The sequence below is a fragment of the Chelonoidis abingdonii genome, chromosome 11, assembly GCF_003597395.2.
Source record: "Chelonoidis abingdonii isolate Lonesome George chromosome 11, CheloAbing_2.0, whole genome shotgun sequence".
Classification (NCBI taxonomy): Eukaryota; Metazoa; Chordata; order Testudines; family Testudinidae; genus Chelonoidis; species Chelonoidis abingdonii.
In genome coordinates, this window is record NC_133779.1 from 34,850,283 (window position 1) to 34,921,377 (window position 71,095).

A 71,095-nucleotide genomic window follows, 5' to 3' on the forward strand; every position below is an offset into this window, starting at 1 on the left:
GCTGCTGCGAAACCGGCGCTTGACATATAGCAGGCGGGGGAGTTAGGTGCCAGGGCTCCTGGGTTCTGCCCCAGGCTGAGGGAGTGGGGCAGGGTGGGCAGGTGGGTGGGCACAGTGGAATGCAAGTCAGGCCTCAGTTTCCTTTTTGCTCATGAACATGTCACGTTCCCCATCCTGTGCCTCAGGACATGGCGTCCCCGGCCTGTTGCGATGTTATGGCCTGTGGGCCCTCTAGCAGAGCCACGCCTGGCTGCACTGGGCCTCGGTGGGCCAGTCGGCCCTGCACAATCCCCTCTTGTGACTCCTGGCCACAGCCCACAGCTGAGCCCCCGGGGGCTCATTAAGCCCATGCCATATGCTGCCGCATTCCCGCTGGGTGACAGGTTGGCCCGTGCTAAGCAGCGGGTCCAGCCCAGCTCCTTAGCATGCTGTGTGGGGGAGCATTAGCAGCCGCTCAGGCAGTAATCTGAGCAAAATGAGGATTATAATCATGCTTTGTGCTTCTATCCCGGCATCAGCAGCATCACCTCGCACTTCTGGCCAGTGCCGACAAGCGGCTTAGCGCGCTGAGAGCCGGGAAAGCTCCTTAAAGACAATAAGCAAAGATGAGCCACAGTGTGTCACCCAATAAATAAGCAAGAAGCCGGGATGAGGAGGAAACCCTCCCATGGTCCAGCCAGCAGGGTCCATCAGCTGACCACTGCCAGGTACTGGCTGCTAGCTGGGTTTATGCCACCTCCCACCACAAGGAGGCACTGCAGAGCCGGGGGCGGGGGCTCAACCACAGAACAGCTGGCATCTCCCACAGGTACTTATATTGCCCCATTCCACCTTCTCCAGCAGCACAGCACCCCCCTGAGGCAGGGCCCTATGGGAACCAGGGCCTACGTTACTTGCTCCAGGTCACAACACAGACCAGCTGTGGCAGCCCTGGCCTGGAACAGAGACCTCCTGACCTCCCGGCTCGCATCCTGATCACTGCACCATCCAGCGTGGTGCATCCCCTCCCCGTGCGGGCTGCTGGGGACTACGGGGGGGCCCTGCCCCTGCTGAGATCCTGCTGTTTTGGAGCCCCCTAGTAGACAGTGAGTGGTAGCGATGCTCCAGCCTTGCTCCCTCGGGGGCCGGGGGCGGGGCCTGGAAGCTGTTACACTCCTGGAACCGGGTGGGTGAGCCAGGTGGGGCCATGGCACTTGATTTCCCCTCCCCATCACAAGGCAGAAGCTCTCAGGAGCGGAGTTGCAAAGCTGATTTCTAAGGGAGATGTGGAAGGAGAGGCAGGAGCTCAGAGCTTCTCCAGGATAGCCTGCCCCAGCAGATGCCGGGGTAGGAGCAATGTCTGTGAAGAAGTGTCCAGCAGGAGGCGCTGGGAAAGCTCTGGAGCTCTCGGGTCCTCTAGCGCTCGCATAGGGACTACAGCAGGAATGCTGGACGCAGGAGCCAGCCGCCAGGGCGTGAGCCACGACTCCCCGTGCAGGCGGAGCCACGTGCAAGTAGTGAACGCCAGTGGTCACAAGGTATGAGAGTCAGACACAAGTAAAGGGAGCAGATGCCGGAAGTCAGAGAGAAAACAATCTATTAGTGCAAAAATGACCATTTCTCTATTACAGTACAATAGATGGAAAGGAACGTACAATTGAGTTCATTTTAGTCAGCAACCAATCCTGAACAAGAGTAGAAAAGAATCAAATGCAGCGTTTCAAGTGGCATCGCCTTACAGACAGAAAAGCCAGGGGACGGGCACGCAGCCTGCGCAGACTTGAAATTAGTGGTGGCTACCCTGGCCTGGACATCGATTAATAAAATAAAATAATCATAATAATACCCAGGTCTCCCAGCAAACCTTCGCCAGCCCACTTCCCTTCGGGCGTGAGCAGCCGCCCTGACCATCTGTCACTAGCGGAATCAGAAAGGAGTCATGCTGGCTACAGAGCGGGAGATGGGCCTGAGCCCCCATCTCCGGGCAGCCCACCATCACTGTTAACTGCCGGTGCTTAAAGCAGACGAGCGCTGAGGGTTATGGGACTCTGAAGACGGGTTCGAGGCCATCGGAGAGCCAGCGCGGCTCGCCTCGTCTTCTGCAGTTTGGAGCAGGAACAGCAGTGAAGTCTGGCACTACTGCACTCAGCCATTTATAGGAGGGAGCATCCTGTGGGGTCATTGTCCGTTTCAGCAGGAGATGGGCAGGGCGGGGAAGACACCTGACTTGACTTTAAAATGGGTGTTTCCAGCGGTGTCAGGCCCTGGCTATTCGGGCCACAAGAAGGGCGAGGTCACATCTTCTCTGGGCCTGGCGGCTGGCGGGGAGCAAGCCAAGTGTTCAAGCCACACAGCTGTGTGGTGAGCCTAACAGCTGGATTTTTTCCGCCCTCGGAACAGGGGCCCATACAAGATACGACCTCACTCACCTCGTTGCTTGGGTTTTAAAAGGATGTTTGCCAGGAAGATGCATTTTTGCCACTACATCCTGGCCAAAATTAGTCGGGGGTCTTTGATTAGTCTGCGGCTGGGGTGGAGTCATTGGTTTGTTTCTTTCTTCTAGGGCGGACTGGGGGGGGGGGGGTGTTTCAGGCCTGCTTCCGAACTGAGCCAGTTTAAAACAAGTGGCTCCACTCCAGGAAGGTGACTGAAAACACTCCCTCCCTCAGCATATTACTGCTCGCTAGGGGGAAAAAGCTCAATGGAAGTGAGTGGTGAGGCAAGTCCACTCTGGCCTTTAGCCAGGGAGTCAAACGCCTGATTTCCAACCTAAGTGTCACTCCCTGTCCCCTTCCCAGGCTCACTGCCACTGGCCTCTTCTACCCTCCAGTCCTCACTTCCATGTACATTTTTCCTGCAAAGGGACTTTGGGGTTCATCTTGGGGCCTGGGATAGAAACAAACTGGCAGGGATCCCTAGGGGTCCATCGTTTCGAATTGCAGGCAGGTTAGTCGGTCCCAAACCCAACTGGAACAAAGAAATCAACCCCAGGCAATTAGCTCCTGGGGGAGTAACTCGCACTTGGCAGACGTGTCTCCCAGCAGTTAGTACAGGGCAGGACAGATGGGCGTTTGCCCCCGGTGTGGGGGGCAGAAGGGTGAAGAATCCCAAACTTCTGCAAATCTATTGGCTCAGTTGGGCCCTGAGCTCACTAAAGCCTTGTCTATGCTGGCAAAAGCCAGTCCAGAATTGGCCAGGCCTGGCATATGCCACTTGCATTAGAAACCAGCAGACGCTGAGCAGAACCTCAGATGGGACCTAATATTTCAGGCAAAGTGCTCGGAGTTACTTTGTCACTAGCCTCACGTAGCTTGAGAGAAACGTGCCTTTCTCCAGTACCAGCACTACCGAAGGGCCAGATTCTGAGTCTACTCCAGTTTCCAGCCCGGTCAGCCAGGAGGACAGCCACTAACCTGGTACCACTGGGTAGAGTTTGGCCCCCAAAACTTTACCAGTCCCTCCTGACCTCCCTCCAGCTGGGGTTGGGAATGGGCCAGGACTGAGATCAACACTCCGTTGCAGAGGTGGCTCAGACACTTCGCTGTGCCCTCTGCTCCAACAGGAACCAGCCAGGACGGATCCACACTGGTCCAGGGGAGAATGCGGACAGGAGCGCAGTGGTGGGGAAAAAGCCACACCAGTCACCTGTTTTCCAACCCAGGGTGTTTTCCCAGTGTAGACCCACAGCTGGATCCTCAGCTGGCGAAAACCAGCAGCGCCCCACTGGCTTCCACTGAGCGATGCGGATTTACGCTAGCTGAGGATTGTGCCCCACAGTCTCGGGGACTAATCTTCAGTGGTCTCAGGCACCCGCTGGGGTGGTGGGTCTGAGAAGCAGCCCTGCCTCCACCCCCACCTGCGCTCAGCTTCCTCAGCACTGGGATTTGACTTGCCAGCCCCACGGCAGGGGTGAATGGGATCAGCTCCCTTGTATAAATGGCGCTGGGCAGAAGGGAGAGTCCAACATGGCTGGTTGCCATGAAACAAGCCACAAGTCCAGGTGCCAGGCACCCAGCAAACAGGACCTGGGTGAGCCCGGCAGCTTTCAGAAAGAGCCGGTAGTCAATGCCCAGTGAGCTGGAGGAGCGGGATGCAGGCAAATGACCAGGCAATGGCCCCATCCAAAGACCTCTCTGCACTCCTTCAGCAACCGTAAAGCCAAGAACATGGATCTAAAACCCGAATCTCCATCTGCCTCCCAACTGCGTTCCAAGCTCAGCGCTGGGGGGAATCCAAGAGCAGCAACCTAGTTAACAAAGCTCCAAACCTCCTTCAGCCCAAATCCAAATAAAAACAAAATCGACCCAAAGGGAAATCAGTTCCAATGAAAACACCCATCAGAACAATTTCCCCTGCCCGGCTGCAGACCAGCTGGCATAAATCGGCTTCCCTCCATTCAGTCCAGAGAGCCACGGGTGATTTACGCCAGCCGGCAACCACGGTTGGCTGAGGGTTGGACACCGGGAAGGCATAAGAGGGTTGTTCTCCCCCTTTGATCCACTAGCTCGTGGCAGCGACTAGCACCACGTTCCCTGCAGATCCGCTAGGCCTGTGCACCTGCTCAGCTCAATGCCACAGCCGGGGGTCATTGCCCAGCCTCAGATCCCAGGGTGACATTCACCCTGGTGCAAAGGAGTCCGTCCCAGGCCTCCGGGCCATTAGAGGCGCCAGCCTCCCTGCTCTGGAGCAAACATCAGCTGCAATGGGGCCTAAACTCCCACCCCTGAGAAAAGCAGGGGGAAATATTGGGGCATAGTAATGGGATTGAGAGCACCACAGGATTGGAATCGCCATGAATCTGGTGACATGCCAGGCGTGCACGTGTTAGCCACTGCCTCTTGTCCCGCCAGGACCCTAGCTCGCCTCACGTTTTAGCCTATAGCTGGACTTTTCCTTTTCTTTCTCTTCTGATTTTAAACAAAAGTTTTAAAAAACAACAAAAGTCCCCCCAGGTACATAACAGGCAGATTGTTACTTTCCTGGTGGTTGGGTTTTAGTGGTTCTGATATACAAGAAGAAAAAACTGTTGCATTTTTATATTTTTAATATATATCTTTTATTTTTTTTAACGCCCCCAAAAAGTGCATTTTTTTTATTATTTTTTTTTTCTCGTCTCCCACACTTTATAAAGAACTACCAAAGTTACAATCTATGGAATGTCTTTTCTGTGCTTTTCTGTGCCTCGCCCATTACCCAGATACCACACAAAGTAGTTTACACATAAAACTGATGACACTTGCGAGTGCTTTATATATAGAAATCTTTTTTGTTTGTTTATATATAAAGACGCAGGAAATGGGGCCCTATCCTTAATATTCTCTTTCTCCCTCCTGATATCAAATCAGTTGATTTCTGGGGAGGTGATGGGAGAGTTTAAAATCTACCCACCTCAGATTAAAGATTAATCTCTGTGTGTGTGTGTATACACATACATATATATATATATATATATATATATATATTTTTTTTTTTTTTTCAGAAAACATAACTTCAATACAGCATCTCATCACTTGTCCCAGGCAGTACAAACGCTAGCCACACAGGTTTCCAACTAGGAAGCTAAACCTACCACCTGCTCTTTAAAAAGTGTTCCTCTTTATTTAAATAAAACTTTCATAATAAATCAAAAATATAAATATAGATTTTTTTAAATAGTCAAATCAGGCCTCTTGAACACTCCTCCCACCGGCGTTTTGAGGATACAGGCAGAGCTTTTGGTTTCCTAACTTCACAGATGGGCTCAAGATGGAGTTATTTCGAGCATCCCAAGTGTTCTGGGATGATCTAGGGACTTACGTGGGTTTGTTGATTTCAAGGGACTGTTATGATCACCCAGGCTGACCATTCCTGCTTCCAGCCGGCACCTTGGGCTGCACAAGGGTGTAATCTGACTGGAAACAGACAGCCAAGCTCAATTTAAAGAGACCACGTGACTGAGAATCCACCCATCCCTTGAGGAGCTGTCTCAATCGCTTAATACCTGCGCTGCTCAGAAACCTCCATGCTCCCCCGCCGCACCCTACAGCTGAACTCTCCCTCCGGGTTTTCAACCTACCCCCCTCTTCCTTGGAGCTGGGCTCCCCAGGCTCCAAGTAGCAGTGGCTGGTGAGCTTTGGAAAGGAAGGGGGTAGAAGGGAGAAAATTCCCTCACAGCATTAACCAGCAGATGTTAAAGGAAAAGAAGCCCTGTGCATGCAGAGATCCGCCCCCTAGAAACGAGGGAAATCGCCAGGAACGCGGCTCCCCCAGCCTGGGCTCACCTCGGAACAGCCATGGTCACACGTGCAACAGAACAACTTCCCACTGAGTCAAATGGGTCCCGTTAGTGCAAAGAAACCTCCTGCCCTCCAAGATGCTGCATCCCTCTTTCTGGTTTCAGAATTGGGAGAAAGGAGAGTCTGGGCCCCTTACTCAGCCCCCTGCTCGGGTGCAGGAGGTGACTCAAGGGCTGGGCTGGAAGAACGGGCAGTGGCCTCGGCTGCAACCACACCAGGGCAGAGGGAACGTGTGATGCTCCCCCATGACAGCGATGGGTAGGGGCTGTTGTGCTGCGCCCACCGCATGGTTTAGCTGCGGCTCCTTCTGCTCCCCGCCCCCCTGCAAAAATTCAGAACTGGAGGCCTCCCCCCGCCCAGCCAAAACTCTACCTGGGCGTGGCTGGTTTTCCGCCTCCGCAGGCAAAGCCTTCGACTGACCCGTGGGTCCAACGGAGACCAGGGGAGGGTTTAAGCAAGAAGATGCAGCATCTTTAAAAGGAGCTCAGAGAAAGGGGGGGAGCACAAAAAGGAAACTGACACATGTTGCACAACAAACGGAGAGGAAAATACACCCCACGCTCACGTCAGACGACTACCGCAGCACTAGCAGCTGGGCCCACCTGACATCTGCCGGTTCATCACCCTCAGGAAGTTCCCCAGGAGGGCTGGGTCAGTGGCTAATTGAAGATGGGAAGGGATGAAAGGGGTCCCATCAGAAATCCCCCTCCCGCCCTCCCAGAGAGCTCTGCAGTGAGGGTGGAGTATACTTTGGTATTGACTGAAGAAGTCGCTGGAACTCACGGTTCTGATCTTGCCACCGTTAGGCCTGGACGCAAACAGGATCTTTTACAACCACAGCTGGGCAGCTCTGCCCGCGCCTCTCCCATGGTCATGGTTTTACATTCACTGGTTTCATATGGGGTGGAGGGAGGGACGAGAAGGGAAAGGAGGGAGGAGATAACTTCAAACAATGACAACAGCATTCCCTCCGTGAGCCTGACAGCCTTGGGCGCAGCCCAAATCCATGGTTTCCTAGAGCAGAGGTGGCTTCTCTGTATCCCACCACGGCTGGGCAACATGGGACAGTATGCAGGAGACATGGGACAGTATGCATGTCTCTGCAGGTTTCCTTCTAGACGGGGGGGCGGGTAGCAGGACAGATGCATTGGACAATCTGTGCTTTCCTCTCACAACGCTAGAGGGTGACGGGACCACACAGATGTCTTTAGTGTCAAAAACCCCAGGCCTGTTTCGGAGCCCACGTCCACGGCTGACTTCAAAGGGCGTTCATCCTGCTTGGAGCCCAGTCCAACCCATGTCTGTGCAATTAGGATCCTCGACTAGCCCAAAAAAGCAGTGGAGCTCTCAAACGGCCCCCGTGAAACCCCTACTCCTGATCAGCAGGGGGATAAAGCCCCATCTCAGGTGGCTGGACAACCCAGGAGCCCCCTCAGCCTAGAGGAAACCATTGTCTGAGACACGCATACCCACACACACAGTTATACCACTACTGAAATTACAGAATTTGTTTTGTACCAAGAAAACAAAGAGAGGCAGTACTAAAAAGTCCGCTGTGTCATCTGTTTGTTTCATAGGAGTTATGGGTTTGGGGTTGGGTATTTTTTTTCCTGAAACGTCATAATTCAGCAGTATCTTTGGCAACACTTTATCACAACCTGAATTTCAAAAGAAGAAGAATCATCTTAACAACAAGAAGAATCAATACTTATATACAGTATATGATTGGGGAGGTTTTGCATGCACTAGTCTGTCCACCGTCGGTTGGTACATAGCGTAAGACAGGTGAGGAAGTTAAGGCAGAATGTATTTGGAGGCCATGCCTCCCTATACGGAGAAGGGAGAAGATTGGTTGGTTGGTTTTTAGTGCAAACTTATCAAGGCTTGTGCTAAAGTGTTGCCGGCACTCTTGTATCAATCAAAGCTCACACGGCAGCTCCCCAGCTCTCTAATAAAGGTAAAAGCATTTCATATCACAAATAAGGTGCGGTATCTCTGTTCAGAAGCCATCGCTGACTTGCCTCCAAACCCACCTCTGCCAAGGGGCCCCAAGGGGACAGAGAGAGGAGGTTTGCTCTGGAGAGAGGACAGCGGCAGGGTGTGGGTCAGGGGGCGTGGAGGGCAGTTGTAGTGCCATCCTACATCGGGTGGAAGCTGCCCTCTGTTCCTCCAGGGATGGAAGGATACCCCCGTCTTGTAGCAGAGATGGATCCCAACCCAAACCACAGACCAGAACGCCAGATCCCCATGGTTAACCAACTGACCGGGGAGTTTTCTGCTCCAGTTCCCCAGAGGATCTTTCCCAAAGTGTGGGATTGTTCTGGTTTGGGTGGGGGCCCTGGGGTTGGAACCAAGATCTCGTCATTTAATTCAGGCTCCAGCTCTGCTGTTCAGATTTCACAGAGGAGGGGATGCGACTTGCCCTTAAGAACAGCCCCGCCCCCGTTTGCTCATTCTCAGAGACAGAGAGCACCTCCAAAGCAGCTCACCCTGGGATCTCCAAGATAAGCGGGGGTGGGGGGGGCAGGGCAGGCTGGGATTGTCAAACCCCTGGGCTGCTCTCATTTCTTACAAGGAATCTAGGTGTTTGACTCACTCTCTCCAACAAGAATCCTGAGACTTTTTTTGTTTTTTGCTGTCCATTTTGGAAGGGGGGGGGGAATTTCTCCCCACCCCCCGAAATGGCAGGAGGAGGTTTGGAGAGAAACCCAAGCTTTAAAAGGTGGTGGGGGCAGAGAAGGGGTAACACAAACGAGAAAAGAGATACCACAACTTTTGATTACAATAAAGAACCTCAAGTAACTGTCTATTTACAAGTCCACACTAGTTTTTGCATATGCAATAGGTAGCCAGTGCTAAACAGAGGTTCATCCCTGGAAGAGGTGGCTTGCCACATTCAGCTAGTGCCCGGGTCATGGGACACTCCACTCCGCTCTCTTTGGGATGGGAAGGCAGGGGCCAGGATTAAGATGTTTTACAGCACGGAGGAAGGACCCAGCATCTGCGCTGTTGCCAACACTACGGAGAAACTGGGATTGGATTTGGGGCAGCAGGATATTTTCAGACTCATCGTTAGTTGGCTGCTGCGTGAGGACTGATATGGTCCCTTGCTTGGATGTACATTTCAGCTGACTGACACCCTCCAAACCCTGTGGTTTAACGGATGGGAGACCTGCTTCCAGCACTAAATGCAGCTGACTACTGAGCCATCTTAGTAAAATGGATCTCAACTGTCATGGCGTCAGGAGTCAAAGGTGAAGAGGCCTCCTAGGTCATCAGTTCCACCCCCTTGACGGCAGGGCACATTCTCTCCAGTTTATCTCCTCAGCACTGATCTTACAGCTCATCCGAGCCCAGCCTCACGCTCTGCAACTGGGAACAGCCTGAAAGCAAAGGCATCAGTACAGGGGTTTCTGCATCTCCTGGAGTAAGCCCGCGTTCAGACAGTAAGGTTGCGCTTAAACCCCGGGGGAAACGCTGATTCAGGAGCGCCGGGTTCTGTCCCCTTTTTATTCTTGGAAAAAAAAAAAAAATTCCTTGCTGTGAAATTTTTTTTGGTTTTTACATTACAGCAGAAGGAGGGCGCTCCTGCAGGGCAAAGATCTGGCTACCAGCCGAGCGCTTGGCAAAGAAAAGCAATGGGGGATATTATTTTGGTACTTTATTTTCTCTGTATTTAATTTGTAAGGTGGGTTTCCCCCCCGCTCCACTCCAAGCATCTGATTCTGGAATAGTCACAGGGCTCACAGTGAGTGGGGAGGACGACGGTTTACGGGCACCATCAAGCCACAAAAGTCTCTATTCTAAATTAGACCTCAACCAATTGACTTCAAACCTGAATCCCTGCTTCATGCTAGAAGCACGTCTAGTGCTGTGGTAGGAGGCAGAGCTGGGAAACGCTAGATTAACTTCGAAGATGGAGTATGCTTTTGGCTTGGAGCGCTCTACCCAGGAGACGTATCTCATCATCCACCCAAGCCTGGGTGAGTGACCCTCGGAGAAGAAATGAAACAAGGAATATCACAGGGGCTGCCCCTGTCCCATGATCCTTTCCCCCTGATCAGTTACATCACCAAGCAGTTCAGACGCTTTCTTTCCTCCTTGCTACACAAGCTAAGATGCTCCTGGGGGCAGGAGGGGCACGGGGGGAGGTGGGAGAGACATCTGGGCTAGCACTGGCTATAAGACATTTAAGAAACAAACAGACAAATAAAAAAAAAAGGAAAATAGAAGGAAAAAAAATACAAAAACAAAAACACCCATGATTCCTGCCTAATATTCAAGCTTCCGTTTTGTGAAGTGCAATCACTTCTGAGGGGTTTGTTTTCAGGTCATGTCACAGAACCTAATTAGCATCCTTCCTCTCATTGGATATCTTTTTGTTTTGTTATTCCATGAAATAGATGTGGGATCCTGCCTAGGTTTGGGTTTTGTGGGTTTTTTTTTTTTTAATATATATATACACACATTTTTTTTCTTACAAAAATAAATTTAGGAATTTTTTTTTCTTTAATAATAATTTTTTCCATAGAAGTTGGTTTCAACTTGTAAACATGTTTCGCTTTTGCTTTTTAAATTAAGATAAAGTGATTTCGAAGTACCCGTTCCATTGCAAAGTGCTAAGACTTCGTGGTTGTTTTTTTTTATGGTTTTTTTTTTTAATAATGGTTTTTTAAATTTTTATTGCTTTTTCTGCATTAAATAAACATCCATCTTTCTCTCCCCAACACCCCCCCCCACCCCCCTGTTCACACACTCCCCTCTCACTCCCTCTCCAGTTTACATTCGGCCAAACCTGCTCTCACTTTAAAATTAAAATAAAATCTAAAAAGTGCTTTCAAAATAAAAGGACTAGAATCTCTTTTCATTTTGAACTGTGCATTTAAAAAACAGGAGAATGGCTGAAAGGTGCCCTTTCTAGACTCTGCTAAGCTGGAGGAGCTGGGTAATACACACCAATATATACTTTATATCTGCATACTTGACTCTCTGTCTAGCTAGGGAATACGGATTGATTGAGACTGACCCATGCAAGATGTTTCAGATCGTAGGGCTGGGACTGGTTACCAACCACCACCAACCTTCAGTGTCCACAGAAGGGCACTGGGCCCCTTTACCTGTCCCGGCGTAGTTAAAGGGGTACAAACCCTCTCATGCGGATGCCGTTTACTGGTAGAAAGATGCTTATACCAGTATTGCTTATTTCCCTTCTCACAGCTTTGTGCTGTAACCAGTGTATCCACAGCAGGCATTGTACTGGCATAACTACGTCAGTGAAGTCACACCCCTACCTGACAGTTATACTGGCACAAAACCTTGTGTGCGGACCAGACCAGAGACCCAGGCCACCCGGGCCCCAGGACAGTGGGAGTAATTTACAAGCCACTTTCAAGGCCTTGTGCTAGCAGAGGGTTGTGAAGACCTTGGTGGAACCATTAGGCCCTGAACCCCTTCGTGTCAAGGAGTCAGTGGCCTGTTTTGGACCAGCTTAGCCTGCCATTCTGATCATCTCACACACAGGTCAAGCCTGCCTCTTTTGGGGATTGAAACCAGGCACCGGGTGAAGCTTTGGGCACTCTCCTAGCAACCGCAGCAAGGAAAGGACGCCGGGGCTTGAGGTGTGGTCAGCCTCGGTGCCCGTCTCCTCCACCCCACCACAGTAGCTCTGTGCACATCCCCCGGGCCAGTCTATCAGTGCCCGCTACTCAAATAAATAAATTCAGCTTTGCTTCTGCAGAACAGTAAATACATTGGTGCCAGTCTGACGGAGAACTAGCCATCCCAGAATTTAAATGGCCCAGCCTGAGGTCCCCAGAGGAGATAAATTCCAAACCCCAACTCCAAAGCCTTAAAGGAGTAGCAGCCCCAGAGTGCTTTTTTTTCCATCCCAACGGCTTCCATCTCCAGAAGGACTCTGTGCACCTTTCAGGGAGACCTTAAATAACCCTTTTTAAAAAAAAAAAAAAAAAAGCAACCCCAAAAACTCAGTTTTAACTGCTTTTAGGGTGCTCTCATTTGATTCTTAAAATCTTGGTGGTTACCCTGCTCCGAGTGACTCTTTTACTTAATAGAACCATCTAATGAAGTGCTTTGAGATCTTGGGGTGAAAGCTGCTATTAACAAGTGCTAAAAGCGCAATCACACGGGCGCTGTCCATTCCATGTCAGGGTGGCAAAAGACAACACCGCATCTTGTCAGTTACTGATCTTTAACTCCCAGCAGGCCCAAAGATACAGAAGAATCCTGTTACATCCCAGATGGGGCTCAAGCTTCAGCTCTGGGGGAGGGGAGTATTAGAGAGTCTGAATCAACAGGGAGGATTGACTAATTGCTACGTCTTGAAAGGCAAGGTTCAGATTCAGGAGGCAACAATCTGATCTAGCAAAAATGTACCCTCTGCTCCTCTCCTATTGGGGCACAATTTGCCAAGCACAGGACCAGGCAATAAGTCATCAAAGTACAGAACTAGCCCATTCCATCAGAGGTTGCCTGGAATTTGATTAGATTGCTCAGGTTCCTGCTCGATTCAGGGTTTTCAGTGGGCTAGGGAGAGAGAGGTTTGGTAGCCATAAGGCTACCTTACTAAAACAGGGCCTTTAATGCTATAACACATTACAGACTATATACATGCAGCACTCATGGAAATGCAGCCACCTCTGGGGTGGAGGACAAGAGTTAGGCATAAACATGTGCTGCCCAATGGGTGGGTGAGGGGGAATGTTGGCCAAGGGCTCTGCAAACATCCTCAGGAAAAGTGCCCCAAAGATCTTTGCACAGAGCAGGGAGTGGCTACTATTTTTGTCCAAGAGACCCTCAAGTAGTAACCCCTGAACAGAGCAGTTTATCTGCCAAGGAAGGAGTTCGCACCTTTATCGCAACGCGCACGCCCTGGACCTCAAAGCACTTCCCAAAACTCACATAAAACAGCATTTGCCTCATTTTACAGCTGAGGAAGCTGCACCCCAGAGAGCGAAAACGACTTGCCAAAGTCACTCAGCAATTCTGTGGCAGAGCCAGGATTGAACGCAGGAGCCCTGCCTCCCAATCCGGAACGAAGCGCCAATCTAAACCTCCCGGGGAGGGTCGCAGTTTCACCTGCCATCTAGGCATTTCAAACCTGAGGCTCGGAGCAGCCTTGCAAAATTCTGTTCGCCCACCCATGTGGCAGGAGCAATCATTCTTAAAAAATTGAATATGTAAAATACCATCCATTCCCCCCGCCACACCCAATTATCATTATAAAAATAGTGCACCAGGTGATTTCAGCCAGCTTCGCTCAGCATCAGGCCAGAAAGGATCTGAACTCCCTACGGCAGAATCAAATCCCTGATCAACACAAGACCATCTCAGGCATCAGGAGCTTTCACTTTCCAGTGGAGAGAAAGCTGCACTCAGTTCTTTCCCATCCAGTCAGACGGAGGCACAAAATGTAGTGACTGTCCAGGAAGAACCTATTCACCTCTTGGAATTTTTCTGTTTTTTTTTTTAAATAGATGCATCTCTGCCATTTTTTAAAGTGTGTCTGGACACAAAATAAAAGCTTTGGATTTGCATGGAAGCTTCTTTCCATGTTATAGATCAACCTTTCAACCCTCCCGATCTCACACTTCCTAAGCATCTGCCTTCCAACGAAAGGTCCTTAGCTATTAGAGGTGTCCCCACGGGACTGGTTATGGTGGGAAGATTGGAAACATATATATATATATATAATCTTTTAAAAAGGGAGAGAAATATTTTAAAGAGAAATTGGAGGAAAGTACTAACTAGATTTTGTGACACTTTTTTTTTTTTTTGGTTTAGGAGAGTCCTTGTGTGTTACCCTCTGACGACCCCTCTGCTACATTCAATCTTCCTGATGCTTCGTTGTTAGAACTATCTTCAAAGTGCTCCTCCTGGCCATTTTTCTGCACGGTGTCCTCCTGTGATTCTTGTCTCTCGCCACCAGCTTCGAAGCTTCCATCTTCGGGGTTCCCTGCGGGGGCGGGCACGCCGCTCACATCTCTGACCCGGGGTTTGCGCCCCCTTCTGGATGGGATGCCGTTGCACCCATCTTTTTTAAGGTGCCTGTGCAAGTGGTCGGATCGGACGAAAGTCTTGAAGCAGCTGTCGCACTGGTAAGGCCGCAAGCCAGTGTGCACACGCATGTGGTTCTTCAAGTCGTAGTTGTGAGCAAAAGCAGCCCCGCATTGCTGGCACAGGTAAGGCTTTTCACCTGTGTGCTTCCTCATGTGAACTTTCAGCTTGTCCTGCCTGCACGGGAGAGAGAGATGGAGTCAGGGAGGGGGCGGAGATTCTGCGCCTGAACGCACGGTTGCCATACGGTGGGCGGAGCCTTCACCTTTATGCCACCATGTGGTGACCAGGGCAGGAGCCTTCACCTCCACCACCCAGCAACCCTCCCACACCGACGCATGGTGACTGGGGGTGGCTCGGGGGAGCCTTCACTCCCACGCCGCCACCTGGCATCTCTCCCTCACCCATGATCCCTCAGGGCTGGCTGTGCTAAGGACTGGGAGATTTCCTACAGGGAACGAGCTGACTCAGTTCCGCGAGACTGGGCTATGGAACCTTCCCCTAGCCGAGAGGGCCACCGCCTGGTAGCCTGCGTGATGCAAGCTGGTGGCTGAGCGTCCACGTCCCCAAACTCCCCACTACAGTTAGCCGCATGTGAACCATGTGCCGATAGTTTCTGCCGTGGAGACTGAGTGGAGACGGTCCTGTGACTGGCACGGGGATGAAGGAATCCAGAGTTACGTATCCCTGTTTGGGACACCGGAGCAGAGTGTGGGTCCATCCAGCCGATAGCCTGTCACCTACTACGGTCAACATCAGCTGTTTTCGAGAATGGTTCCACAACTCCCCTCCCCCACTCAACAGCTATGGGATACCCTGCCCCTGGGAAATTTTCTCCCAACCCCATTAGTTAGGGTCTGGCTCATGCTCTGACACAGGAGGATTTAGATCCCTTCCAAAACGTTTCATAGGTCCTTGTCACTCTGGCTATCCCCATTCCCCTGGTAAGCGTGAGAGTGTCTGTATGTGATGGAGACCACTGCCCACCAGCGCTCATCTTCACACACAAACCACACACACAACTTCCTGGAGCAGCCTGCTTATCCTGGTGGGGCTTCGGGGCATGCACAGGCTTTTCGTGTGGGGTCATACACAGGGGCGGCTCTAGCCATTTCGCCACCCCAAGCATGGCAGCACACCCCGGGAGGCGCTCTGCCGGTCACGTGGCTCGGTGGACCTCCCACAGGCGTGCCTGCAGATGCTCCACTGAAGCTGCAGGACCAGTGGACCCTCCGCAGGCATGCCTGCGGGAGGTCCACCGGAGCCGCCTGCTGCCCTCCCAGCGACTGGCAGAGCGCCCCCCGTGGCATGCCGCCCCAAGCACGCGCTTGGCGCGCTGGGGCCTGGAGCCGCCCCCGGTCGTACAGCAACATAGCACAACAGGGCCCTATCCCATGTCGATACTAAATAAGGAGAATATGTACTGGTGAAAATTCTGCTGCGGTCTGTAATGAGCCAGCGCAACCACAGAGCTTTGCCGAACGTTTTTCGGAAGAACTAAGGTGCTCGGGATGAGTCAACAGCTGGGCTCTGAACGGGCCCCGAAAAGGGAAGAAATCGGCACAGGTTTCGAAAAGGCTGCTCTGTAGGTTCACAATGGGTTAAGTGGTTCTTGCATTGGCTCCAGTTAAAGGAACATTGTTTAAGCCAAAAGGTTTTCTTAAAAACCAAATAGTAATTGAATTTTTTTTTTATGATTTTCCGTTCTTTTATGATTCTCCCCAACATTCCTCACTGGGCTAGTGCAGGAAACCCCAAAAGCGAAATTGACTAGAAACTAAGGTCAGATTGACTAGCCCTGTGCAATCCTCCAAGCTGAGCAAAAGGGTAATGAATGGTGATGAGCAAACTAGATTATTTCCAAGTGCCAGTTTTATTAATCTAGGGTGTTCTCAGAGAGGCGGGGGTAGGGCACTGCGCTGGCATTCGGGGGATTAGGGTTGTATCCACAGTTCTGCTGCTGACCCCTGTTCTGTCCGCCCTGTCTGTTTAAACTGTAAGCTCTTTAAGGACTGTCTCTCACCCTATGTATATAGAGGGCCCAGCATAACCGGATCCCTGATCTGTTAGCAGCTGTCACAGTATGGCCAATTTGTTGTTATTAATTATTACTGTTAGCACAGATAAGGACCTTTATTTTTAACAGATGAGCTTTAGCCTGCCCCAGTCTCTTTAACGAAGGGAGTGGCGGGGCGGAGCGCGCGGGAAGCTGTAGAAGGCACGCCGAGGAAAGCACACGGTGACTCAGCACCCAGAGGGGTTCATGGGAAATCCAGGCTGCAGCCCTGGAGGTGGCATCACTGAGGAGGTCAAAGGGAAGGCAGCAGAACCCAGCTGCTCTCCTCAGCTTCATTTGAAAGGATCAGAACTACAGTAAAAAGCAAGAGACACAAATGTTCCTGAGCCGGCTGGACCAACCCCCAGCCTTCAGGACCTCACACTGAGCAATGAAACATCTGACAAAGACCCACAGGCACAAGTCAGATGAGCAGAGCAGGAGGGGAGCAGGACACCAGTCAGGATTTCTTAGCATTTCTGAGGTCAACAAACTGAAGTCATAAACAGGGAGTGGAACAGCAGGTCTTCCTGGGACAGCTGTGATATTGGGTCTGCAATTGAAAGGCATCTTTGCTAATGAAGGGGCAGAGAGGGCACGGTGGGAGACAGCCCAGGCTACAGATGTCCTGTTTTCTGGGGTTTCTGTGGCCACATACGGGCTTTCTGGATTTCAGTCTGGAAACTCGGCCGCAGCACATTATGCACCAGCCTTGTTTATAAATGCAGGCTGGGCTCAGCGCACAGAGAAAGAGAGAATGATACAGCCACATGGGCGTACGGCAGGACAGAGAGATCAAAAAGCGATGAGGCTGCACTGCCTCATCATCAAATCTTTCTCCAAACTCGCCCCAGCAAAGCAGGCACTGGGTTCCCACCCATCTCAACCCCCGGCCCCGCACACTCTGTAGCTAGCAGGCAGGCAGGATCTAGTAACAGGACAGTGGCCATCTGCATCTCAACCTGGACATGCTCAGGAGACAGACACATCCTCCGGCTTCTCAACAGCACCTCTGAGAAGGAGGTGGATTGGCTCACGGGTGTGTGAGCACACACTTGGGTATACATGTACTGCATGCCCACACACCCCTATGCGTACCACAGACGCGTTGCTTTCCATGACTCTGCGCTCTCCCTGCTGGCAGATTCACCGGCGGGGGCCAGAGGTGTCTCTCGCCCACCGGTCAGGGCCAATGCCTGGCCACTCCAGGGCTAGAGCTGGCCCAGCAGGTTACAGGAATGGCACAGCTGGATCCCCATGCTGCATGCCACAGCTAGCAAATGCGGGGCCCTCTCCCCGCTGCATGGCCGGGCAAGTCGCAGCACCACATCTGCTCACACTCCAGCAGGTGCAGTTCCCTTCATTTTCAGAGGGACTCAGGCCCGATCCTGCCAGGGGCTCAGCACCTACCCCTCAGGCTCCCGTTCAATGGAAATCAAGGAGAGCTGGGTGTGATGCGTCCTCTCCCCTCGCCCGCTTACCGCTCTCACCCATGAGGCTGCTGCTCCACCTTACCCAGTCACTTCTGATTTACACCAGCAGGGGGCAGATCAGAATCAGGCCCACGAGCTCAGCGTTTTCTTGGCTCGATCCTCCTCCCCCACCCCAAGCCTCCACACCGGACTCGAACCCTGTTGGTGCTCCTGAATCCGGGACTATTTGCGTAAGCAGAAAGCAAGCTGAGCGGGCGAGGCTGTTTGGCTTCTTTGTCAGCCAGCCCACACAGTCGCTTGGCACAGCGCGGAAAGATCTGGGCGGAACCCCGGCCTCACGCCGCAATCAGACGTGAAGACTGCAAAGAGGAGGCCTCTTTGTAACACGTGGACTAAAGTGAACCAGAAAAACTCGAACAATATCCCCTTTCTTCGGCACACCCATGACAGAGGGAAGCCCAGGCAGACCTGGATTAGGAATGGGGCTGAAACGACCCATGCCCCTAGGAGACCACAAAAAGTTGATTTTTTTTAAATGGAGGGAGGGAAGGAGGGAGAGAGACAGTCCCAATCCCTTCCTCGGATCCAGCATCACCAGGTGGCTGCAGCGGCAGCTCTGCTCAGGGCACTTTGCAGTTACCAGGCTCTGGATGTTTCAGTCTTTAGAAGGGGCCATTTCTCAAGGGTCATCTACAGTAAACAGCCCCCGCTGGCCAAAGAAATCTACTCCCCCAAGGACGGAAATGATATGGGATGGGAAACTGCTAGGGAATCCAAGCTCCCCCAGATGCCCAGCCACCACTGGCCCCCTTTGCAAATCCCAGGCATGGCCAAGATTGATCAAGACTATAGAGATTCGGGACACATGGAAGGGCCCCCAATTTCCAGAAAGGTGGCAAGCTCGGTGGCTAGCTCAGCACTTTCTAAGTGAAGGTTTCTCAAACTGGGCACTCAAAAAAAATCACTCGTAACTTGCCCATCAAAAAGGAAATGACTCACTGCAGGCAACGGGGGATTGTGCAAGGCTGAGCAGTCCCACGCCCACCCGTGCCCGTAAGCAGCGGGCTGGCTTGTGCAATACCCCTCCGCCGCCCTTGCCGGCCCCCTCTACCCCTCACCTGGTGAATCGGACTTTGCAGATGTTGCATTCGTAGGGTTTCTCGCCCGTGTGGGTGCGGATGTGGCGGGGCAGCTTGCCAGCCCCTTGGATCACCTTGTCACAGATGGGGCACTTCTGGAATGCTTTCGCCCTGATCTTCTTCTCCACCTTCTGGGACCAGGACGGATACACGTCGCTCTCGTGAGAGCTGCTGAAGTATTTCAAGTAATAATCCATCACCCCGTCGTCATCCTTCTGGTCGTCCTCACCCAGCTGCTGCCTTCCCACGGAACTGATCATCTGCTGCAGCAGTGCGCTGGCGGCCAGACCATCCACCTCTCTAGCCTCCGCCTCCTCAGCCTCCGCTCCCCCAGGAACAAAGCTGGGAGAATTGCTGGCTTCCTGCTGGTCCAGGTGACCTCCCGGAGCTGCCTCCTCTTCTCCTTGTGCTGTCAGGCTGTGTCCACTGTAATGTCCATTCTGGGAAGGTGGGAATAAGGCTCCCGGGGCCTCCTCTTCCTCTCTTTCTAGCCACATAGCATGGTTGCTGTCAGGGTCACCGTCGTTCACCTTTGGTCTTTCGTTTGGGGGGGCTTGTGAGTAGAAGTCCATGCCGTTGCAATCCGGCTCCTCCTCGTCCTCTTGCCCTTGGAAGTTCAGTCTCTGAAGGTCTCTCAAGTCTTGATTGGTCCATGGAAAGTTGCCTTGGTGGCCGTTGATGGGGTTGCTCTGGAAGAACTCCAGGTACTCTTTTGCTCTGAGATGGTTCCTTTGATCAATTTGATCTACTAAATCCATCTGGTCATTTTTGGCCAGAATCTTCCTGTCTAGGAGATCCGTGCAAACATCCGTTACCGCCTGGATCTCCAGCAGTTTGGAGGCGTTGAGGATCTCATTGACGTTCGAAGTGCTGACGGTCAGGGTCGCGGTGTAAGCGAAATCGAGCAGCGCCGACAAGGCGTCTACACTCACAAAGTCTATCTCGTATACGTTTTGCTGGTCCACCACTAACCCTGAGGTGAAGAGCTTCTTGAAGTATTGGCTGCAGGCTGCCAGGACAGAGCGGTGGGTGGGGAACTCCTGACCATCCACCAAGATGACCACGTCACACAGCAGCCCGTTGTTCCTCTGCTCGTTCAGGCTGCTCAGGATGTCGCTGCTGTGATCAGGGAACGGGATCCCGATGGGGCCATCCACGCCACCAGCCATTTTGAACACCAAAGGCTGGGAAGAGACGAGAAAAAAAAAAAAAAAAAAAAGCAGGATTAGTTCTAGAGCCTTTCATTGCTAAAAGGTGTTTGGACTGTCAAAAGCATCTCCCACCGCGGGTCTTATTTATTGTCTGTTGCCCCATGTAAAGGCCAATCTATGTGCCAGACACGCATGCCGCCTTCATACTAGAGACCCGATGTACCCACCCCAACCCCCAGGTCCTCTTTGCACTGAACATTTCTACAGTCCCACACTCGGTTGGTCTCCTGCTCTTCCCACCCTGCCGTCTCCTTTGGAGAGATCCCCTGCTACGTAGCTCTAGGGCTGAGAAGCAATTGCAAAAGAGAGAGAAACTCATGGCACAATCCACAAAGGACTTGCTGTGGAAGGGGCGGGACAGCTTCAGCAGGTCTCAGGGCACACACACCAACACGTACCACCCTGCGAGAGGGGCACAGGGAGCTGGGGCACTGAAGAGCCCTGGCCTGTAGCGATGGGGATATAATGAAACCTTCCCAACCTGCTGCCAGAGCCCCCGCCGCAGGATGACGAGCCCAGGTCAGAGACCAGAGGACAGCAGGGATTTAATTGCTTGTGGAATTAGGAGGGTTCCCTGTGGGAGAAGAGAGACAGGACTTGCGCTCGATGGATATGAAGGGGATTCATTATTGAGGCTGCTGGACACAGACAGACCCTGTTGTTCTCTGGTCCCTCCCGGCTCCCCACCCTGTGCTGGCGGCCATCACCCCATGGCATCCCCCCGGCACTGTGGAAGCAGCTGAAGTTTATGCAGCAGAACCGAGGGCGCCGGCCTGCCACAACCTGGCTGAAATGAGTGCGGTGACCTAGCCCAGCTCCTGTAGTAGCCACAAGAGCAGCTGGCAAGGAGAGCAGAGGCCACGGACCCAATGGGTAGGGGAAGCTGAATCCCTCTTGCCCCTATGAATCGTCCCTGCGTGGAGTGTCTCTCTCTGCCCCAGCGGGGGACTCATGAGGGCACCGTGATGGCTGGATTTATTCTGCCCAGCTCTGGGAGGCAGGCAGGCAGGCAGCAGCCCGGCTGACAGGTGGGGGCGTGAGGCCCAGCATGGATTAACGGACTTCCCAAGGTCACGCGGGAAGCCTTCGGCAGAACCAGCAAATGAACCCAAGCCTCCCACATCCCCAGCCCGGTGTGGGAGCCACTGGGCCAGCCGTCCTATCCCAGGGGGCCACCGTGCAGCTGAGCAGCGACCCCCGTTCCTATAGCTGCGTTGCCAAGGGAGTGCCACTCATAGTGCCCATGCGCCCCACCTCTCTGTTCCTTCTCCGCCCACATGCACTGAAGGGAAGCAGGGTGCCTCAGTGGAGCACTTTCCACACACACACCCCCCACCACAAACACATACAACCCTCCCACACACACACACACACACATGCTGCTTGTGCTCCTGACATGCCAGCTGGACACCCCAGCAGCCTTTCCACCGGCTTAGCAGCCTGAGTGGAGGGGCCGGGAGTTGGCTGGGATCCCCACCCATCTTAGCTCACACAGGACCCTATAAAACCTCAGGCTGTACCTGTGCCACCCCATCCTCCTTCCCCAACGAGCCCCGCTCTGCCAGTTCACCAGCTGCACTCCCATGCATGGAAGGAAAGAGCCTTCCGACAAAGCTGCTCCTGAAACGTTCAGGAAGCGCCGGCAGCACGCTCGGCTCTGCACAAAACCTGGTGCGCCAGCCTCACATGTTACTCTCCAAGCGAAATGCCTCTTTCTAACATTATTAACGAGCCCTAGCAGGCTAGCTAGACAAAGCAGCTCTGCTTAACTTCCTATTGCGACTATTCAGACCCTTTCTACTTTCTCAAGTGATCTACCAGCCAGGGGTATGGCAGCGTTTGGGTCTGGTGATTAAGGCACTAGGCTAGGAATCAGGAGATCCACGTTCGATTCCAATCTCTGCCACAGAGTCCCTGGGCTATCTTGAGCAAGTCACTTCATCTCCCTGGGCCTCAGTTTGCCATCTGTAAAATAGGGATAGGAATAATTCCTCTCTCCCGCCCTTGCCTGTTAAGACCAGAAGCTCTTTGAGGCAGGAGTCAGCTCTCGCTAAGTATGTACAGCGCCTGCCACAATAGCGCTCCTCTCAGTTGGAGTCTCTAAGTGCTATAATAATACAAAATCATAAGTAAGGCTGAGATTTAGTCACGGGTCTATTTGGTAAAAGTCATGAACAGGACACGGGAGATAAATGAAAATTCACGGCCCGTGAACGGTCCATGACTTTTATAAAAAAATACCCCTGATTAAATCTCTACTTCTGGGGCCCTGCTGCCCTGGGGGTCCTGCTCCAGTCCTGGGGGTTGACTGCCCTCCGGCTGCTGCTCCCAGGGACCGCTCTCCGGATGGCCTCCAGCCACCCCTGGGGCTGCTGCTCCAGCCATGCTGGGACTGCTGCTGCTTGGGCGATCCCCAGGGCAACCCTAGGACTGCTGCTCAGGTGGCTCCCCGGAACCAGCCACACCAGCCACTGTTCCGGAGGTCCTTGGAGCCAGCTGCCCAGGGCCGCATGAGCAGCAGCTAGTGTGGCTGGCTCCGGGACCGCTGCTCAGACACTCCCCAGGACCGCTGCTTGGGACCAGCCAGAGCCACCGGCCCCAGATCGTTCCAGCAGCAGCCAATGCGGCTGGTTGTGGGGCACTCGAGCAGGGGGAACTAAGGCACAGAGAAGGGATGTGACCTGTGCAAAGTGAAATAATGAATCAGTGGCAGAGTCAGGCACAGAACTAACTACACAGGGAAGCAACTGATAGCGCTATGTTATAGTGGTGGTAGGCAGGAACCCGGTCACAATATCTAAGGTTGCAAAACAGTCTTCGTTACAGACAAGCACACGCCTACTTTTCATAACTTTCCCAGCAGCGCTTTCAAGTTGAAAAACTTTCCATGAGTGATCTCAGCCCAAGAGGAGGGGATTTTGCTACACTTTCTCCTATTTAAAAAAATCCTGCTACCTTTTTTCTCATGCCAATAGCTCAAAGAACAGCTCAAACCTCACCCTGAGGTTCTGAGTAACACCCACTTGGGTCAGTCAGGGACAAAATAAAACTGGTCCTGGATGGAAGTTTTTGGCGCTTGAGAGCGCTTGCCGCAGCAGATGTTCACTAAGGGCTCAATGCTAATGAAACATATCGATTTGAACAGCAGCAAGGCAGGAACCGGCTTTAAAATCCCAGGGTTGCATGATGCAAGTGCACCCATCCAAGAGAGTAATTAGGAGTCCCTCCATTCACTCTGACGGGAGCTGCTGGAGCAGGCCCTTAAGCACATCCATTAGCGGATAGCCACTAACATGGATCAGCTGGGCTGTGGTGTCTTACGGCATGTAAAAATGCAGACGCTTTACAGGGTTTGAAATATTCCTGGCCTGGAAGGAACCGACACCAGTTGCAAGGGATGAAATATGGTTGCATGCGTTAAAACTAAGCATAAAAGTGTATCTAGATTCTGGGCTCATGGGTTTTTGAGATGAAGTGCAGTGATAAGGGAGGAGAAAAGATGGTTTTGTGGTTAAAACCCTGGATGGGGACACAGGAGATGTAGGTTCAATGCCTGGCTCTACCACAGACTCCTTGGGTGACCCTGGGCAAATCACTTCATTGCTCTGTGCCTCATTTCCACCTCCATCTGTAAAACGGGGATAAATAATTCCTTCTCTTCCTAACAGGCTGCTGTGCAAGGGTATGTTTATTAGCAAAGGTAAGGTGTTCAAATATGACAGAGTACCTAAGTAGATGGAACTGGCCTAATTTACAATCATGCAACCCTGCTGACTGATGGTGGGGCCACAAGTGGGTGACTGTGGGCAGAATTCTGTGTTTGAAAAGAGGAAGGCCAAACGTGCAAGACAGACTGCTATCCTGCTGAGCGAGTGTGGTTTGGCCTGGTCTTCAAAATGAAATTTAGAGATTTCCCCAGATTGGATGCTGGAGGGAGGTTTTTTCCTCCCCTTTTAGAGAGAATTTGAGCTGGGCAAAGCATTCAGCAGCTTTGGGCGATAATCTTTTGGCCAGCCAGCCTGCAGCACCCACACAGCTGGGGTTTGTCATGCCCAGCCATAGCCGGGTGCAAGGCAACCATCCAAGCAAGGGTTAATCCCACACAACTTGGGAGCCGGGACAATCGACAACATAGTGTGGGAATGGTGGCTGGGTCATGAGACTTCACAACTTATTCGAGTTGGACAAAATGCCTTTTGTGTTGAGCTCTGGTTCAAAGTTGCAGCAGCTGAGAACGTGAAGGAGTTTAAAAAACATGTACACTCCCCCCCAGGCGAGCATCCTCAGTTATCCTTGAGCAAACAGCTTCTCTATCATAGCAGCATTGGTTATAAAGCTTCGGCCAACAGCACAAAGGCTTTTTACCTTGCATACCGCTTGCTAAGTTCTTCTGAACAGCAGGCAGAAATCACACACACTGTTCCCTTATTCAGGGACTCTAAATGGCAAAGTTATTAAAGCATGCAGAATATTAGTAATGGGATAGGGAGACGTGTACCTTTACAGATTGCAAAGTAGCCCATGTCAGTAGCCATGGAGCAACGGAGTTTTCAGCGACTTGTATGAAACGAGTTTGAGGGGTTTCAGTGCGGTGCGTAACGGACAGGTGTGCTGGGGGCTTTCAAGCTATGCACAACTGCCACGTTAAAGACTGAATGAGCCACAGGGCAGCAACTGACCTCAATCTCCCACGTAGTTTTTTCTCCAACTGAATACAACATTCTACGCTCACTAGATTGCATCACTATGTGCTGTTATAAAGATGCTACATTTCACCCCAGAGGAGGCTGCATTTCAGAGGTTCCAAAATTATATCCATGTGCATAATTTGTAGCACCTGGATCAAGGTACAGCGTCAATTTTAAATATAGTCAATTGAAAAAAGTGTCCCACAGTATCCCTTCCCTCAAAAGAGCCATACCAGGGAAACTAACTGAAGCCTGGTCTATGCTAAATTTTTTTTACTGACACAGCAGTTGGGAGGAGGGTGGTTTGGATTTTTTTTCCCCTTTAAATCATCATAGTTATGCCGGTAAAAGCCTTAATGTAGAGACAGTTATACTGATATAACTGTGTTTATGTCAGTACAGTTTATGTTGTTAAACCCAAACCAGCATTAGCTATACTGGAATAAGCATTTTTATACCAACTTAACTGCCTCCACACTGAAGGTTTTTGCCAGGATAGCTTTATCAGCCGAACTGTTCTTAGTGTAGACAGGCCGGGATGCTGCTGGGGAACCAGTGAAAGTGACAATACACAAAGTGATACAGAATGTACGAAGCGGAAGAGAAAAGGACAGTTGCCTGTTCCATCACTGGCGTTCTTCGAGATGTGTTGCTCAGGTGTATTCCACAGTAGGTGTGTGTGCTTGCCATGTGCACCGGTGCCAGAAGTTTTTCCCTTAGCAGTACCCGGGGGAGGGCACCACTGCGACCCCTGGAGAGGCACCTCTATATCGCACTATAAGGGGAGCCACGGGCTCCCCTCACCCTCAGTTCCTTCTTGCCAGAAAACTCCAACAGAGGGGAAGGAGGGCGGGATGTGGAATACACCTGAGCAACACATCTCGAAGAACTCCAGTTACGGAACAAGTAACTGTCCTTTCTTCTTTGAGTGATTGCTCATGTGTATTCCACAGTAGGTGATGCCAAGCTATATCTGATGGAGGTGGGTAGGAGATTAAGGGTTTCCAGGATGGAGTACTACTCTATCAAAGCTGGTGTCATCCCATGCTTGGGAGACGATAGCATACTGCGAGGAAAAGGTGTGGACAGAGGACCACGTGGCAGCCCTACATATGTCCTGGATAGGGACGTGGGCTACATAGGCGGCCGACGAGGCTTGCACTTTTGTGGAATGCGCCTTTACAATAGGCAGCGGGGGAATCTCTGCCAAGTTGTAACAGGTGCGTATGCATGAGGTGATCCAGCGGGAAAGGTGCTGGGTGGAAACTGGTTGCCAACTCATGCGCTCTGCCGACACAACAAACAGTTGCGAGGATTTCCTGAATGGCCTGGTTTGGTCCAGGTAAAAAGGCCATCGCTCTACATACGTCTGGCGTGTGTAGATGGTGTTCCTCGTTGGAGGAACGCGGCCTAGGTCAGAGTACTGGTAGAAAAATGTCCTGATCCATATGGAAGGGGGAGACCACCTTCAGGAGAAACACAGGGTGTGGGCAAAGCTAGACTTTATCCCTGTGGAAGACCATATACGGGGGTTCCGAGGTCAAGGCCCTAAGCTCCGAGACACGACAGGCTGAGGTGATGGCATTCTTGGTGGCTACTTGCCATAACACGTAGCCAAGGGTTCAAAGGGAGGACCCGTTAGGCAGGATAGCACTAGATTCAGATCCCTTTGCAGGACCACAGCCCTGGCGTACGGGAATGCACAATCTAGGCCCTTTAAAAAGCGGGGGGTCATCTGATGGGAAAAAAACTAAGTGACCTTCCACCGGAGGGTGGAAGACTGAAATGGCCGCTAAATGTACCCTGACAGAGGCAGGAGCTAGTCCTTAGGTCCTAAGGGACAGAAGGTAATTGAGAATGAACTGGAGGGATGTAGATGAAGGGGAGGCACCCCGCATCCCCACCCACCTAGAGAACCTAGACCATTTGGCAAGGTACATCTGTCATGTGGATGGCTTTCTGCTCTCCAGCAGAATTCATCTGACATCCTCTGAGCACCTTCCCTCTTCCTCATTTAACCATGGAGCAACCAAGATGTCAGGTGAGGCGCAGCTAGGTTGGGTGGAGAAGGCATCCCCTCTTCTGGGAAAGGACATCTGGGCAGAGAGGCAGCCACTGTGGTGGGGGGAGGAGGGGGCCCTAGAAGTTGTAAGAGGATCCCGTACCAATGTTGGTGGGCCCAATCCGGGGCTACGAGGATAACCCTCGACCTGTCTGCCTTTACTTTTTGCAGGACTTTGCGTATCAGTGGGAACGGTGGAAAGGCATAGAACAGTTGGCCTGACCACCGGAGGAGAAATGCGTCTGAGATCACCCCCCGCTTTCTGCCCTTGCCCTGGAGCAGAATTGGGGGCAGCGTCGGTTCTGGGTGGTAGCAAAGAGGTTGACCCAGGGAGCTCCCCACTCTTGGAAGAGCTGTCAGGTGACCTCCCAGTGGAGTGACCACTTGTATTGGCAGGAAAACACCCTGCTGAGGTGATCGGCTCACACACTGCGCGCTCCGGGTAGGTGAGCTATGCAAAAATCCCATAGGTCCAGGGCTTCCCAGCACAGGTCCAAGGAATGCCCTGGAATTCTACCGGTACCCTCTCCACCACACCCAGGTCCAGCAGGTGCACCACCTCCTGGCTTAGAAGGGGGACATGATACAGTTTCCCGAAGTCCTCCCAGGACGGGGGGTAGTAGAGGGGGAGTGAGGTGAACTGCAACATGTAGCCCCTGGAAATAGTGCCAAGGACCCACTGGTCCAACGTTATATGGGACCACTCCACTCAGAATGCAGATAAACGGTTGCAGAACACAAACTTTATTAACTGGGTGGCTTCCGCAGCAACAGGCCCAGTGGCCCCCCACAAAGAGTCAAAACCGCCTCTTCCTGCTTCTTGCCCTTTGAGAGACCTGCGTCTCTGCTCCCTCAGTCTCTCAGGCGGGGGTTCATATCTGCCCCTAGCGGGAGGTGCTGAAGTCTGCGGCCTAGGTTTGTCCTTTGCTGGCAGGATATATAGGCCCAGAGTTTGCAGGGTGGTGCGAGAGTCTTTCATCCCATGCAGGCGGACGTCGGTTTCATCTGCAAACAGCACTTTCCCGTCAAAGGAAAGGTCTTGCATCAAGGACTAGGACTCTGCAGACAGACCGGACAGGAGAAGCCAGGACGCCCTGCGCGTACGTATGGCCGAGGCCATCGAACAGGCTGCCGTGTCGGCCATATCCAAGAAGGCCTGGAGGGCTGCTTTCACTGCTGCTGCCTCTTCCTCAACCAGAGCCTTGAACTCCTTTTTGTCCACTCCGGGAGAAGAGGCTCGAATTTCAGTAGAGACCCCCATAAGTTCAAATCATAGTGGCTCAACAGGGCTTGATGGTTGGCCACTTTGAGCTGGAAGCTCACGGAATAAACATTCCTGCCAAAAGAAACCAGTCTCCTGGCGTCTTTGTCCTTGGGGATTGGCGTGGGCTGACCATGGCATTCCCGGTGGTTGACTGACTCCACCACCAAGGAGTTGGGTGCCTGGTGGGAGTACAAGTACTCGTGTCCCTTAGCCGGGACAAAGTACCTCCTCTCCACTTTTTTGGAGATAGGTGCAGGGAAGCTGGGGTTTGCCACAGAGTAGTCGATATGTTGGCTACCCCTTGGTGGAGAGGTAGGGCCACACAGCCCCATGCAAAGGAGGACAGCACATTGAAAAGTGTGTCTGATGGCTCCTCCATCTCCTTGGCCTGGAGTTGGAGATTTGAGGCCACCCACTTGAGGAGCTCCTGATAAGCCTTAAAGTCCTCCTGTAAAATGGGCGGAGGGGCCACTATGGTCTCCTCCGGCACCAGCAAGGGGGCTGGTCCGGCTTTCAGGATGTTGGGAGGTGCCAGTGGTTCAATTTCCAAAACCGAATCCGGGCCCGATACTGCCTGGTCAGTACCCATCGACTGACTGTTGCGCGGGGGCGGGGGGAACCGAATGGGCGTGGGATGCTCCAGCCACCGAGTGGGGTCTTGCCTGGGTGGGCAACTGCGGCCACTGACACCATTACCCTAGCCATGGTGCCCCTTGCCACTGACCAGCTTGGGTACCCAGCAGTGCAAATTGCTCTTGAGGGGCGGTGCGGCTCAGGGACGGGCGACTGGGTGCTGAAGCCGAGGTCACCATTGACAGCACAGTGTCGGAAGAACGGCGGGAGTGTCTATGGTCGTGTCGGTAACAACCTGGAGATCTGGACCTCAACAAGGAGCGGTACTCGTCGGTGGTGCTGCTCTCATAGCTACAACGCCTAAAGTGTCAAGGGGAGCTCCGGGCGTGGTGTCTGGTGGAGCAGGCACTCGAACCTGAGCATTTGTAGTGACAGCATCGGAATCTGCTCCTATAGCCACAATTCGAGGACGAGCATCGGCGCCACTTATCTCAATGCCTGTCCCCCCAGTGGGCTGTATAAGACCCTCAAGACTCTGGTGCAGGTGAGTCAGCCAATCTGAGTGGAGTGGAGGGCTGACACAAACTAAGTGAAGACCTCGTCAAATGGGGCAGCGCACGGTCCTCGGAGCGGGGACTGTGTCTTGCCGTGGAGAGCTGGTGTGCTCCCAATGGTGGCTTCCTTCAGGACCAGGTGCTCGTCTCAAGCAGCGCACCCGGCACCGGAAGGGAAAGGATGTCATGCACGGCCTGTGCAGCCTCCGGCGTCGACGGCATTCTCACCGCGGGAAAGGCACACATGGGCGAGACCAGGCTACTCCGCTCAGTGCGAGTCGGACGTCTGGGTCCCAAGGGGGATCGTGGGGTGCCCAACTCAGGTCCAGCCTCACCCCTGTCTTTTTGTAGGCACCACTGAGTCTTTCCCTGCTTCTTAGCAGGTGAGGGATGCCAGCTGATGGAGGGAGCCTCACTCCGCACTGAGGACGCAGTGCCCGGTGCCATGTCCGGACGGCGCAGTGTCTGGGGCCAACATAGATTCCATTAACAAGGCCCAGAGTCGGATATCCCTCTCTCATTTAGTTCAAGGCTTGAACGATCTACAGATTTTACAGTGGTCTGTAATGTGGGTCTCAACCAAGCAGCTGAGACACTGAGCGTGCGGGTCGCTTCTTGGCACAGAACTGCAACAAGAGTCGCACGACTTGAAGCCTGGGGCACAGGGCATGCCCCACACCAGGCAATCAACTAAAGAAGTTATCCAACTACTGGAGAAGACAAGGACTGCTAAGGCTAATTGGAGAGCTACATCAAATCTGGAGCACAAAAGTTCCGACTACCTTCACTGGCCGCAAGAAGGAACTGAGGGCGGTGGGGAGCGCGGAGCTCCCCTTACAGCGCAATATAGAGGCGCCACTCCAGGGCAGTGCTCCCCCCTACAGATACCACTAAGGGAAAAGCTTCCAGCACCGGTGCAGGTGACGAGCATGCACACCTACTGTGGAATACACGAGCAATCACTCGAAGAATACATCTCTTCCTAGTTGAATAATCTGAGCCATTACTTGTAACAGCAGGGAAGTTATTTTCACACAGAAAGGCGATTTTAACTCCTTTCAGGGCTTGCAGACAAATGACTCTTTTCAAAAAAGGCAGAAACATGACTTGACAACTCACAAATTTTAATTGGTTTATTTAAGACAGATTCCAAAATTATTGCCATTGGAGTCAGCAGTTTATGGGAACTCTGTGAATTCAAGTGACATGCCCATGTCATGTCAGGGTCAAAGTTAAAACTGTTGACATCGTACTGTTTAATGACCAGGTTTGCCTGAGGGAAGAGTTTGTTTAATTTTTTCTCTTATTGCCCTGCACTTATTTAAAGTTTAGCTGGATGAAAGGAGGAATCTGATTGGCTAATGACGGTTGTGAACCATATGGTATAGGCAGATAAGTCACAGATGGTTGGTTAGCCAATAAGTACTACGTTTGCAAAGCATCCTTCAGCCTGAAGATCCCAAAGCACTTTATAAATAAAGTACAGAGCTCCTTCCCCACTGCCAAAATGCCACCAGCTCTGCCACCAACACATCTGCTGTTTAATAACAATGTTACACAACAGTTTAGAGCTAAATCATCTCACTCATCGATGAGAGGGACGGACAGGTTCAGGGCACCGTTACTTGGTTTTAAGGAGAAGGCTTCATGGGAATAACCGCTTGGAAGAGCTGAAGGTGCCTGCCATTTGACCCCAGGTGTCACCACACACCGAAGGAGGCACACAAGGCTGCTGCTTATGTCCTATTGCTCAAGATACAGCCATACTATCAGCACCAGGAGTGCTGCGGAGGATTATTAAAATGATGTTGGTATTAAAACAAAATTCTGCAGTTTGTTGTCCAAAGCCCAAACATTACTGCATCCCTCACTCACCACCAGCTGGAGAAATGGGCACGTCCTCCACTACGAACAGCTCACCCCCATTATAGGTCACCCAATGCAAGTCCTTGTCTGTTCCATTTACACTGAGGGAACAGTTGTCCCGGTTCCCCTTTCCCACTCAATGTCTGCAGCCCTCGACCTCTTGAGAGAAACGCAGCTCTCAGGCCATTCGGAGCATGAGCCATCTCTGCTGACACCAGTTTCTGCAGCATTACAGGGCAAGCCTGAGCAGGTCTCTTTCTGCCTAGGATCCTCCCTAAACTCCGAAGAGGCCTAGAAGCACAGCACAGAGCCAACAGTGGGAAGATGGCAGGCAGGAGGAAATGAAGCATTCCTAAAGTAGGGTGTTTGCCTATTTAGTAGCAGCCGGTTTCACCTCTGCCATGTCGCTATTAAAATTCAACTGCTTCCCAAAAAGAATGTGCTGTTGGCAATGTGGTGCCATCAAAGCATCTGAATTAAGTGGACCTGCAAAACAAAAGCATGCTCTTGAGATGAAGATCCTGGATGTCAATAGAAACCAATGACATGGTTTAGACAGAGTATTAAAAGGCAATTTAGAGCTGGCGAAAAGCACTGGATTGACAGTGTAGGAGGATGAAATGCTCTCTGTTTAACAGATAAATGGTACCTCCTTAGCAATGAGAGAACTTTTACATCCATGGATCTCAATGGGGGGTATGCGTCATTTTGGTTTCACAGCTGGGGTAACAGACGCAGAGAGAGGGTAAGTGACTTGGCCAAGGTCAGTGAGCCAGGAACAGAACCCACGTTTCCTGACTCCTAATGCCATGGTCACCTGATTGCCCCCCTTTTTATCATAGAAACCCCAGAATGCCCCCCATTCTGGAGGAACCACCCCTAGGAAAGCTGGGCCTTGGCACTCTGCTGAGGCCATGAGTAGGGGGGTAATTAGTGCCTAGAGTGGTAGCAGCTTTTGCGACGTGAACGCTTCCCTACTAGGAATCCAAACTGACCCCCATGTCGTCTGAACAGATGTCAGACAATAATGACTTTCAGGCACCTCCTGAGAGCGACTTGCGAATCTAAAGGCAAAATGCCACATGGGCTATTACTGAACTCAAAAGGTGCATTTTGTGGTTTCTTCTCCTTACAAACCCCGGCCATGTTTGGATCTAAGGGACTGCGGCTCTAGGCCACAAACCCCAGATTTCTTAACTATGGACTAAGGCTGAAATGGACAAGATGTTGGAGAAGGCACCAGCATCTCTAGATTATGGCAAAAAACTGCATAACTGCAATCAAATCATTAGATGACCTGCACTTGTCCTGGGGTCCATCACATCACCTGCCCCCATTCACCTGCCAGACCCAGGTCTGACCCGCCAGAGATCTGCTTCTTACTGCTGCACAGAAAAGCATGTCAGGGTAGAAGCAACAGCAAGGCATATAGGGATGCCACATCCCCATTTTATGATTCTGCTTTTTATACCAGGTACCCGCCCAAAGGTTTAAAAAAATTGGATTTTTCTACCACCAATTCTCCAGCCTGTAATTACAAAGAGTTTTACCTGCCCCACCATTTGTATTTATAAGTCACTTCTTACCCCAAAGTACTTTACAAGACATACACAACAGCATGCAGGAACTATACCCACCACTGAAATGCAGCCACCTCTAGGGTGGGATGTACACCACACACGATAGTTTACAAAATGAAAAGACAACTCTCACATCCCATTAGATTCCCCTGGCGGAGTTAGGCAGGAAGACTATACAGTAATTACTCAATCTGAAGTTTGGACAGAAGCTGAATTAACGCCCACCGCTTTTCCAACAAGTGTCGTGGAACGCTTGACCACAAGTGATAAAGAACCTTGGTTTTACTTCACATAAAAACAATACACCTCCTCCAACAGCGCAGTGCCGTGCAGAAGTTCCAGTGATGCCAAGTGACATGGTAGGTTTTCCTCGGAGCTCTCCTCTCCGAGCACTGACCAAAAAGGGGCAGATCTACAGAGCCAACGCAACAAGGAAAAACCTCCTTAAATCGTCAACCATTTCCTAGATCAGAAACGGCTGCATCCTGTATGTGCCTTCAGAGAAGCCAGTCTAGGGCTGATATATTTGTCAGAGCATCTAAATTGGTCAGGGACATTTGCGTCTAAAATCAGCACACAAAAAACCCTCCAGTCTGTTGTTTTGGCATCTGAATTCTTTTGATTTAGATCTTAAACTCAGGAGGTAGACAGCTCTCGGCCAACTCCCAGCACTGGGTAAAAACTATCATCAAAAGAACCTCTACCATTAGGCAAATTACGGAGCACCACCCAGTTTCTTCGAACTCCTGGAAACACATGGCATTAGGAGGTAATTCAGCAATGCCCCATCAGCCAGGTAAGTTACAGAGAGCTGGGAGAAGGCATCCCAAGACACGGATTTGAATTTTACAAGCAAGCCTGTCTACAACAATTTTAGCATTCACATTGTTTTTTCCCTTTTACTGCTGTGTCAAAGATGAAAACAGCTGAAGGATGACTTAAAGATCCAGCTGAATGGTATCATTTACCGCTGTACTCTGGGACATGCTGACCAGCCATTTGTGCTGGAAAGGCAGTGCAACTGAGTGGTTAAAGCAGAGAATTGGGAAACAGGGCTTCCTACTCCCAGCTCTGACACGCAGGGTGTCTATAACACAACACCCAAGGCTGGCCCACACCTGCTTGAAGGGCTGTAAAATTGTGGTGTAAATGTTTGGGCTCAGGGGTCCCAGAGCATGGGCTCCAGTACAAGCCCAAATATCTCCACCACACGTTTACACCGCCGCAGCACGAGCCCAAGTTAGCTGACAGAGGCCAGCCGCAGGGGTTGAACTGCAGTGTAGACATACCCTAAGTCACTTCTTCCCTCTGTACCCCATCTATCAGACAGGCACCCCATCACTCAGCTGCCTCAGAACTGTTCTGACACACAACTGCGTGCAAAGCTCTTTGAGATACTCAGGCCAAAGGCTCTATTAAATACAAAGAATTAGGGCCAACCCTCCTCCAACCACGCCCTCCCCCAAATCACAGACTTCCGCAAGAAAGAATGTCCATCATCATCTTCTCCTCCTCTCTCTGACTAAACAGCGACCCGGATCCGTACCTTCCGCTGCACGGAGTTGGGATGAAACAGGGAGATAATTGCTACCCAAACTGAACTGACTCTCTGGTATCAATGGCTCTGTTTGAACGTAATAAGATGTTATAGGGTTGGGATTCCTCACTGTAAGCGAGGAGATTATTAGGGACACTGCAGCCCACCAGCAAAGGGATTCATTACTTGTCCTTCAGTTTCTGGCACCAGGAAAATGTAAATACATTTCACATGATGACCCAATAGAGAAAGCCTCTATAAAAGGGGATAATTCCTTCAGTCATATGTAGGGCTCTACCAAATTCACAGCCATGAAAAACACGTCAGAGCCCGTGAAATCTGGTCTTTTGTGCACTTTTATCTTATACTATACAGGTTTCACAGGGTAGACCAGCACTTCTCAGATGGGGGGTCCTGATCCAAAAGAGGGTCATGGGGCAGGGGGGGCTGCAAGGTTATTGTAGTGAGGGCACAGTATTGTCACCCTTACTTTTGTGCTGTCTTCAGAGCTGAGGCCAGGGAGCGGCAGCTGCTGGACAGGCACCCAGCTCTGAAAGCAGCACCCAGCCTGCAGCAGCACAGACGTAAGGGTGGCAATACCATCCCAGGTCACCCTTACTTCTGCGCTGCTGCCTTCGGTGTTGGGTCAGGACCCACCCCTACAGTTACAACACCATGAAATTTCAGATTTAAATCCCTGAAATCATGAAATTTACTGTTTTTCAATCCTACAACCGTGAAATTGACCAAAATGGACTGTGAATTTGGTAGGGCCCTAATCATACAGATGTAGAAGATAAGCAAGATAGTCAGAGATTACAAGGCCAGAAGGGATCATTGGAATCATTCACTCCGACCTCCTGAATGAAACAGGCCAGGGAACTCCTCCAAAATAATGCCTGCAGCATACTTTTTAAAAGGCATCCAATCTTGACTGAAAAATTGTCAGTGATGGAGAATTCATCATGACCCTTGGCAAACTGTTCCAATGGTTACTTACTCTCACCATTAAATATGTCTGCCTTATTTCTAGTCTGAATTTGTCTAGCTTCAGCTTCCAGCCACAGGGTCATGTTAGACCAGCGGTTCTCAAAGTTTTGTAGTGGTGACCCCTTTCACACAGCGAGCCTCCAACTGTGATCCCCCTTATAAATTAAAAACATTTTTATATATTTAACACCATTATAAATGCTGGAGGAAACACAGGATTTGGGGTGGAGGCTGACACCTGGCAACCCCCCCCCACGTAATAACCTCACCACCCCCTGAGGGGTCCCAACCCCAATTTGAGAACCCCTTAGACCTTTCTCTGCTAGATGGAATGGAATAGCTCATTATTAAATATTTGTTCCCCATGTTGGTACTTACAGACTATGATCAAGTCACCCCTTAACGTTCTCTTTGTTAAGCTAAATAGACTGGATTCATCACCTGATGAGAGGGACAAAACCCACTAGGATTTAGTTTAGAGACTAGAAAAATCAGAGGCAGTGTGATCTAACTGGTAGAGGCCCTGGACTGGGAGTTAGGAGACTTGGGAGCTATTCCCAACTCTGCCACTGACTCTTGTGTGACCTTGGGCCAGTCACCTCACTTCTTTGTGCCTTTGTTGTCCTCCCTTTGTCTGTCTCCTCAATTTAAATTGAGATCTTTGGGGGAGGGGGAGCAGGGACTATCTCTTTCTGTGTTTGCGCACAGTGCCCAGCCCCTCTGGCCTCTAGGTATTACCATAATACAAACAACAACAGAAGGGATGAGTGTGAGAATTAAAACTGTGGAGGGTAAAGTGAAAGCTGATCCACTCCTTTTTCTGGCTGTGCCACAAGGCTAGGGCCCAGGAGACACCTGACAATGACAACAAGCAAATTCAGAATAGGAAGCAATATCGCCCTACGTAGGGCCTCACCCGAGATGTTCTGAACTCTTCCAAGGAGTTGCAGGTGCTCCATGTGTATCAGGACAAGGCCTGCATAGTTAGAATGTTTTGCCATAGGAACGAGAAAAATACTATAGTTGATTATTAAAGAACTGGCTCTTATAGTCAGCTTCTGTGGCCATGCAAACCCCCATTGATTACCCCTATTACCACGGGGTAATCAAATCCTCCTGCTTTATGACACATACTGATTACTGCAGGGGTCAGAAAGTCCTCACGTGTTACAGCGATGCATTGGGGCAGCTCATTTTCTGTTGAGGCGTCAGGTATTGGTTAACATTGGAAGCAGGACAGTGATTAGATAATAATGGTCTGAATCAATATGGCATATCATACATTAAAAGAAAACCCTTCAGTTAAGGTATAGCAGAAGGAGCAAGCCCTAAACACAGCTAAATACAACCAGCCCAGCCAGCTAACCTACAGAAGGGCAGCACAGAAGACACACGGGGATGATTCTACACTATGTCAACACATGGCCGTTTTAACCACTGACATTAAAAACTAGGGCAAACTTCTGTGGTGCAAGGTTTGTCTTAACTGGTTATTCCATCCAGACCTCCTTGACAATTATCTCCTGTGTCATCAGGGGACCACATTTAATCTCGCAGGAATGTGTCTCGATACATGTATAGATGCAGCAATACAGTCAAGACCTGTGTGTGTACCAAACCGGGGTGTGTAGGGGGGGCTCTCTTTGCTGGTACAATAGTGCACTATTCAAACACAGTCAGACATCAACGACCATCTCCCCCCATATACATAGTTTAATGGAAGGTCTTTTTTTCACTGCAGGATCAGACTCTCAAGGCCAAGAGCAAAATTTATCTGCATGCCTATCACAGTCCAATGGACTCTCTCCTCCCCCAAAGTTGCTCTGGTATTGCCATAAAGAAACAAACAGATTGTGGTGATTTTAAGATTACTTATTTTTAAGAGGGAAATCTTTAAAGTAACCAGAATGCATCGCTACAAAACCACAGTTCAGATAGGATTTTCAAAGACAGCTTTACTTCCTGAAATGTCCAACTCTTGTCGTCTTTGGGCACTTAACTTCCTCAGGAAACCTCAGACATCACCATTTTTGCAACACGGAGTGGGGGGCGAGAGAGAATGCCTGGAATTGAATTGGTTACGATGGGAGGGCTTCTGTTTTTAAGGGCAGAGTTGAAGTGTTGTGTTTTGATGGCTCTGTAAACCTGAAAGCAACCAACAAAATTTCAATGGGCAACACGCAGCCATGTCACCAAATAGTCTTGCCATCAGCCTGAAAAATCGCCATTAAAAAGATAAAACAGGCTCTGGTGCTAACCCACTCCCCAGAACACCACCTAGGAAGGAATCTCTGACCTCACCTGGCATGGGCCCATGGAGAGACTCTGGCACATGGTGGGGGAGCGGGGGTGTCAGTCCATAAATTTCCATCTGGACTTGAAGACAGGGTGAGGATACGGGCCTCCAACGTAGGCCATGTTTCTGTTCTAGCTGCTTGGAAGACAGGGCACGAGTCGACACAAGGCATTTGAGGCCAAATCCTGCATTCCTTACTCAAGCAGGACTCCCATTGTGCAACCAGAGCTCCTCCCAGAGTCTCAACCTTGGGCAACCTGCAGAACTGGGCATCTCAGGACTAGTCCCCTTCACTCCGGAATCACTTCTTTGCAGTCCCATCCTTTATTGTTTTGTCTACAAATTAATCAAATTATCTTTTCAATTCACGCAACCCTCCCTTCTCACCCTCACGTGATCTCACACACATTTACTATTCTGTCTTGCAGACAGACATATTAAGGCTAGCTTTGGATATACTTTGATACCTAGTTCCCCACTGCCCTCAGGTTGCGAAGCCCAATCAATCATCTTCAAAACTGCAATCATTTTACCATCTCTATTCCCCTCCGCCCTGACCAAAACCCTCCCTCAAATACTCATGCCATTTCCTTTCCTGCTCCCTCTGGCTTAAGAGTTTAAAGGTCTCGTGTTATTCTGATTGCCTCAAAGGCCAATAATCTTTTCCACAGCAGGAAGGAAAAAATAAAAAGACGAAAGTTTAGGTTTACTGACAAAGCAAAGCGCACAAGGCAGGAGTGGCACTTATGTAATGCCTGGTTTGTGAATAAGCAGATAGTTCTTGTCTTATTGCTTATTACCTGAAGTGCAAAAACAAATCCCAGGAGTAAGCATGCTATAAAATCAATTCTTAGGAATGGTGTCCGGCCATTAACTTTTTTTTCCTCCAGTATACTTGATTGTACAGCTACAAAGGAAGGGAATGCTGAACAGCACCTCCTGTCCTCTCTGCCTGTTGGGGCAGGAGACTTTGGGTAAGGAGAGAACTCCTACCTGTAGCTACAAGCCCAAGCTCCAGTGACTTGCACAGCACTGCACTGGAGATGCATTCAGAAACAGGAATGAGGGGAAAAATTGTCTACTTCCTGGTTTCCAGTGGGGAATAGCTGGGTATGTCAATCAGGACTTTAAGAGCGCAAACAGAACAATAGATGGTGTTAAAATACATTGGGTGGCACTGCTCCACACGCATGAGCTGCAGTGAAAGGAGAGCTGCATGCCCTTTCAGAGACTGAGGTATAACTTTGTGGAATTTAAAGAACAGTTGGCATGAAAAGAAGAAATGAAAAAGAAAAGAAGTAATGGAAGTGCTAAACACCCACAGCGAACTCCGGGGCATTTTGTCATTAGGGAATGAGGATTTACAAGTCCTGTCTGCCACCTGCAGCTATGCTACAGCACAACATGAGTCCGTCTCCCACTCCTTGTCATATAAGAGCAGACCACCAGATCCCCTAATCTAGGGCTCATCAACACTGGGGGGGGGGAACTCGATCCAATATATGCAACTTCAGCAACATGAATAGCGTAGCTGAAGTCGAAGTATCTTAGATCAATTTCCCTCTTTGTCTCACGGTGCGGGATCGACATCCACGGCTCCCCCTGTCGACTTCGCTACCGCCATTCATGCTCGTGGAGTTCCAGAGTCAACGGGAGCGCGTTCAGGGATCGATATATCGCGTCTAGATGAGACACGCTAGACCGATCCCCGAGAAATCGATCGCTACCTGCCGATACGGCGGGTAGTCTAGACGTACCCACAGTCTTGTCTCCCACCTAAAGCCACACCAGAGCAGTCCATTTGGTACAGTGTTCCACTCCCTATCATATCAGGGCAGAATGCACTTATGGTCCTGTCTCCCAAACAGAACAGAGGCCAAAGCCTAATGCTTCAGAGGAACGTGAAAAATCACATCATGCGCTGGGTCTTTGGGGAGAAATTCTTCTTTGACTTCACAAGGGATCACCCTATGCCCTGCTCCACAAGAACAGATTACTGCCATTTGGACAGCTAAGACCATGATCCAGTCCATTCTCCAGAATCCAGCTGCAACGTTTGGGCTTTCGACAATGTGATGCTAGACTAAGTGCAGCATCAAGATATTGCATGGGAGTATGAGGAGGTATTTGTATAGAATCCCAATGCCTGTCTGACCTCATTTACTCCTGTTCTGACACCTCACTGGAGCTGTTCCAGGATTAGCTGGATGCTCTGAGTTCAGGTACCGAAGGCATGGACATACAACTGACTGGCTGGCGACATGACCAATAGAAGACAGTTCTGAACAGAAAAAAAACATTCTATTTCGGATCAAAAGGTCATGGGATTTGGCACAAATACTTCTCACCATCCAGGATGAGAGCTCATTTTCTCTCTCACTCAAATATTGCTCAAACGGCTTTTAATTACAAAGACAGGCTAGTCTCTCCAAAGTTTAGGATGACTGTTTATTGTTTTGATTAGCAAGATAACAAGTGGAAGTCTAATCGTCTGTCACAGATGACTTTAGCAGCCTAAGACTGTCACTTTTAATCAAGATTCAACTGCACGTCTCAAATGTTTGGGTTTGATTTTCAAGTTTGGGGGCCTAAATTTCAAACACGGGCACTTATGTTCTGATGTTCAATTCTACAACGGGGTTCTAAAATGCATACTTGGGCACCCAAATAACCACTTAGGCAAACAAAATGCTAATTTAACAGCTCAATGGTAACACTGACCGAGATCTTCAAATGTACTTAGTCTCCTAACTTCTACTGAAATCAGTGGGAGTTAGGAGCCTAAATACCTTCGAGGATCTGGGCCAAGGTGCCTCAACTTTAAACGTTCTAACTTATTAATGAGCTTTGGGTTCACTGACAAAATGCAGTTACTTATGGCTGCAAAAGCATAGCCATAAGAAAAAAAAAAACTGTCAGTCTTCAATTGACATTCATACATATTAGTACAGTACTGGAGTTGTAAAGCATTATGGGCCTGACATTCAGAGGTTATGGGTAGCCCCAAGTCCACTGAAGTAAATGGGATCTTCCAGTGCTCAGCACCCCTGAAAATCATGCCTTTAAGAAAAGTAAGTATTATAACTAAGTATTATCAGTTCCCTGTACCACAATGCAACAGGGTGCATTTCTGAGCTCAAAAAAGGCCACGCGAAGACCCACAGATCAGCATAAAGCACAGAACTATTTTATCCATGGTCTAATTAGTTAGAACTCCAGCACTGCAAAACTCTCCCTAGGCACAACTAAGGCATGGTGGAAAAATCCCACCACCTCATCCACATTTGGGTTGTGCCGCTGCACTCCCTCCTTTCCCAGAGCAAGCCTGAACAACAGCCAGAATGAATATTAAACAGCAATGGCTCCTCTCCAATAACCCATTCATAGACTTAAAAAAAAAAGAAAACGTTTAAAAACAACATCTGTAAGCAAACTGCTGGAATTCGTAAACCTGCTGCTTTCTCCAAATCAACCCTCATAAATGACCATAGGTTGCTTCTTCAATCCAAGACAAACTAATATTCTGTCACATCTCCTCAACCAAAGTACTAACAGAAAATCATGGAATTAACCACTTCTCTGCTGTTGCACTGCACACAACCCCCAATCCTCATCCTTCAACCTACTTAGACTGTAAACCCTTCAAGGTAGGCATCTTCTCTAACTATTTGTCCATAAAGTGCCTAATACACTTTGGGAACGATATAAATAATACATTTAATAGCAGAGAGATGGGTAATCTTGTTAGCTTAACTCAGGAACCAGCTGTAAATCCTGCCAAGTGGCCATTACAGGGAATCAGGACCATTCGCTGTCCAGGCTGCTGCTTGGAAATAATGGACCCTTCAGGGAACCACTGGGAAGTCTGCTAGAAATGCTGTAGTAAGGAGACGATGTAGGTAGCCATATTGGTCCTCAATGTGATGCATTTTATTAGACCAAGCAGTAGCTAATGCACAAACTTTGGGAGCATAAAGATCCCTGAGAAGAATGATAGAAAGGTCTGACAATCTTGTGAACTGTAAGCTACATACAGGTTCAACAAATTTAACATTTTTCCATGGTCTCAGTATAAACCTTTACTGACAGAGAACAGACAGCAGCACTTCCATTCCCCAGCTAGCTAGCCAGGAACCAACCACCAGCTCCAAACCACAGTCACCACAACTCACCAACTTGTTATCTAACCGATCAGCCCCGCAAAAGCTATGGTTCACGATGGGAAGTGTGCAATGACCTTCAGATATATTTCCTGGCCTCTATGGGAGAGCTTTTTAGACTGGCTCCCAGCCCAAAGCAGGGGCTTGACTTATAGCTCTCTGATCCCCAACTCAAGGGTTAGCTGTGGTTTCAGAGGAGGAGGAAGGCCGAGGAAGGCCCTGAACACTGGCAGGAGTAGAGAAGTCCCTTGGTCCTACCAGCCTGAGCTAGTGATGCTGAAGCCTTTACACTACTGGCTCGGTCTCCACATTCCAGCCTCTGCAGCAACTTGCCAGCTTGATTTCAGGGCTCCACAGCTCCACGGGGGCTGGCAATTGCTCCTCTCCGTGCCATTTTCTGGATGAATCTGTGCACAGCCAGTCTGATGGGGGCTCCCCCCTTCAACACGCCAGGGGTGGATTATCCAGCTGCAAGTTGCTTCCTGCAGCCTGGTGCCACCGTCCGGGTGCGAGAGGCTGGGGGGCGGGGGAGGAAAGCCCAGGAGCTGCCTCCCCACGTCTGCTCTGGCTGCCAAGGGAGGGGAGAGCCGGCCAGCAGGCTCCCCTCCCCCCACTGGGGCGGCCTTGTGCTTGGGGGCGGCCTTGGAGCCAACCCCCCCACCCTGGCGAGGCTCCCCCCCAGCGCCCTGCGCGCGGCTGGGCGGCGAGGCCCGGCCCCACCCCTCCCCCTCAGCGGGCGCCAAGCCCCAACCGCAATCCGGCCCCTCCCGCGGGGGCCTGCCGCCTGCCACACCCCACCCGTCCCCGGCGTGCCAGCGACCAATGGAGGCCTGCGCTGGGGGTGGGGCAGCGAGGCCGGGCCTGAGCCCTGCGACACCACCCAGGCTTGGGCCTACACTAGGCCCCGATCCGCGCTTTCTGAGCGCGGCGGCCGGGGACCTCGCCTCCCCGCGGCCGGGCTGCCCGTGAAGGGGGCGGGGGGGGCCCGGAAGTGCCGGGAGGGCGCTGCCCCCTGGCCGAGCTATCTCGGCGGCGCCTCCGCATCCCGCCCCCACTCTCGCAGCACCCTCGGTCCGCCATTGGCAGGCGGAAGCCGGGCGGGAAGGAGGGGCGGAGGGTCCTCTCCCATTGGCTCGGCGCCCGCCCATCAACACACCTCCCGGCCAGGGTTGGTTTGGAGGCGGACGGCTTTGCGCGGGCACCTGGGAGTGTTAGTCCAATGCCCATTGCACTGCAGACCGAGCGGGCAGGGAAACTACAACTCCCATGAGCCTCCTTTCCCACCCTCTGTGCGAGTCTCCCCCGTTTGCTTCCAAGCCCCCCTCAAAAAATCCCCCCAGGAAGCACCAGCCCAGCCAAGTACAACGTATTGCACGCAGCAGAGAATGGGGGGGGGGGAATTGCATTAACTACATGGCCGCAAAGTTATTTGCAACCCCCCTCGACCATATTGCAACTACCCCCACCTCAGTGCAACCCCAGTCCCGGACCAGCCTTGCAACTGCCAAATGCAAAGAGACAGGCAAGCAGATTAAACACCCTCCCTAGACAATGGAGAGAAAAATGAATCTCGCCCCCCCGCACAAACACGCGCTGTTCACCCTCTGCCCCCTCCCTTGCAACCCCCCTCTCAGCTGCTATAAATTCTCGGCAAAGCCCCCCCACTTCCCTATGTAAAAAATAAAATCCAATGTTAATAAAGTTGGGGTGCGATAAAGTAAAGCACAAGGCAGGGGGAGCAGGGACTTCCTCCTTCCAAGGCAGCCTCCCTGTTGAGGGGGGGTGGGGGGGCGGCAAGGGGGGTGAAATGTCCCTTGATTCAGCACCTCCCCTCCCACCCAAACGCCCCCCCCTCCCGAGACAGCCTGATCCCCTCTAGTCTTACCTGCTGGTCCTGGGGTGGCGGGGCTGGGGGTGGGGGGGGTCTGCCTGGAGTTTGGAGTCAGTTCCCGGCCAGCTCTCCCTCTCTCTCTGGTGTTACTGCCCCTACTGTAACTGTATATGCAAAGCCCCGTATGATGCTGAACTCCCTTCCTGGTTTCTCTAAGGGCAAAGGGGTCCTCCCTTCTCTTAAAGGTGCAGCAGCCTCCCCTCTCCCTCCCCGGGCGGCGAGCCTCCGCGCCAGGGCGCCTGAAACAGGCTCGGCGAGTCCCGGCAGAGAGAGGGAGAGAGGGCAGGACACCCTCCTGCCCCGGCTCGCCCTTCGCTGCTTCTGCCTCGGCTCCCCAAGATCCATCCACCCCCCAGCCGGGAGAGGGGAGCTGCACCATTCCTCTGCCTCCCTCCCTGGCTGCGATCCATGTTATCTAACCCAGAGCACCCTTGGGAGAAGGGAGCTGTTGTGTTCCTGGACACACACGCACGTGCTCACACGTGGAAGCAGTTTGTTTGTTCTCAGCTGCTACAGCCATCCCCTGGGGAAGTTGGGTCACTTTCACTTAAAACAGGCACCGCGGGGCCCATGGCTAGAGGCATGGGAGAGGTGGGTTCCGGTTCCCCGTCTCTGCCTCATGCCTCCCAGGCCACCTTCGCCAAGTCACAGCCGCCGCTCTGTGCCTCAGTTTCCCCCTGGGTACTACAGGAGTGACGATATTTGTAAAGAGCCTGGGGAGACATCATTGGAAAGCGCTGGAGACCGTCAAGTACAATTGGACTGTTACTAAGATTTCCTCTTTAGTGGCTAGAGTGGAGGGCTGGAATCAGGTAGAGTGACCAGACAACAAGTGTGAAAAATCGGGACAGGGGGTGGTGGGTAATAGGAGCCTGTATAAGAAAAAGACCCCAAAATTGGGACTGTCCCTATAAAATTGGGACATCTGGTCACCCTAGAATCAGGACACCTGGGTTCTCCACCGGGCTGAGCTGCTGAGCAACCTTGGATAAGTCACTTCCCTGCTCCATGCCTCAGTTTCCCCTCCCACCCTTTGTCTGTCTTGTCTATTTAGACGGTAAACTCTTTGGGGCAGAGATTGTCTCCTAGTAAGTGTCATTTTGGGGGTTGACACAGTGAGTGGTCCACAGAAAATCAGTCACGCCCATGAGGTAACCTCCAGCAAACAGTCCAGCTCCTAAAAACGAGAGATGGGGAAGTCCTGTTATGCTACCTAGCCCCATACCCTGCCCATTTACATTTGCATTGACTCGCAGGGTTTTCTGGAGTACTCAGTGCCACCATATCTGAGCGGCTAACAAAACCTTAACCAGTTATCCTTAGAACAGCTTTTTGGTATTAGCATCCCCAGAACAGAGCCTGAGATGCCCACACAGAAAGTCTGTGGCAGAGCCAGGATGTAGAGATGTTCCTCCCGTAGCTTAATGCTCTGCAGGAAGATGCTCAAATACTACGCTGGTGGGCACGGTAGAAGAACCTAGCGAACAGAATAGATCCAAGATCACCTGGGTCTCAGCCCAGCTAATTGACCTCAATATATTCTTCCCCTTTTAGGAGGTTCCCATATAAATTTTCAGTCTGCATTCAAGAAACTATATCCTATCCCCCCCTCTTCAATGAAATCAGAGCAACCCACCCTGTATAACCTGTACCCAAAGCTCAGACTGGAAATAATTAACCAGTGACTCCCACTTGATGCCAAAGTGAGATGCCCTTCCACCGCAGCTTGTGCAGATGTTCACACTATGATCACCCCCTCTTCCTTGTGATTTTGAGAAAACGCTTAGCGCTCGCCCCCCTGAAAATCAGGCCTACGTAAGGCATCTCTAAGTGGGCACCCCAAAAATTCAGAGGGTCAAAATCATCCAACGCTACTAAAAATCTTGGCCTTGGACAAATAGTTGATGGATTCTAAGGCCAAAAGGTGCCATTGCAATCATCTTGGTTCATGTCTAGTTTGCCATAGGTCACAGAATTTACCCCAAAATAATTCCTGCTTTAAGCTACAGCAGATCACTGAGAAAAACACCCAATCCTGATTTTAAAATGACCAAAGATGAAGAAACCATCACAAGCCTTGGAAAGCTGGAAAATGGCATGAAATCTGGCATATGACCTATTTGATGCTTATGCCTGAATGGTTGCCCCAGCTCTGTACACGGGGGGAAAAATATAAATCAAATCTTTAAACTAGTGGTTTTCAATCTGTGGTTGTCTCATGTTTGGGGGGGAGGGGTGATTTTTGAATGTTTGGTGCTGGCAGTGCTACCAGCGTAGAAATGGTCAGCAGTGCAAATCAAGTGGAAGGGGTCAAGATAGATGAGCCCACGGATGTCTTTTGACCTTGTTTGGGTATAGCACAGAGTAACATGATAATCAGCTCAGGACAGAGACATAACGAGCTGCTATGTAAGCTGTTGCTTGTCTCCATCGTCTGATCACCCCTGGCCTTCTAGGGATTCCACCCAAGCACTTTAGGGCAAAGAGCCCTTTAAGACTCAGGTCGGGGGTCGACTTTCTGCTGCGAAAGCCCTAAAATGTGGGGTTCTGGGCTCCCTTTGGAGAATCCAGCTCAGCACAGGCCTCCCCAGCTGTTACAAGTGGGTCTGGAAGGATTAGATGTTTATCAGTAAATGTCAATAAACGCCCATTTCACCGCACACACACGTCATGTTTCCATCAGTAACAATAGAAATGTGCAGATAGGCCAAGTTAGGACAAAGCTGCCTGCCAACTTCGTAGAGTTTGAGTTGAGGCGATTTATTTGGTATGTTTTGACACGTGATGTTGACAGTTTGTGCTTTAACATTTATAAGGCTTTAACTTTTTGAATCCCAAGATCGATTGTTATTAAATAATTAGTGTCCAATTTCCCCACAACTGGGCACATTTAAATAAATGAAAATCGGGGGGGGGGATGCTTAAAACCCATAATTTTATGCAGCTGTGAAAGTGTAAATAGATAAAAATAAATTTTTAAAACAAACATCAGCGTTATCTGTTGAAACTAGAAAAAATATATAAGCATCAATTCCTGCCAAGCCTAGTTACAAGCAATACGCCTTTAACTGTGTTACATTTCTACGGCATGTTTCATATAGCAGAGTCCCACAGCATAGCACCCCATGGCACTGCTGGAATGTAGCCACTGTTGGTGGGAGGGCTGCACATCACACCATACCAGAAAGCGGGGGGGGGGGGTGTTGTGTGTGGATTTTGGCCAAGGACCCTGGTGAGGACCTTTGCTTCTATAAACAGTATCCTGGGTACTTTAATGTCCACAGAGAATATGGGGGACTTGGCTTTCCAGACTCACCTGAAGATATGAGTGACTTTTAAAGTCTTGCCCCTGCATGGGCCTCAGCTTTTTTATGGAACGTTGGGTTTCATAGAGGGAAAGTGCAGTTTAAATTGTGCACGTGTGGTACCACACACGCAGTGACCCGGGACTTGTTGATGCTGACTGGCAGAGGGCACAGGGATGCAGAGTTTTACCAGGGATCCCCTGGTCCAGATATAGGCATACAGTTCACCAAAGGATGGCATGTAAGGCAGGGTTCTCAACAGGGGGCCGCTTGTTAGGGAAACAACCACTGGCAGGCAGGGCCGGTGTTTACCTGCCCCATCCGCAGGTTCCAGCCAATTGCAGCTCCCGCTGGCCGTGGATCACGCTGATTCCAGCAGCTCCCATTGGCCCGGAGCAGCGATCCGTGGCCAGCGGGAGCCGCAATCAGCCAGACCTGCAGACAGGGCAGGTAAACACACTGGCCCAGCCTGCCAGGGGCTTTCCCTTTCACAAGCGGCAACCCCTGCTTGAAAAACTCTTATATAAGGTCTCTATTGAGCTAGTAACCTGTTGACTGTCAGAACCATCGCAAAATGTATGTACGGATAATATTTAAGGAGTAATGTGTCTATACTGAAAATTATATTCTTAAGGCAGGCAATTAGGAGGTGGCGTGTCTCATGCATGTTCCTTTCAGGCAGAAGGTAACGTGCTTCTCTCTCTGTCTGGTCATATCTGTACTGACTGCTTCACAATGGACACATTTGCAACTGAACCACAAGCTAATCAAGATTTTGAAATTGACAAGAGATTGCAAAATCTACAGCAAGCAATAATCAGCAAGATGGCGTCTGGTTTATGAATGAAGGCGGAAGGACTGTTTTGATATATCTGGGGTTGCAGAAAGAGACACCCAGGATTCCTTCACCTAGGAGACAAGGTGGCAGTGTGTTTCATCTCATGACTGAGGGATCTCAGCCAGGCCCAGCTGTAAATTGTTGTCAGGACTTTGGGGTGAGCTCGGGCCTGTAAGACATGAAAGTATCTAGTTAAATAAGGTTCTAGAATGTGTATTATGATTTTTCTTTGGGGATAATCCTTTGTTTCCAATACTTCGACTTGACTCGCTAGCGCTTGAATTGCTTCTTTCCGTTCAACAGCCTTGTGCTCGTTTCACTATAAATGTGCCTAAGTGCTTTGTGTTAAGCAGAGAGATGGTCTAAGGTGAAACTGGCAAGAGTCTTTGGAAGCAGCGGATCTGCCAATGTTGCAAGTGTCCAGTGGGTCCGGGGCTGGGCCCTCCGGGGAGACGCTTGAAGGGTTGGAGTGGGCCTATCACTAACCTGCAGAGGCCTAAAGGTGCTCATGTTACAGGTGGCCACTGGCATCAGGGAGCTGACAGGTGGCAAGCACAGGCAAAGCTTCTTTCCATTCACACAGCCCCACAAGCACATGTGCCCACACACCACCAATGAGCAAAGCACCCATCCAATAATCCCTAGCCCCTATAATAGCACTTTTCATCAGTCAATCTCAAAGCACTTTACAAAGGCGAGCAGTATCATTATCCCCATTTTGCAGGCAGGGAACCTGAGGTGCCGAAAGGGGGTAAATGACTTGACCAAGGGCACCCAGCAGGCTACTAGCAGAGCTGGAAATAGAATCCAGGGCTTCTGGGACCCACCATGTAGTACTCAATCCGCTAAGCTACACAACGAACAAGCAGCCATGCAAATGTGCACACGAGTGTGTATGCACCCACACACTCCCATGCTTTTCTTGAGCGTTTCAGCTTAATCATTTGGCAACCAATCGGGGAGAAGCAAAGAGGGAGCTGGGCGGGGGGGGTGTTTGCTTTTAAAGCGTCACAGATTTTTTTTTTCCAGTGTATAAACTCACAAAGGGAAGAAGTCAAAACCTTGAAAACGTAGAGAGCGAAACAAAACCCAAAGGGGTATATAATAAACAGCTCCCCCACCACCCCAGTGAGGACTAATCAACACATCTGTAGAGGGATGTAGAAGAGAACTAGATAAATTCACGGCGGTTAAGTCCATTAATGGCTATTAGCCAGGTTGGGTAAGGACGGGTGTCCCTAGCCTCTGTTTGTCAGAGGGTGGAGATGGACGGTAGGAGAGAGATCACTTGATCATTACCTGTTAGAGTCACTCCCTCTGAGGCACCTGGCAGTGGTCACTGTGGGAAGACACGATACTGGGCTGGATGGACCTTTGGTCTGACCCAGTCTGACCATTCTTATATTCTTACTGGGAAACTCAAGATAAAAACTGCTGGCCTGTTTATCATTCAGTACCTGGATTGTGACTAATAATACCCTGCCTTTATTTCCCTTACTTTTCACATAGGGTGACCAGATGTCCCAATTTTATAGGGACAGTCCCGATTTTTGGGTCTTTTTCTTATATAGGCTCCTATTACCCCCCATCCCCTGTTCCGATATTTCACACTTGCTGTCTGGTCACCCTGTTTTCCCATGAGGATCTCAAAGCACTTTACAAACAGGTAGGTAGCCTCTGCCTCCTTTTTACACCCTGGCAGAGCAAAGCACAGAAGCCCTGATCCAATGCCCGTTGAAAGACTTTGGATCTGGCCTGGAGAGAGAAAGTAAAGTTACACATCGAGCAGAGGGCAGCGTTGAAGAGGGAATCCAGGTGTCATGATTTATACCCCACCTGCCTTACACACAACTAGACCAACACCCCCTCAGAGAATTATGAAGAATTGTAATCACTTCACCTCCCTGACACCATTTGTTTCTGTGCCACTCACTCAGCAAAGACTTTGAAATACACTAGCCAGGTCAGTTTCACTTTCTATTACTGGTCAGTTTTGTTCTCTCTGGGAGGCTGTTCCCTTTGAGCTTCCATAGCAGCAGGTGAAAGGTTAAAATCATACCACCCACAGAAGCCTTTTTGCTGCAATTAAGGAAGCGAACAAAGAAAATCACCAAAATATCCCTCTTATTGGGCAGTTTTGCATTAACTCATTTTTAAAAACATAGAAGTTCATTGGGGCCTAAATGGAGAGGCCAGTGCAGTTTTGCCAACACTCCCTATTTAACATGTTATTTGTCTGAAAGCCTAAGTTTCTGGGGTTAGGTGATTCTCAGCTTCCACTTTCTTAAATTTCTGGCCCTCCTGACTGCAAAGAAAGGGTTGAAAATGTGACCCCTGAAGGTTCAAAGACCAGAAAGCAAAAAAAAAGAACCCAACAGGTATTATCTGAAAAAAAACCCACGTGAATGTTAGGGCAACCTGGTGATTTTTGAATGCTTGGAGTTGGCAAACCCGTAATGTGCCTTTAATCAGAACTCTCAGAAGGTGTGTTCACAGGTAAAACAACATGCTGTGTTTGCACAGCTCCTGTTCGCACAATGGTCCGGGACCCGGGCTCCTACATTCTACCACAATACAAATAAAAATGTAAGAATGCCAATGGGCTATATCCCCTCAGACAGAGGATAGATGGTTGTACACCTCACGCAGCCAGGCCAAACTCTGCCATGCGCAGAGATCTTCTAACTTTAATGAGGTATGATTAAGGATTCTTTCTAAGGAAGAGAGGCTAGGATCACATTTCAAAGCATGCTGGGACCTGGCTCATTTGGTGTGTGGCAATGTAGCCTAGTGGGTAGAGCACAGTACTAGAGTCAGGGTTCACTGTCCCACTCCCGCCTGGTTTATGAAGCTGCACTCGCAGGTTTAGACCAAAGCATGTGCCCCTTGCTGCTTAGGCGGGCAGAGCTTGGAAGTTGTGCAGAGGTACCCTGCACTAGGTGCATCCATAGCAATACGTCCAGGCACAGATCCCAAAGCATGTTACAATCATTACTGAGCTGACCTTCACAACACCTTGGCATGGTAGGCATTCTAATCTATAGGTGGGGAAACTGAGGCACAGAGCGGGCGTGTGACTTGCCTAAGGTCACATGGGAAGTTATTTTGGGCTACAGGACTATATAGATTTAAATCTCAGCCTCAAACCGGAGACTTTTCACAGACAGAGCGACAGAAACACCCAACCTCTTCCCTGAACTCGCCCAGGGAGAACGCCAGAAATATTGTTCGTATTGTGGTACACCAGGTGGCCCCAGCTGAGATCAGGGCCCCATTGCGTTGGGCGCTTCACAGACACATGGTATAAGACAGTCCCTGCCCCAAAGACTTTCCAATCTAAATAGCCATGAGAGGCAACAGAAGTAGGGTGACCAGATGTCCCAGTTTTATAGGGACAGTCCCAATATTTGGGTTTTTTTTTTTATATGGGCTCCTATTACCCCCCACCCTGTCCCGATTTTTCACACTTGCTATCGGGTCACCGTAAACAGAAGTGCTATTAGCATTGTACAGATGAGTAATGGAGGCCAGGAGAGATTAAACACGATTTTCTTTCTGCCATCCTTTGTCATAGAATCACAGAATCTCAGGGTTGGAAGGGACCTCAGGAGGTATCTAGTCCAACCCCCTGCTCAAAAGCAGGACCAACCCCCAACTAAATCATCCCAGCCAAGGCTTTGTCAAGCCTGACCTTAAAAACCTCTAAGGAAGGAGATTCCACCACCTCCCTAGGGAACCCATTCCAGTGTTTTACCACCCTCCAACCTAGACCTCCCCCACTGCAACTTGAGACCATTGCTCCTTGTTCTGTCATCGGGTACCACTGAGAACGGCCCAGATCCGTCCCCTTTGGAACCCCCTTTCAGGTAATTGAAAGCAGCTATCAAATCCCACCTCATTCTTCTCTTCCGCAGACTAAACAATCCCAGTTCCCTCAGCCTCGCCTCATAAGTCATGTGCTCCAGTCCCCTAAGTCTTGTCTATTTAGATTGCGAGCTCCCCAGAGCGAGAATTCTCTCCTGCTCTGTGTGTGTTGTGCTCTGGGGAAGGCCGTGGTATCAGAACCAGAACAGAACAGGGGCCCCACTAACAGTGAGGCCTTCTAGATGCTACAGGAAATCTATGGCAGAGCCAGGAGTCCAGAGACTAGAGTGATCAGATGTCCCGATTTTATAGGGACAGTCCTGATATTTGCGGCTTTTTTTAATAGGGGCTTCTATTAACTCCCTTCCCCCCCAATCCCGATTTTTCCACACTTGCTGTCGGGTCACCCTACCTGAGACCCACGTCCCCAAGACCTTCCTTCCTCTCTAAACTACCTAGGTCTTCACAGTCTCCAACGACGTGCAAGAAGGTGAGGGTGGGATTTGGGTAGTTGGTTGATAATTTATTTCCCCTTTCCTTGGGGAAAGCAAAAGCCTGTAGCCGTGCAAGCAGAAGACTAGGAGTCCGGACAGTGCTCTGTGTTAATACAATGCCATCACCTTCTACATCCACTGCAGACGGGATACGGTTACTTAAAAGCACATTTTCATAGCCCTAGGGGGGACAGGAGGATCTGGGGTGGGGGGGCAGGCAGTAAAACCGGCCGATGGGCGTTTCTGTGTGGTGTATGCATGGGTTGATGGTGTCCCACATAAGAAACGGCAGGAGGTGTAGGGCTTGTAACCTCAATGCGATGGCTCCAGTAGCAGATGGGCACCTCCCTCCCAAACTCCTCTCCTCGAGCCGGATCCTCCGCTGGCGTAGATTGGTGCAGCTCCATTGTAGGCAGAAGATCCAGCGAAAGCAGAATTATTCCACCAGCACTGACTGGAATGGGCCTCTTTCATGATAGCTTCGGCCAAGATCATGAAGCCCAAACTCAGTGCATGCCACCACGACTGCTGCCTACCACCAGCACAGGGACAGTGTAATCACAATGCTCTGCCCTCCAGGGCAACCAAGCCAGTGCTTTTCCACCACTGCTGCATTCACGGGACAGACTCCTTAAAGGATTAACGTGATCAAGAGGATTTCCCCTCCTCTCCCTGTCTGGTACTAAGCCATTCCCATTATGGGAGAGAGGACTGATGCTGACATCAGCTACTGTCCACTGTGGGAGGGAGACAATGTGGCTTTGTGACTGGAGCACTAGCCTGGGAGTCAGGAGACCTGGGTTCCAGTCCCCATCCTCTACCCCTGGCTTGTTGAGTGACCTTGGACAAGTCATGTTAGGTGCCTCAGTCTCCCCATCTGTAAAACAGGGCGCATACTGCTCCTCTCCTTTGCAAAGTGCTTTAGCTCTGAAAATGAAAATCTCTGTATAAGAGCTAGGTATTAAGTTGTCCAGTGTTTCATTCAGGGCAAGCACAACGCTGCTGTTACTCAAGGCAACAGTGTGCAAATGGAGAAAGGTTTTCAAACAAGGTTGGGGAGGAAGTAGTAGTGCCCTCAACAACTGTGGTGAGAGTGTCACACACGGTGATGGGGCCGCTTCCACGAATGTCACATCCCTTTGTTATGCCTCAGTTTCCTCCTCTCAAAAAAACAGGGGGAACCATATTCACCTACAATTCACTCAGTGATTGCAAAGTGCTTTGAGAGCCTCAGCCTGCAGGGCCACAGCACACACAAGTGTGGATGGGATTTAAACATGTGTTAGGTATGGAGTCCTTTGCTGAAAATGGAAAAGCACCTGCTCTTAGGGCAGCTCTTGGGACAGTGGAGATCCTGTGACTGGTGATCCTGCTCTTCTCAGCCTGGGCCCAACCCCTTTTTCGGTTGCATTGCCAGACCTACTTGAGGGTCTGGGGCTGGGCGCATCCAATAGTTTTGGCAGCCTCAGGCTACAGGTCACTCCCTGGCTCTCCCATCCTTGCTGCTCCGAGTGCTGAAGGAGAGGAGAGAGCATGGCTTCCTCTCAGATTTTACAGATCTTGCTGAGGCTCCCCTCAGCTGTCTGCTTTCTCCAAGCACAGATGCCCAGCAAGGGCAGGGCAATTCTGCTGCTCCACTACGGGCAAGAGAGGAGGTTAAACACCCTGCCCAGAAGCCAGCAGGACTGACTCCATTTAATCTCAGACTCAGACACAGGTGCCACCAAGAATTCCCTGCCCACACTACCAGGTATCCCCTGATCTCCATCAGCCAACGGGTCCCTGCTGCATCAGGGCACAGACAGATAGGACACCCCCACGCTAGCAGGGCTCCGGCCAATATGCAGATGGTCATGTCTCTATGCAGTACACCCCCGGACAGCACAGGGACAGAGATCTAGGAATGGAAGCATCACTGTGCTCCATGAGTGTGAACGCATTCACCTCACAATTGTCATCCTTTGCAATTAGTTGGTTCCACATGGCAAGCAGGGCCAGGCAGAAAGAGGACGGACGCATCCCTGAGATGTCTTCGAAGCTGCTTGTTAAACTTATTCTAGACTCTTCAGAGGAAGAGCCAGTCCAGGTCAATCTTTCTGGAGACGGAAAGCACCAATCTCTAAAGAAATGCGTGCAGGCTGAGTTGCTGTACGCTCAATTCCCACCTGCACCAGAGATTCCCAGGTGACTTGATTATTTGTATTCCTGTAGCACGTAGGAGCAGAGTTTGGGCAAGTCCCATTATCTGCACCTCTGCAAAATGGGGACAATCCTTCCTTTCATCTCAAGCCCCCAGTCCTGCACCCGAATCTCCACAGGGCGACCTCTGCACCTTCCCAGAGCCCCACTGACGTCCCCATGGTGGAAATGGCAGAATTAGGGCCTCTTTGGTACACAACTGTCTTGTTATCCCTGTGTACAGCACCTGACACACTACGATGCCAAGCTCCCCAGTAAATATTGGAGCGCTGTCTAGTGGCAACATTGAGATCAAGCATTTCAGGGCAGCATCCTGCCCTATGTTTGCAAAACCCCATGTGAATTTCATCAAACACGCATAGTCTGTTAAGGGCCATTGCACCAGTCAGAGGGACTGTGGTTGATGGTGTTGCACCAGACACCATATAGTGTAGCTCCCAGAGCTGGCTCAATCCTGCCAGGTAGGGTCGGGGCACACCCTTCCAAGCACTGATGAAAAGTGAGTTTTTGCATCCATAAGTGAGACACTGATTTCACATAGGAGGTGGTGAGACCTATCGGTGAGAGAACGCTCAGTTTCCTGTGACCATTTGAACTCCGGTTGCAGCCTCAGTAGACAACTCATCAACACTCTCCACGGTACTCGCTTGCATCTGCACTGGGGGTTCTCGTGGCCCAGTTCAAAGAGGATGTTTCTACGCAAGCTTTATAACAACAACTTTTCCTTACCTGTATTACCACTGTCCCCGTCTATTGTTAGAGATGGAGAGAATTTTTAAAAAGCAATTTCCTCGGCAGTCCTGACCGGTTTCCATTTCCGAGCTTGGATAATGAAAATCCATTGGCTAGTTTTACTGGTGGCTGGCAAGTGTTTGGTTAAAGCCTCTTCCCTTGCACCTGCCCATCATCCCCACACATCTCTGTTTATGAAGATGGTTCCAGGGATATTAGGTTTTGGGAAATATCTAAATTTTGGGCCAGACTTGTGTCTAAAAGAAGCACGTAGGAATTTTCGGTGCCACTGGTGGAAGCTGAACCTCAGAAACCCGGACTGGGATTTTCACAGGTGCCTAAGGGAGTCGGGTGCCTGTGTTCAGCTCCCAAAGCTGCATGGCAATGGACATTGCTGTGTTAATGCCTTTGAGGGACAGCTCAGTGGTTTAAGCATTGGCCTGCTAAATGCAGGGTTGCGAGTTCAAGCCTTGAGGGGGTCATTTAGGGACCTGGGGCAAAAATCTGTCTGGGGATTGATCCTGCTCTGAGCACAGGGTTAGACTAGATGACCTCCTAAGGTCCCTTCCAACTCTGATATTCTAGGATTATTATCCTCCATGATTTATCTGTACATCTATCCAACCACTGATCTGGGATCTTAAACAAGGGCTTCCCAAGGGGCCTGTTAGCATTTAAACAAATGATTTGAATATTGAGCAGTGTATTATAACTATATCCAGCCCTTGCAAGGATCATGGCTGGAAGATGACCAATGAGGAGGCCAAAGACCTGCTACATGGACCACATATCAGTGGATTGTAGAGACACCAAGCTGCATGACAGTCAAGTGTAAAATCATGAGTTTTGGAAGAAGGCTATTAAAGTCACCGACCCCAACAGGGACGTGGCAAGACAAAAGGAAGTAGCGCTATGACCGTAGCCAATTCCAGACAGGCAGGCCAAACTAACATCTGTACAACAGCTGGGTTGAGAAAGGAAATTCTGTTCACAGAGGAGTTTGCTGTTTTGTTTCATTCCAATTCAGAGAGAAACCCAAACAGACCAAAATTTTCAATGGAAGGGGATAGGAACTAGGCATCCTGGAAGCCCCGAGGTCTCATGGAGCTATAAACCTGCAGTGTTGACAGTTGGGCTCAGGCTGAAGCCCAGGTTTTGGGACCCTTGCCGCTCATAGGCCAGCTGCAGGTATTTCTTCGCAGCGTAGACAGACCCAAGCAGGCAGGAACAGCGCTGAGTTCCATCAAATCATCATCAAAATAAACTGTCGCTGCAAAACTTTTCACTTTTGCACTGGCAAATTCCGACCGAATTCTCCTGGTCACGTTCAAGTCAACAACAAAACTCCGGTTGACTTCAATGGGGCCAGGATTTCACCTTCCATTTTGAACATTCAACCGTCCAGAGCAAGGGAGGGCGTTTTCTTTAATTAGCTTCTTGAGTGCCATTATTTTAAGTGTTTCAGGTTGCCAGGTGCATAGGCCGGGTCCGCTTCACTGCTACGTCATGTGCCACACTGCTCATTCCTTTCATCGGACAGCGCCATTTCACCCAGTGTTTGCTCTGTCCAGAGGATCAAAAATGAATGCAGGACTCTGTGTATTTTGCTAACAGCAACTGATTATTCATATCTGCTTTCCAAGCACCTGCGCTGTTTGGGTCAGTTTCACTTTACAACTAAGGGAAATTATTTTTTTTAGTCACGTGATGTTTTTTGTTTTTTTAAAAAAAACACCTACATTTGGGTCCTAAACTCGTCTGATTTTTCTTTGGAAGAAGACTGATGTCAAATGCGTCCTCTTCTCTCTGTGACGGCAGGGGGACCATGTCCCATTTTTCACTCAGTACCCATCCCCCTTTTAAACTGTGGATTTTTCCAAAATATTGTAGAGGCAAATTCTATGCTCCTCCACTACAGCTAGGGAGTCAGAGGCTATTCTTTCCCCACTACCATCCATGATCCCCAGCACACACACACACACACAATGTTCTGGGGGCAGAATTCAGGGTAATGAGAAACGCAATGAAAAGTGTCTCTTTCTTCGACATACTATCGATTGTTACTAGGGTCCACGATCCACAGTGCTGAAATAATTCTTCGTCCTCTACCTTCTTGAAGCATAAGAACGGTCACGCTGAGTCAGACCAATGGTCCATCTAGCCCAGGATCCTGTCTTCAGACAGTGGCCAGTGCCAGATGCTTCAGAGGGAATGAACAGAACAGGGCAATGTATTGAGTGAGCCATCCCCCATTGTCCTGTCTGAGCTTCCGGCAGTCACAGGTTTAGGGATGCCCAGGGCCTAGGCTGTGTCCTTGACCATCCTGGCTACTAGCCATGGATGGACCTATCCTCCATGAACTGATCTAATCCTTTTTTGAACCCAGTCATACTTTTGGCCTTCATAACATCCCTGGCAACATGTTCCACAGGTTGACTGTGCGTTGTGACATACCTCCTGGTTTGTTTTAAACCTGCTGCCTATTCATTTCATGGGGTGACCCCTGATTCTTGTATTATGCGAAGGGGTAAACACCACTTCCCTATTCACTTTCTCCACTCCCTTCATGATTTTATGAACCCTCCGTCATCTCTTATCTCCGAAGAACAGGCCGTTTTTTTTAATCTCTCTTTGTCTAGAAGCTATTCCTCACCCCTGTATAATTTTTGTTAGCCTTCTTTGTACCTTTTCCAATTCTAATATCTCTCTTTTGAGATGGGGTGACCACAGCTGCACACAGTATTCAAGATGTGGGCGTACGATGGATTTATAGTGTGGCATTATGATTTTTTTTTGTCTTATTATCTATCCCTTTCCTAGTGGTTCATAACACTGTTAGCTTTTTTGACTGCTGCTGCACATTGAATAGATATTTTCAGAGACTATTCACAATGCTGCCAAGATCTCTTTCTTGAGTGGAAACAGCTAATTTAGACCCATCATTTTTTATGAAGGTTAAAATTCATGTTTCTGTTTAAAAATTCATGTTTAAAAACCACCTGTGATGAAACGAAAGAGGAAAAAGGGCCTTTTAATGTAAAGTGCCATTTATTTTTTTTCCATGATGAAAATAGTTAAAAAAAATTGCACCAACAAAATGCTCAATACACTTTCTCCTTCACCTCCAAAACCAAGCGCAAAAGCAAAACAAAAATATCCTAAAGCTTTTGAATAGTAGAACTCTCGACCATTTTGTATTTAAATAAGAGGCAAAAAAGAGACACCCCCGACCCCAGAGCCTCATGGTTCATATACATGACCAAAAAACAGTACACAGTCATTCAGAGCACATGATCTCACCATTTCCATTAGAATTTTTTTTTTTAATTAACCCAAACACTTTGTATAATACATTCAATCCTCAAGAGTTACCAGATTTGATGGAATATAAGTGCACTCTAGGAAAAAAAAATTTAATGGGTTGTTGGAAAACATACAACTGCCACTCAGGGATGATGCTTCAGATTCTTGCTCTCAAATCTTTGCTAGCTAGCAGACAAGTCTTCCCTCGGGCTATTAAACTCTACCCATTTTCTTCCTGCTATATAAATATTAAAGGGACGCTGTGGCAAATGGACAGAGAGATGCACATTAGAGTGAAATCTGAAGCCTGCAGCATAAGCCTTGGTTTGGAGCAGCAGTAGAACCTGCTTCCACTTCTTCTGGACATCAGGAGATTGTAAAAGCTTTGCAGAGGTTCCCCCGAACAGTGAGAGATCCACATTCTTCCAGCTCTCTCAGCTGCTTTTCTGCATTAATGTCCTAGTGGTCTGATTAATTAGAACCCAGGCATGAGAGCACCTGATGATCTGATCAAATAGGGTAACTCCGGGGTAAAAATAAAGGCCTTCAAAGATGTAAAAATGACATCAGTGCTTGAGCTACTGGTACTATATGAAAAAATAAGCACAATCCACTATATCTGTGTGTGGGGGGGTGTTTTTTTTAAACACCCAGCATATCTGAACCACAATCAGCAGCATGAAATGCATCTATGGGTAAGGAGGGAATCCCCCCACTCCTCGTTAAATTACACTGTCAACGTGTTAGTTGAAAGACTTTACTCAACACTGGCTGGCACCTTGCCCTTCATCAAGGGGGTGAAACCGACACCATACAGACACGGCAGGTGCTTCATGAGTGATCAGGTTCCGCCCGACATCCTTTCCTTTTCAGGTAGATTCGATACATTCCCCGTGGAACGCGGTTACAGGAGAAGAATGTAAGCGTTTTGGGGGAGGGGCACTGATATGTATGCTGCTACCCAATAACGGGACTGTCCATTAGAAAGCAGCGGTGGCTGTGCTTTCCAAGCCTCATAAATCACGCGCCCCCGTGCCCCTTCCCCGAATTTACAAGTTCACAATTGGCCTTTGCAGCCACCGTGGTCTGGCTCAGGTTGTCCTTTAACAGCAGCACAAGAATGCTAGGGCTGAGGACGCCGACAGGCCTCTGCCCCTTCAGCCAAGACATCCTGCTTTAGAGGACCCGACGAAGACGAGATTTCTAGACTCTAGCCAAATGGAACTCGCACATCAGAGACCTCCCCACGCACCCCCTCTCAAAGCCAAGAGGGCAAGGGAATGAGTCATTCCTATGGCTTGTATTTCTACAGCAAGCAGAAGGGTATATTTAAAAATGAAATAAAAAATAAAATGCTCTTTGAAGAGACCCTGTCCATGTGATCCATGCAGGCTATCTTCCCACCTCATGAGACTCAACCGTTACTGCCAAAAAAGGCCCTTCCTTGCTCCCATAACTGCAAGGTACGTACCTATCATTCCCTAAACTAGAGAGGTAGCTTGAGAGAAGCAAGATTCCACCAAAGGTGAGCAGGCCCTTCCGGTTAACTATTGTTTAACCTCTTATTCCTTTCCCTCAAGGAAATGAAGAACCAGATCCCCACTGAGAAAGAGGAGATAAATACACTCGGCAAATTCCATACACGCTACTGCCGGTCACACAACAAGCGAGGCCCAGTAGTCCCAAAAGAGGCTTCCTCAGACTTCCTGTCTGGATCAGCAGGAGCAAACAGCTACCTCGGTTAGTCACTTTCACTTCGCCATCCGGGTCTCCCTGCCCAGTGTCTCTACAGGAAAATGTTTCTGAGAACCAAGCAGCTCATGGGGAAAGGCAGAAAGCAAGATCTGCTTCCCCAAGGCAGTGGGGTCAGGGCAAGACTCTACTCCCAGCTCGGCAGCAGAAAAGAGAGCGTACGACTGGTGTCCCCCACTTCTAGGTAGCATTACGGAGATCTTCATGGTTCAGAGCTTGCCAGCAGGACTGTTGTTAGATGAAGCACGTTTGGAGTTACCACTCCACCTATCACAATTATGGAACTATGCTGCACAGGGATTTGTACTGGCCTTCGGCGGGGAACGCCAAGCGATGGGGAGAGGCTAAAACTGGACAGGACTCCTAACTACTGGAGCTGAAGATGGAGGGGGCCCAGGAAAGGTGCTGCAATGGTGCAGGCAGCTCTGTGTAACAGTTCAGCCACCGCGCAATGGCATCCTTACCTATCAGAAGAGCGAAGAGAAGTGCACCATGTCTGGGTAGCTTGGACAGGTCTTTCCCCTACCCAAGGAGCATGTGCCATCAAACTGTCAGGAGGGAGATTTCACCCAGGCAAAGAGGACAGTTTAAGACATCCAGCTCCAATTAATGCCAATAGGAGTTAGGCATGCCAAGTCTCCCCCAGAGACTTGATTGTTTTTGGCTAGTTATGTCATAAAACTAGTTCCGACGTGTGGTTTCATTCCTCCAGTGGCCTTGTACAGCATCTCGCCAGCTGGTCATAAGATGGCTGGAGTCACAGCTACCTCGCCCTGGTCTTCTGCCTTATGTGGTTGTCTGAAGGCTCAGTTGAATGTTCAGCTATACAGTTAAAAACCAGCCACTCTAACACAGTGAGACCAAGCAGGGGAGGGGAGGGAAGAGAACGAACTCAGAAAGACTAGGTATATTCTGTGGGAGATCACAGGTTTGAAACCCTCTGGTAGGAGCTGAGGGGAAAAACATCAGTGCTGGAGCAAAAACAAAACAAAACTCAACAATCCTGACCACCAGCAAGCAGCATGGAGACCATTTCAAATAGGGAAAGAACCCTGGGTGGAAATCTACTGTTTGGCTTCTTGTAGGATTTGAGGCATCTCACCCATCCTCTCCCTGCCTCTCCAAAGAATGTTTCTAAAAACACTTGCATCCACCACAGCCCTTGTGGGAGATGGTTCTCGCCAGACTGTGGAGCAGCACAGAAAATGGACAAAGGATCAGCTATGCCCCAAGAGCCTTTGGAGTTTGCATCACACTCCTGGGTTGCTGCTCAATCAGCCTTATCAGTGCCATGAGTAGATCCGAAGGAAGATCAGGACTTTTCTTCCCTGGGCCAGTTGCTCGGTATTCCATTCCCTACGCACCATCTCTGCACTCGCGGCAGAACGTTCCGGAGCTGCAGAGAAATGCCCACTTTCCCTTTGTATCACCAGCTGTCGGGCGCACAACGCAGTTTTCTCTTCAAAGTGTGGCAGGGCAGTAATGCTGCTGCAGCCGCTGCAGGGTACTGTCTCCTCCATCACAATTCTGGTAGGCCCAAACTTACCACAAAAAGCTTCTTGCCCTGACCGTCACATTGACTGGAAGAGTGGCCAGTATTGCCCTGCAATGTTATTAATTGGCTCAGACTCTTTTCCCTTTCTTAGCAGGCTAACTGCCCAATGTAGCAATTTAGTAGCCCAAGACTATCACCGAACACGCCGTGCGTGCCTGGAATATACTAGAAAACCTGTTTTAAAAGCAGAAACTTTTCCTCGCTACACCTGGAAGATCAGCAGGGAAGGACGTTGGGCTACTAGAAACCAACTTTCCAACACACAGTAATGCAAAAGGACCTCAAAGCTATATGAAGAAAATCAGGATTTCCTTGTCAGCCCTTTCTCCAGCATCTGGGTTAGGACAGAGCCCTGGCTGGACACAAAGAGGAACAGGACAAGGGGAGCTAAGAAAGGCTTCCCTGTTAAGGAGCTGAGTGTCAAACAGACACAAGAAATGTGGGAGAGAATTTAGTGCTGCTCCTCTTTCCCCAGCTAGGCTAAAAATATTGCCCACGAACCATCCCTTTGTTCTTGCAGTGACCCTGCTAATTTCCCCAAGCAAGCTCAAGGAATCTATTAGTCTCAACACCTTCCCTTCTCCTTCTTGCTCTTAACCAACACACGTGCAAGAGCTCTACCATCTGGCAACTGTTCCTGCCCTCACCCCAGCCATTCCGCATTGACAGGTTTCTCTGTGTCCAGTGCTACAGCTTTCGCCACTGGCAATTTTCAAGCCCCCACCAAAAGGAAGTATACAAAGCACATGATCTTCCCCCCGCACACACACCATATTTTTTTTAACCCAAGGGAACAGGTTTCAAAAGAGGCAACATAAGCAGCAGCACATTTCCCAAATGTCAGAAACTTCAACGACTGAGCCGCGCTTGAACGCAGCCATGAAAAAACAAAACAAAGAAAGCAAGCCCGTTTCTGCTCGTTTTTTGGATGATGGGTATTTCCCAAAATGATGGTGCTTTGCCGTTTTGGGAAGGGGGTAGGGGAGGAAGGAGGGTGGTTCTGTCTTCTACTGAAGGGCAGGAAACGGTGACTGACAGGCAGACGTGTGGACACAAGGCAGTTTGCTTTGCCGTCACATGGCAGTGCGGGTGGGGGTGCTGGGCTGGTTGAACCTCAGCGTTTTACATAGCCAGCCTGCAAAATCCACCTCTTCCACTTCAGAGCGTTTGATAAAGGTGTGATTCTGAAAGGGCAAAAGAGAGAGTAAAGCACATGCATCTCTTTCGTCTATCACAGCTCACAAGATACTCCATACTTCCCTACCACAACGTCCTCGCCCGGTCTACACTGCATACTTACTTCGGTATAACAACAGTGCTCAGGGGTGTGAAAAGTTCACACTCCTGAGCGACACAGTTATACCAACTGTAATCCCCCGTGTAGGCAGCGCTATGTCCAGGGAGGGCTTCTCTGGCTGACGTAGCTACTGCCTCGGAGCGGGAGTTATTAATCCAACGCGAAAGCTCTCTCCTTACTGGGGATTCATGTGCGGCGATCGATCCACCGGGGGTCAATTTAGCAGGTCTAGGGAAGACCCGCTACATCGACCGCTGATCTCTCTCCCATCTCTCCGGTACTCCACCGGAACAACAAGCACAAGGTAAGTCGAACCCAGCGGTGCAAACACTGCAAAAGTCGACCTAAGCTACCTCGACTCCAGCTACGTTATTCACATAGCTGGAGTTGCGTAACTTAGGTCGACTTAGCCCTGTAGCGTAGACCTGCCCTTAGAGCGCCTTCTCCAGACGCATTAAAACAGTGCAGCTGCGCTGATGTCAATTTGGCAGGCAGCCCTGCCTCCCGAAGTCAGTGTAGGAGGCTCACTCAGACCAGACACGGGACGGTGGCACCCAGCGGGAGGATTCTGGAGCAATGACATACCCTGAAACGGCAGCTGCACTTGGCTAGCTTCAGCAAGCCCCTCTCAGGTCTAATGCTGCCATCTGCGAGCCAGCACTGATGTAACAAGGGCTTCCCAGGCAGTGCTTTACAGGACGTGAATGGGAGGACGAAGGGCTGCCACAGGGTAATGACGTCTGCTGCTGCTGCTATACTAGATAAAAGCCCGGAGCTCTGTCTCCCCAAAGCAGTTCTAACCCAGTGACGGGGTCTGTATCACCCAGTGACTCATCACGTTGCTAACGGTTTGGTCTGACAGATGCTTGTGCTGCAGTGACAGCTTCTTGCTGGAGTCATGCTGTACTGCCAGCACTGTTCTGATGGAGCTGCAGGACTGGCTCGTTCTGTTCCCCAGCCAACAAAACCAGCTTTTTAGATAGACGTCCAACTAGCTGTGGGGCTGGGTTTTTTGGTTTTCAGACAGTTTATCAGTAGGGGAGGGGGTGACAGCCATACTGCTCTCTAATTTGCTGATGTACTGCACGGGATAGAATGAACAGACACTGGAGACAGAGCCCCAGTGAACAAGAAAGTGCATGCATCCCCACTGCTGCCCAACTGGCAAGCCTTGTGGAAGGACACCTAGCATGGAGAGATGGGGGGGATGCAGCTCCAGGTGCATAGGCAGAGTGGTGTGTGGTCTCAGAACGGGCTCAGCAAAGCTCCAGAGCTGCAAATCCTGTACTCCACCCCCCAGGCAGAGAGCCTTAGATGCAGAACTGATCCAGAGTGGGCAGGATCTGAGGAGCATGCATCCCAGATTTGTGGGAAGCACAGCTCCCCGCAGGCTGTCACACTGGGAGATGGCATGTAAAGGATCTGCCACTTCAAGGAACCACCAGCCATTGCACCCGGAGGAGGGGGGAGGCAGGTGGTGAAGCCCAGAGCAGTAGCTCCAAGAGGTATTGGGGGGCGGTGGGGCACAGTCTCCCCATATCACAGTCCACAGCAGTTTAGGAAACCAGTGCACAGCTGGGGAGAGGCTCTGGAGCTTAACAGGGAAAACTGATCTCCCAAACCGCCTGGGAAGACATGGAAATTTTTCTGACAGAAACTACTGTTTTCCTTCCAAAAGACTTCTCTGAGGAACCATGTTAGGAAGGCCTGGTGCCTGCGTTGGGCTTGGTTAGCAGGATGGGCTGCAGGACGTACGTGTATTGGTCCCAGTTCTGGAAGACTGTAAATGCATCAATCTGACTGGCATCTTCCTGTAGCTTTTCCCTCACCTCCCACTCAGTTCATCCTTAATGTCGCTTTGGAGTGTCCAGTGTCTCAAGAGGAAGAAACCAAATCCAATAGCATCTACTTCTGGTAAAGGAATGGAGGAAAACCCAGCCCACGATACAAAACAACTTGCAGCTCCCCACTTACCATCAGCATCTTCAGATCTGCCCGCTCTGCTGGATTTTTAATTAAGCTGAGAACAGAAGAAAAGGCAGGAAAGATCTGTCAGACCCCTCTTGTGAAAAGCTCCTTATTTGGCCGGGAGGGCTACCCAGCCTGGTGTCTGGTTTATTTGGAAGCCAGAGAATCCTGCCTTCAGCAGACCTAGACCTGGTCACTTCTATCACAACTTTAAAAGTGGCTTTATGGACCCACCACTGAGGGACACCCTTCAAGTCTATCCTAGCAGATTCCCGGAGAGCGGGACTCCCTTGAACAGTCAGACCTCAATATCAGATCTATCCAGGTTCTCATGCCACACCACGGTATCCATGCACTTACCAAACTCTGCAGAAGGCTTAGGAGATAAGCATCATAGAAAAACTTCAGGGAAACCTGATTCTCAAGGAAGAGTCTAGCAGAGGTTGCTGCTAAACCACTCCCACCCTCATTTGAAAATAAAGATGAGAGTGTAAGTTTCCAGCAGTGACCAGCCATTTTAGGTGCCCAACCTGAAACACCAGAAAGACACCTCATTTTGAGATGGAGCTGCTGTTCTACAATTCTGAAAATCAGGCTTCTTCAAGGAGTTTCAAGTTGGGCACCCAAAAATTGAGGGGAGGGATAGCTCAGTGGTCTGAGCATTGGCCTGCTAAACCCAGGGTTGTGAGCTCAATCCTTGAGGGGACCATTTAGGGAACCAGGGTAAAAATCTATCTGGGGATCGGCCCTGCTTTGAGCAGGGAGTTGGACTAGATGACTTCCTGAGGTCCCTTCCAACCCTGATATTCTGTGATTCAAAGTCATTAGTCACTGTGGAAAATTTAGGCCTAGAAAGCTGCAAAAGATCAACCCATATCTGAGACTGAAGTGCATCCATGAGCCAAAGCAAAGCTGGCAGGTCTCAGTTCAGGCCCACAAGACATGATGTTGCCTCATTAGGTGTATCTAATATGCAGGCTGACAGCATCCTTTAATGTTGAAAATTAGCACTGTAATGTCTAAATACAACCAACCCCTCCTTCCCAAGTACGCAGTCTACATTAATTACAGGTTCTTCTGGACATGAGTCTTAAGCAAAGGTAGCTGAGCTGGCAGTGTCATCAGAGCATGAAGGCCCAAATAAGGCAAGTCCAACTGAAGAAAAACAATCCCTTCTAAGTGAGAAGGCAAGAAATTAAGAGAGAAGGTCTCATGCTCCTGGAAAACATTCTAGGCAAGCTTCCTCGGGGTGAATGTTTGGAAGGATACCACATCATGGAGAAGGCTGTCAATAAACCAGCATCAGCTGCAGAGTTTATCTAGGCATCCACCAAAAGTCTTATAATAGATACAAAGAAAGACTGGAGGACTGGATGACTCAAGTGACCAACCCACACTGGTAGCAACTCCAAGCCATTACCCAACAGCCATTTTTGTAGCCTATATGAAATGGGCCAGTGGTCTTTGTAAAACAAGCGCCCACCTAGGAGCTCACAGAGATCACAGATTGAATGGAGCACAAGGACTGACTGAGGGTGGTCCCTCCAGGTCAGAGTGGAGGCACGCTGGCTGGGGCACATGGGAAAACGTGTGCTGCCACCTTGTTATGGGATGGAAAGTTTCAATCTCTAGGGCTGCCGAACCAGCCCTGGGCATAGCCTTTATGTTCACTTCTAGAAAGAGATCCTTACCATTTATTTACAAACTCCTGGAAGTCTTGCGTGAAAATTCCATTCGGCAGCTTAGGAGGAGGCTGGGAAAAAAAGCAGAAGGGTTTTCTGCATCAATGGGTCAGGAAGAAGAACAGTCACTGAAAAGCTGCAGTCTGAAGCTCGGACTGTTCATACGTGTTTCCCTTTAAACCTCAGAACCGAGGAACTGTTGCTTCCCTTTACAGCCACTAGCCTCCCATCAGTGCATATCTTCTGCCACTCTACCATTCAAGGCCTTCGAAGGAAAGCCTTGCCCCCCACCCGAGGTAAAGCACTGCCATTTGGCTAGGTGCACACGGGAAGCAGAGCTGCCTACTTTTGAAGCATTAGGTATTGAAGCATTGAAGTATTAGCTGCTGCCAAAAGGTTGGAGTTCAACATCCCAGATCAGTGTTCGGATAAGGCACAGCAAATCCCACATACCTGAAACCCTACAGCAGACGGAACTAACTCAACAGGTACAACTGCGGTTAGGTAACTACTCATCATGTCACCATACAGGGGAAACTGCTCCTCCCACAGACTAGTCCTGCCTCCAGATTGGGACATGCTCACTTTAAGACCCCAGATTGTAATTTGCCTTAAGGTTTTTCAAAAAGAGACCAGGCGTTCACCCCAGGCTGAGAACACTGAGGTGATCTGGCTCCTAGCAGAGAGACTGTTTATCCTTCACAAGTCTATGGAGGAGTTTGTTCTAAATGGCTGATTACTGAACAAATAGTTCATTAATCCTCAAGGCTTCCCTTTTGACTCTTCTAACAGTTCCTTCAACTATATTAGAAGCTCTTGTCTGTAGGGTCTTATTCCAGAGCTAGAGGCAGCTTAGCATTGTAGACTTTAATACCAAGAGACAGGAAGAACAAATGGGAGAGACGGGACTGGATCCAATACAAATAGAGTGAATAGGAGAGAAGGAGATTTCAGTGAAGCTTTCAGTTCTTGTTACCCCTTTAACTGATGAGCAAATTAAGATTTTCGATTTATTCTGAGTCCAGAGACTCCAAAAGACTCCAGCAAACAGGGGGAAAGGAGATGAAAGGTGATTTCAAATACCAACCTCATTAACAATATAGTCCAGCAGTTCGAAGATGGCCATCGCAGGCCGACTGTCCATTCCATGGCCTGTGTAGTTAAGAGGACAAAGGTAGAGTAAGAAAACTGCACAGTGGAGTTCAGACTCTGATGGAAGCAAAAGCAAGACAATCGAGATGGATTTTTTTTTAAAAGCCGGTTTTGAGCTTTATGGCTTCAACCTCTGCTACCAAATTCCTGATCCATTTAATAGCTGGGGGCATTTGGGAAGCACAAGATCATATAGTTTGGAGGGCTGGAAGTGGACCAAGAAGCCTTTTGCCTTTAGATCAGCAGTTCAAATCCAGCCACTCAACCATTACCATCTAATGGCTGTTCAGAAGCCTACATGAGATGAACTTGGTGGCCTCAGTCCAGCTCCCAAATACACGACAACTGGCACGTATTTGGCCCCTTGGGGATCAGTTTAATCAGAGACCAAGGAGCAAATGGGCTGCTGAAACTGAACTAGCCCTTACCCCTAGGCCAGGATTCAGGCACACTAGCAGGAACCTTGCTCTGCCGATACAAATGCTGCACCTGACCTGTGGGTAGCAGCACTTGCCTCCAGGGCTGTTGCTTCTCACCAACAAAGTTAGTCAGCAAAGCAATCTCACGTTGCTAGAGAGACAAATTTCCAACTCAAGTTCTGCACAGTTAGGCCAAGATTTTCCAATGATTCTGTGGGCTCAACTTGACACTCCTTAAAGGGACCTGATTTTCAAAGGGCTAAACACCAGGACTCTGAAAATCAGGCTCCTTTCAAAGCGTCTCAAGTTGAGCACCCCAAATCACTAATCATTTTGGAACATCTTGGCCTTCATGTGTGTGCTGCCTTTATGGGAGACTGATTTTACACACACATTTTGTAAAAACCAGAGAATCAAGTTAGTGCTGGTTCTGCTTCCAGTGTTTGGGTATAGGCCAGTCTTCTGCAGAACACACTCCCATTAGAACCCTTAGGTATTCGCCTCGCTTCAACTCCATGTCCAAATGCAGAGAAATGATGAAAGCCAATGAATGGTCCTGGCTTGTTTCATACTTCTAACCCAGCCCCATAAACCAAAAACCATCCAAGCAGACAGGTATCAATTTCGGCCCCTACCACTGACAGGGCGCCCTGGGGGTCTGGGCCGCGGTGAGATGCTGTGAGGTTCTCCCTCTGCCCCATCGACCATGGGACGGCCAAATATCGCTTCCAGTTCCTTGGAGTCTGGTGGGGGGATTGGGTACCTTCCGATAGACAGCTCCACCAGGGAGAGACCCATGCTCCAGATGTCAGACTGAACTGAGTAATGAGTGCCCTGCAACCGCTCAGGCTGTAATGAAAAGTCACAGATGTGCCTCAGTCAAACTGTACTTCTCAACAGAAGAGAGATCACTACATGAAAGAGACTCCATTGACTGGAAGTAATTTGTGGCTATGGCATGTTACTGCAGAGAAACTCCGCCTCACACGGAAGGATATAAAACACTCCCCACTAATTATACATTTAAATGAAATAGACACGACTATCTCTCTCCTCCCCTGCCCCCAACACCTTCAGGCTAAAGCGGCTCTTGCTTACTGGATTTTTTCTGTTTCAAGGCTGAATTGCTGTGGGGATAGGCTGTTTATAAAGAAGACTGTGTGAGTTTCCAAACTAGAATCCTCTGAGGGCCTGCAACTCTTGACACCAGCAGGAAACATTAATATGCTCAGAGGAAATATTGGGGGGGGGAGGGGGGGAAGGAGGCGAATTTCTTCTACCTAGAAAGGTCATGTCCACAGAATGTGTAGTGCAGGTTCTAGATACTTAAATGCTACTTGAGTGCAGCTCTTCTTTAAGTTCTGTTATGGCTAGAAGAGTAACTGACACCATGGGGTTATTTTCTCAGTGTATTCAGATCTAGTTTACCCAGTATACACGTAAAAAAAAAAAAACCTACCCCAATACTACAAACTCCCAAATAGAATCTGAAAACCTAGCTGGGTTTTCTGCTTCTTTCATCACTGCAGAACCAATAGGAGTCTCAGCTGCCAGTCAAGATATGACTCAAAAATCACACAGAGCTGAGGGCCTGAGAAAGAAGAGGTTTGTTTTTTTTTCAGCCTCTGTCCTAACTGTAACTGCACTTGAAGAGGAACAGTGCCCAAAATACAAAGAAGTTCAGAGTGAAGGACACAAGTGTAGGCTGACAGCACCCCTAAGAACCCACATCTTTGTTCCTAGCCGTCCAGCTGGGGAGATGCACACTATATGTTCCTAACTGTGAGTTAAACACTGGAATAAACTGCCTAAGGAGGTTGTGGAATCTCCATCTCTGGAGATATTTAAGAGAAGGTTAGATAAATGTCTATCAGGGATGGTCTAGACAGTATTTGGTCCTGCCATGAGGGCAGAGGACTGGACTCGATGACCTCTCGAGGTCCCTTCCAGTCCTAGAGTCTGTGAATCTATATGCCGCCCCACTAAGGCAAACAAGCTAAGGACCAAGTGCCAGCACAGATTTAGAGTTTTGTAATTATCCTGGTCAGTAAATCTCCCGCTGATGAAAGCAAAGGACGCTGGCTAGAATGGAAGCTGTGCAAGTTTTCACAGACACACAAGTGTCAATATGCAACAATTCCATTGCAGATAGAGAAGTTACATTGCCCCCAGACTGTGTGAATAGAAAGAGAAAGCCCAACAGCATCTAATGATTAAAGGAACTTCAACTCAGACTTCTCACCTCTGTCTGAAATTCTTCTACCTACCGCTACAAGTAACATCTGAGGGGACCATCACTTCTCTTTTTCCAGTTCATGTGGGGCACTTGACACCACTTTGGACCCTATTCCCCATGGCCCTGCACTGTGTGGAATATCTGCACCAGTGTGAAGCGAATGGAACATACTACCATTCGAGTGCGCATGCGTGTGTTAGAAGTTCCAGTGCAACTCTAAGCCCACAAATACTGGCAGGGGAACTCAGGAGCACATAAAGGACTTCAAACTACTTTTAACTCTTGTTTGAAATGGACTCGTTTTAAGGTTGATGGCATTCCTTTAAAAGGCGCAGATTTATGTAAGTACACTTAAGTGATCTTTGCACATCTAAAAAATAAATCAGGCTGGAGACAGAAGTGAAGTGAGGTCTTGATCTAGCCCTCAATGATTTGTCCATATATGACAACTACCTCTCTGGTTGGCCAGGTTGCTAGTTTCGGCATAGAAGGGTGTAACAACAGGATACTACAGGCCAGGCTAAGTGTGCCTGGTGGAGTTGTGAGTGATCCTGGACGCTATGCTAACGCTCTGTCTGGTTCCCGAGAGTGGTAAATCCCTCTCCCTTGTAGAATACATCCAAAGGTTTGCATAAGAATAAAGGGGCTTACAGACATGTAGGATCGAGTCCC

At 49.9% G+C, this 71,095-nt stretch overlaps 2 protein-coding genes across 5 annotated transcripts in view; both read right to left on the bottom strand.

The window, feature by feature from the left end:
• Nucleotides 1–1,559: 1,559 nt before the first annotated feature.
• ZBTB7A (zinc finger and BTB domain containing 7A) lies at nt 1,560–44,042 on the bottom strand. 4 transcript variants are annotated; one of them, XM_075070871.1, is made up of 3 exons: nt 43,622–44,042; nt 18,935–20,139; nt 1,560–14,504 (listed from the first exon to the last, which is right to left on the bottom strand). In XM_075070871.1, the coding sequence occupies exons 2-3, from the start codon at nt 20,122–20,124 to the stop codon at nt 14,051–14,053; spliced, it is 1,644 nt and encodes a 547-aa protein (XP_074926972.1). In that variant the 5' UTR covers nt 20,125–20,139; nt 43,622–44,042; the 3' UTR covers nt 1,560–14,050. The 4 variants fall into 4 exon arrangements, with proteins under 4 accessions (XP_074926972.1, XP_032624658.1, XP_032625451.1 ...); XM_032768767.2 differs by lacking the exon at nt 43,622–44,042 and adding an exon at nt 41,995–42,389; XM_032769560.2 differs by lacking the exon at nt 43,622–44,042 and adding an exon at nt 20,555–20,740.
• A 14,046-nt stretch (nt 44,043–58,088) lies between these two features.
• The window catches only part of MAP2K2 (mitogen-activated protein kinase kinase 2), a 17,184-nt gene continuing 4,177 nt past the window's right edge, over nt 58,089–71,095 (bottom strand). Inside the window, exons 5-10 of the mRNA XM_032770781.2 lie at nt 71,075–71,095; nt 68,823–69,036; nt 67,704–67,768; nt 66,626–66,687; nt 64,941–64,986; nt 58,089–62,853 (exon numbers count right to left, since the gene is read on the bottom strand). The exon at nt 71,075–71,095 is cut by the window's right edge and continues 104 nt beyond it. Of these exons, the coding sequence (XP_032626672.1) occupies nt 62,743–62,853; nt 64,941–64,986; nt 66,626–66,687; nt 67,704–67,768; nt 68,823–69,036; nt 71,075–71,095 (519 nt within the window). The 3' untranslated portion in view covers nt 58,089–62,742. The remainder of the gene's footprint in view (nt 62,854–64,940; nt 64,987–66,625; nt 66,688–67,703; nt 67,769–68,822; nt 69,037–71,074) is intronic.

Coding starts and splice junctions, on each gene's coding strand:
- ZBTB7A (XM_075070871.1), bottom strand. CDS start 20,124: ATGGCTGGTGGCGTGGATGGCCCCATCGGGATCCCGTTCCCTGATCAC. Junction 14,505..18,934: donor TGCAAAGTCCGATTCACCAG/GTGAGGGGTAGA, acceptor TCTCCCGTGCAG/GCAGGACAAGCTGAAAGTTC.